Raw genomic sequence first — 72,089 nt, 5'->3', positions numbered from 1 at the left:
ACTGGGTTTTAGAACCCGGCGCCACTGCAAATTTTCAAAATCTTTGATTTGAACAATGATTTCTTGAAAATACAGCTCTACCAAAGTAAAAAAAAAAAAAAATTAGAAGTAAGTATTATATAGAGAAATTTGTAAGAGCTATGATATAGAAAATGATCAGAGTAGAAAACTTGTTCATGAAATAATTTTTCTCTTGATGTTTTTAAATTATGTCAATAAATATATGTTTGGCAATTAATAATTTATTACTTCATGTTTAGTTTTGACAGTCAATAATTAGCGGAACACGAAATTTAAATTTTTGAAAGGGAGAAATTATTAATTTACCGAATAAAGCTTCAAATTTTACGGAATGACAAAACATGACAATTACACGTGTAGCAAAATCTAACGAAAAGAGATTATAGACATCCTTTTAAAGAATATTGTAATATTGTCTCCAAATTTGCTGAACCTTGAGACATTGTTTGACGAATAAAGAATTTTTTTTTTTTTAATATTATCTTGAAGATGACAACGAAGTCGATAAAATACATCGGACACCCTGAAATATAAAAGAAAACTTAAATATAGTATTTATATATTGAGAGAGAGACAACAGCAGTTCTAAATCTTTTCAAAGTAAAAAATGAAACTATCAAGGAATTCAAGAGTCATGATATTTAAATGTAAATAAAAAGGAAAAAAAAACTTAAGATATCATTGCTAAATATCCACTCAGCTCAAACCGGTAAAAGCTTTTTCCTTGGGCCACACATTTGTTTTCCAAACAGACAAAAACTTTGAGGCGGAAAATTGAAAATTTCATTATGGAAAACCTAAACAGTTAAATGTTTTTGGAAAAGAATAACTGGGGCAAGATGTTTTACAACATATTTTAAGAAATGAATAAAAGTTTCGGGATGTAGCAATGTGGGAAAGGAGGCGTTTTCTGAGCCTAATCTCATCATGTTACATCACCAAAGGTAACCTAAAATTGCGAAATTTATAAAATTAATTTCAGAAAAAGTCCAGGTGAGATTCCCCTAACCCACTTTTACTAACAGCTTCAATGTTTATCTAAGTTGCTTTTTACAATACGTCAATTTCAAAAAGTTTCCGGGGGTCTGCGAGTGTCTCTTATTTTTCAAACATCATCAAGGACTGCCAATTTTTTTTTTGGGGGGGGGGGGGGGGGAGGGGGAACCACAGCTTTTAAACATATGTGCAGGAGCGAATCCCCCTCTCCCTTTCGAGCATTTTGAGTTTGGTCTAAAATTTCAAAAATTTTCCGAATGAGAGTCCTCGAACCCCATCTCTTCACTCAGCTCCATCAGATGCATTAGAAGTCCTACCAATGCATATTTAGAATTTTCATTTCAAAAATTCTTCAGGGAAAAGCCTTCACATCATAATAGATCGTATAAAATTTTGTTTTTAAGGTCTCAAGCCCGAAAATTTTCCAGGGAAGTGAACTTGACTTCGGGATCCCCTCCCCCCTTCCCCAACTTATTAAAAATCACCTAAGACCAGGACCGAAATTTAAAAAAAAAATTAAAAATTAATTTGAAATTTGACATCTGGAATTCAAATTATGTTTTTCGCAATCACGAGTGTGTGTGTGTGTATGTAGGCGTGTGTATTTGTGTCTGTGTGCAGGTATGAGTGTGTGGGTAGTTGTGTGTATGAGTGGTTGTGTGTGGGGGGGGGAATGTGTATGTGTGTGTAGGCATATGTGTTTGTGTCTGTGTGCAGGCATGAGTGTGTGGGTAGTTGTGTGTGCATGTGTAGGTGTCTGTATGTATGCGTGTGTGTGTGTGTTTGTGTACGTGTGTAAGTGTATGTACGTGTGTAGGTGTATGTACGTGTGTAGGTGTATGTATGTGTGTAGGTGTATGTGCGTGTATGTGTTTGTTTGTACGTGCGTGTATGTATGCGTGTGTGTGTAGGATATGGACGCAACCTCGAGACGGTTTTCGCTAGAGGAGCAGCATAGTGAGGAGCCGGTCGACGGTGATGCTGCAGAGGGTGTTGGCGGAAAAATAGAATGATATCACGACAAAACAGTCAAATGAAAGCAATAAGCAATCGTGATTGCTCAAAAAAAAATCTGGAGACCCGCAAACTTCAGCCTTTCTCTAACATTAAAATTGTCTGAATTATTAAAATTGCCTGAAGTTTTGTTTTTAGGACTTTAAATTCAAAAAAAAATTACGGAAGAGAGTTACCAAATTCCATATCTTATCTTTTTGTCATTAAAGATAGCTTACAATAAAGTATTTAGGTTTTCAATTTCGAAAACTTTCTGGGGGAGAATATCTTAACCCTACCCATTTCCCTAACATCATAAATGATGTCTTCGAACTTCAAATGTTTCGGTCTTTAATTTCAAATACGTTTCTTGCTAAAACCACCGATCGCCCGCTCATCAAAAAATATCCTCTAAAATTCTGTTTTAGGACCTTAATTTCTTTGTTCTCTCCCAGCATCATTCAAGTTTTTCAAAAAATTCGTTTTGTGACTTTAATTTCGAAAAGGGAAGAGTTCTCTAACTCATCCTTTCCTGTAACATCATCAAAGATGACCGTTACTTCGAGTTAAATCGCCTTTAATGATTTAACATTGCATTTCTGCAGCATCAATTTTGAAACATTTTCCGATGAGCACCCACGAATGCCCTCTCTTCTGAACATCTCCAAGGGAAAATCTATACTAATATTATAAAAAGAGAGGGCGGATTTTTGTGTTTTTATATGTTCGAGGTTATCTCGGGAACCACTGCACCTATTTGAAAAATTCCTCACTATATGAAAGGTGCTTTCTTACTGAGTGACATAGGCCATAATTCGAAAAAATCCGATCAATAGTTCTTTTTTTTTATTCCAATTTAGGCCCAAATTTCACATAAATTCCGAATATGGGAGTGACAAGTTGCACATATTAATATTACATATCATTGAAAAGGGTAGATTTTTCCGCGTTCTAAACAATTTTTTTCAATTCTCTAATTTAATTACGGCGGGAGTAATTTGCGTTTTTAGCTCGAACTTTTTTAGGCTTAGCTGAAATTTAGGCACTACTTTCTTCATTAAATCTAAATATAAAAAGTGAAGGAATCGTCCCACAGTTTTCTTTTTGATACCATTGGAAAAAGCAACATTTTTTACTCCAGATTTCTCTTGACCTAAGGTCGAAAAACTTAGCTTCTATATTCAAAGGAAAAACAAGTTACAAGCGTTTTTAAATCAAATTCGAAAAATGTCATTTTGATTCAGGTTGTCAACCATTTTATTTTCGCGTTTCCACGGTTGCGCTTTTTGAATCCATTGTTTCTTTCTTATTTTGCATTTCATTTCTTAAACTTATTTTATTTCGTGTTTCCATGGTTATGCTTAAATCCATCTTTCGCATTTTAATTTCTTAAAAGTATTTTAATATCTGTCGTCATTGTTTGGAAGGGTAATTTTGCATGGTGTTTTTTTTTCCCCCTTTTATTTAAGCCTAAGTGTTGAATATATGTCACTTGACGCAATTTTTATTCTCAAGGTAGACCGGGCAAAGCCGGCCAACGCAGCTCTTAATATATAAAGATTTGAAAGGCTACTGTTAATGTGATTTTATACTTTTTTGTTGGTTAGGCGAAACATTTATTATTGCCAAAGAAAAAACATCCGCTTCACTCGCAAAAGGGCTGGGTTCCGGTAGCGTGGTTAGGCGCTGGGCAGTTCAGACTAAAATTATTGTTTTAAAGCAACCATAAATGTATTTCATTGTTTTGGCGATTTGTTTTGAAAGAAAAGAAACTTTTGATTTGTTTTTATACGAGTGAAATGTACGACATTATCTTCTTTTTTTCTGACGATGACTTTTGAATGTTCCACTGGATGTTTTTTTTTTTTTTTTTCGTTAGACGGAGGGATTATGATGGTTGCTGGGCAAGTTTGGCGATAAACAATTGAGTTGCTGAACTATTTTTATATTTGAAAGATATTATTTGATGTCTTTTTTTTTTTACTTGGCGAAATTTTTTAAATTGCACTAAAAACCGCTTCACTCGCTGAATAGAATTTTAAAGCAACTGTAAATTTAATTTAATGATTTGACGAAAAGTTTTAAATTCCGAAGAAACTTTAATAGTTTTTTTTTTTTTTTTCTAAAAGGTGTGTACGCATTTTATTCAAAGAAAAATGATCATTTCACATCAGAGGGGGAGGGAGCGTAATTTTTTTTATTCAACGGACTTCCATTAAATTTTTAGCATGGTCATCGCTGTGCGGGTACTGCTAGTAAAAAAATAAAACCCATCCCTCAATTTTCAAACGGGAGAAGGGGCGCGAAATTTTCACATATCCCCTGGACGCTGCTACACCTCTGAGAAAGACGGGGGAGGGGGGAATACAATTCCGATACAGTTCGGATATGTAAAGGGGGAGGGAGGGCGTAACCTCTAAGCTTGGCCTAGGGCATAAATAGACGTTAATTCGGCCCTGACCCATCGATATCTTGCAACACTCTTCGTTCCACCTGTTAGTCAAAACCGCACGTAATGCAAATGTCAACCGTGTTCGTTAGTCTCTAACCAAAAGAGTACCTTCATTTCATTCGTATCACAGGACCACCAAGAAAACAAGTGATTGGCAGGGATAGAGAGAGGATTTCTCATAGTAGAGTCGGTCGAAATCCAAAATAAATTTAGATTGATTCGCCACCAATCACAGCGTTAAAAGAACCAGCCTCAGCTGACCTTTTCAGATTTCTCTCGTGTTCGGGAAAGAAGGGATGTATGAGACCTTGATGTTTTTGCAAAGCTGGTGTTAAATGTTCAGTTTCGTGTAATCTTTCATTTGAAAACACTTGCCACAAAATCTTTGCGATTCTAATCGACAAAGATTTTTTTAAAAAAATCGACCAAAACTATCCCACCTTTTCCTTCAGACAGGGAGTATGTACGACCGTACCCATTAAAGACTCTCTAAAAACTAAGACATTGAGTGAAGTTAATTTGTAAGATTTATTTTAATGATAAAAATAACATGTAATTAGAATTTCATTTTTTGAAAATAATTCTTTTTTTTTTTCTTTTCTCCGGATTTTCCATATTCCAATAAGGAGTATTTCGTTTTGAAAATGAAAGACTTTTTTTCAAAAATATTCTCTGTTCAAAATAAAACTGCATAGGTTTCTTTCAAGTCATAAAACCAAATGCGGCCAAAAGTTCATCAGGGTAAAATGTATAGGTACATAGGGGAAGGAATGTTTGCGATGCATGCATAGGGCTGTTAACTATCGGCCTAAAATATTTTTGGCCCATAGTGAGCGTGTTTCCTTAACACAGATAACTTATATAAACATAAATTATAGTTTTTTCATATCATACTTTGCATTTTTCTTTACACTAGGGCTCTTATTCTTATATATTATTTCTGTAGCCTGTTTTTTGTTTCAACGCGAGATCTTCCTCAATTCTTGATCGATTTCTTTTATTTACACCTTAATTTAAAGCTTATCGTGCAGGCTACTGACGAAAAATAGACCCACGGTCTAAAAATTGTTTTTTTTTCCTGTCAAAAAAACCTGTTTTAAAGAACCAGAATGAGGTTTTCGGTTAAATTTATAAATTTAACTTCACTGTAACCGACAGAGCTGAATAACTCGATCGGCAGAGCGTTCTACTGGTACCCAGGAGAATGAGTGTTCAGGCCCATGTCCGGACAATTTGCATCAAAAAATTAGAGAAATATCGCGCATTACATGAACACTAAATAACAATGAATAACAAATATGAGGGAATAGAATAGATGATATGGAAACGCTCCTTGCTGTTATGAAAACTTGATGCAACATGGAGCTAAATTGATTCTTAATTGTAAGGCTTAAAAAAAAAAAAAAAGTTTTGGCTCCAGTAAGAAAATTAAAGCATAATGTAAGCGAAAATATAAGTATCAGGTTTAAGATTTCAGACTACAATGAAATTGTTTTTTGTTCAGAAAAAAATAATAAATCGTACATTGAAATGTAGATTCTTCTGAGTTTTTGATTCTTTGTAAAAATAAAAAAATTATTACCTCAATTTGAAGGGTAAAACATATATTTTTTCTTCTTTCTGCAAAAAAAAAAAAAAAACAAATAGCCTCTCATATTTTTACTACATTCGAAAAGCTACGCTTAAAAAAAACTTAGTTCAAATTATTTTGTATTTTAACCGTGCTGTTAAATGATGAACACGTGCTGCCATCTAAGCCATAACGGTTCAAGCTGCCCCCCCCCCCTGCGATAACAAATTGTAAAAATTTTCAAAAATAAAAACACTTCTCTTCAATATCTTATCTTATATATTATTTCTGTGGATTATTTTTCTGTCAGTATGCAAGATCTTTCTTATCTCTTGAAGAAATTCCCCCTTCATTTTAAACTTATCAGGCCTGCTAATGACAAAAAATAGACTTACAGTCTAAAAATCAAGTTTTCGGAAACGCCCCTTGCTGTTGAAAAACCTTGATGCAGCCTGCAGTTCTTATGCTTATTTTTTTTTTAAAGCAAAGTTCGAAAACAATTTTCCAATTTTTTGCGTCGCTTTCGGCAAGAAAAAAAAAATTGAAATTAACCTGTGTTTTTTTTTTTTTAAAAATAGCCTGTGTGTGTGTTCATATTTTAATAAAGCTTAAAAGCACTGGACTTAGTTGTTCGGTTAAATTGATAAGTTTTTTCGGTAGAGCGTTCGGCTATAAACTGTCTGAACTTCGGGCAAGCCCGGGCTGTCTGACATGATAGCAAATTTAAATTAATATTATGCATATGTACTCATAACATACAACAGATAACACACGTAATAAAAAAAATGCAGTGGGAATGCTACTTGGTGTTTCGACTCCTTTATGCAGGCTACTGTTATCATTCAGTTAAGTTGACTGTTAATCGAAGGGTGTTCTTTTTTTTTTAAAGCTTTGACTCCGTCCAGACCACTAAGCATAATGTAAGCATAAAAAAGTATTAGATTTACCTCAAGGGAATCATTTTTGTGCAGAAAAACATTTTCATTGTATGCTGAAATATAGATTTTTCTAATAGCAGTGTTCGACCTTTTGTACAAAGGAAAAAATACTACGCCAAATAGAAACTACGAGTTTTACCCAGTAAACCTTTAATTATTTATTTGAATACGATATAAAACATTAAAATTATTATCAACTTCATTAGTAAGAAATTATTTTCTACTCCTCTGTTTTCGGCTGAAAAAAAAATACATTTCGTCTACGTTCGAAAAATAACACTTGAAAAACGGACTCAGTTTAACTGGTTTTGGTTTTGAATTTTAAGTGTTCGATTAAAAGAAAAACATGTGCGGACATTTAAGCCGTAACGGTTAAAGCAGCCTGCTAAGGGAATTTGTTCAATATTCAAAAATAAAAACACTTATTTTCAATCGAATTTGTTACTTCTCTAGAATGTTTGTTTCAATCGCTACTTGAGATCTTCCTCATTCTTTAATCAAATTCTATGTTTTACGAATAATTTTAAATCGTATCATGCTGGCTAATGACAAAACATAGACGCATGATCTTTTTTTTTTCGGCAAAAAGCTTTTTTGCTGTTTTTTATCAAGCATTCCTTCAATGAATAGCATTCGAAAAGGAAGGTGCAATTGCTAGGTTTGTTGGAGTGTCGTGCTGTTAATCAGAATGGCGCCAGTTCGAATCCGTGCCTAATAAATATCTCAAGTTTCTTTTTTTTCCGTCAGATGCTCGCATAGGCAGGACTTTTTTTGCCACGACCTGTTTTTTTCACATGCAAAATTACTGCTTTTTCACGAGTCACTCAGCCACTTTTAATGATATTTACGTTTGCATTGAAAATACGTACAACCAAAAGATGAGCGATGATCAAATTATCACAACGTTGTATTTAACGAGGTTTTGTTACTGATGTCTTCAAATTACATGCCTTCACTTCTGCGCTTACTTTTTTCGGTTCTTCTTCATAACGTTCTTTTTTGGAAATTTTTAAAGAGTGAAATGCCTTGTGAAACGATTCGAAGCACAGTGCCAAGTTCCAGACTTAATTTTGGGTCTAAATGAAAGCCAATTAAATTCACATTTAGTATCAAAAGTGGCATAGTTTAGAAGTTAAAAAGGAAAAACTTAATGTCTAATATGACTGGACTCTTACAGCATCAGCAGTAGAACAGTTAGCTCACATTTCTTGCATCTTTACGCCTAACACTTCTTGCATCCTCCTTTCTTGACCGTCATCTGCATATTTGCTTTCCTAATTTAATAGTTTACAATATCCAATCAAAATTTCTTATTCCATCACCGTCATCAAACATACAACTATATGATACGTAGTGCAACGTTACATACGGGAAGATTGTATTGTTCAGCGGGAAATATATGTTGGTCTCTCTTGATCAGGAAATGAGGTAAATCAATTTGCTTCAAGCCTCATAAAAACCAAGCAAAAAATGTTGCTTACTATTAAACTTTAAATTAAAAAGTTACAACATATTTTTTTTAAGATAGTTTTTTTTTTTTTTTTTTTTTTTTTTTTTAACCTGAACAAGGTCGGGATAGGCTTCTAGTATCAAATAAGGTTAGCTACTGAGGTTTGTCGTCCTTTATAAGATCGATTTCTATTGACAGGATCTTTGACTGGCAAAAGACTGGAAAAATGTTGGACCACAAAAGTGTTCTTAATTAATTCTTAAGGGGCAAAATTCTGATTGGCTCTTGTATTTGTTTTCTTCGGTAAACTTACTTTTTTCACATGCCTCTACTATTTTTTTTTCTTTTGGCAATTTCTTTCTGGTAGCATATTTGTGAGCAAAATATTTTAATCATATCGCTTTTAAATGCTTGAATACGGTCATCATAAGAAATAGTTCTGCAAATAATTTTATTTATTTTTTCATCTTCTTAATCATATTCGTTCCTATGTTCTTTGCCCGTTATTGTTTCAACGCTTAACTTTGAATATATGGTAATTATGTGCAATTACTTTTTGAGTTGAGAATTCTCTATGTGTACTTAAGTGAATCTATTAGCAGATGTTTTTTATTTCGATTTTAGTTATGAATAAAAAAATTTAAAGGATAGCCCGAAATGCATGCAAAATTACATATTTCAGTATTACTTATGTATATCATCTGTCTGCACTACTTGAATTCAGAAACTAATGTGCCCGAAACAAATCTCAGTTATCATTCTTTTGAATAAATTTTGAAGCATAAAGATTCTGTGACTCGAAATGGCTTGCAATGTCCAAGGCTAATGGAATGCTATATCGTCGCCTCAGAGCAACAGTAAGGGGCCATTCATGAATTACCTAAGGGTCTCTAGGAGGAGGGGGGTTGGAAAAATCTCTATGGAATGGGTAAGAATGGGTTTGACCCCCCCCCCTAATTTTGGGGGAGAGGGGTCAAACCCATTCTTACGTAATATTTTCAAAGTCGATATTTTACATTTGAAATTGCAAGGTCAAGTGGTTTGGCAGACATCATTTTTCATTTGCGTCTGGAAGGTAAAAATGTATTAGGATGAGATGTTTTTTATTTGTTTTACAAACAAAAAGAAACGCACTACACAGTCCAGTCACATAATGTGACCATCTGTCAAAAGTCAGAATAACCACCTTTCGCAGAGCAGACTGCTGCGAGACGTGCAGGAAGAGAGTGACTTAGGTCCCTGAAGGTGTTCTCTGGGATGCTGAGCCATGCCGACTCTAATGCCGTGGCCAGCTGCGCTAGATTACGCGGTTGAGGATCCATGGCGCGAACAACTCGATCGAGTTGGTCCCACAGATGCTCGATCGGGTTTGAGTCAGGTGAGTTTGCTGGCCAGGGGAAGAGGGTAAACTCATCCTGGTGCTCTTCGAACCACGCACGTTCACTGGAAGCTGTATGGCACCTCGCATTGTCCTGCTGGAAGATGGCACCACATTTGCCATGTCGCTGATTTTGGACAGTCCCATTTTGCCATGCACGGTACACTTTTAATACGGCAGCACGCAAACAGTTCACAAACTCAGCCGTTTCGGAAATACTTCCACCCTTGGCCCGAAAGCCAATGATCATGCCCTTTTGGACGTCGGATAAATCGCTTCGTTTCTGCATTACGCCAACGATTGAAATGTTTTCCGAAGCCCTCACACACCCTTTATATACGCTCAACTGCACTGTGCTGCCACCTGCCTTCTGTGATTGGTTATTTAACTCCGACGTGGAAAGTACATAAGGGTCGCATTAATGTGACTGGACTGTGTATGTATGGTATGTTTTATTTTTAATTAGTATCGCATAAGAAAAAAGTAAGTGGAAAAAACATTTAGTCTAGATTCCAACTTTTTAGTAAATATTTCTTTACACAAAAAGGTTTAATAAAATAAAGAATTTAATAACAATTCCAGTGATGTAAGATTCATTATTTTACTATTTTGAAAAGCGAAATGGAATCTTGGAACCTTACGTAAGAATAGGGAAGTGTTTGAAAAATCTTATGTAACCTTACATGGGCGGAGAGGGTGTCAAAAATTGTTCAAAATTATCCTTACGTAATTAATGAATGGCCCCTAAGATAGGTAATCCCAGAAATAACACTAAAATATCTTATCCTACGCAGCCTCAAATTCATAACAAGATTTTGGCGGTTCATATGCTGAAATTGTGATATTTTTTTCTTTCATGCTTTTTCATCTCTCAGCATTCAGTTCAAAGAGAACCTTCGACTATTGTGCAATTTCACGTGTGGGACAATTGTTTATTTTTACGTTTATAAGAATAAAACGGTACGAAAGATAAACTGGTGGCGGAAAACAAACTATTGGTTTAAGAAATTAGTATAAATACATATATGCATAATTTATAGCCTATGTCACTCAGTAAGAATGCACCTTTCATGTAGTGAAAGAATTTTTCAAACAGTTGCAGTGGTTCTGGAGATCATTTCGAACATATAAAGATACAAAAATCTGTGCTCTCTCTTTAAAATATTAGCATAGATATGTTTTGATAATGTCACTGAATACCTTAAACAATGTCTTTTAATTCCCCAAACTCAATTGCTTACAAAAAGAGTAAAAGTGCTTTTTTTGAGGGGGGGGGGGAGGGGGTAAAATGTTTTCAAATGTCCCCAAGTTATTCTTGGAAAGGGAGTTCCGAAGCTAGTTACTTTCTGAATCAACATATTTGTAATTTGAAACGTACATAAAAAAATTACAAAAGATTCAAACATCTTGAAATATTTTTTTAATCAACAGAAACAAAATAAATGCCTTAAGCAATGACAGTGAGCTCTGTACTAACATGGAGTGACATGTGAGTGGTTTCCTTCTACACTAGATGTCACTCCAGATAGTTTTCTCACTCCATGGGAGAGAGTTAGTTTTAACCAGATTTATGAGTTCAGAGGAAAACTGAGTCAGCAAGACTTTAATTATCTCTTTTAAAAGACAAAATACATTTATCTTTTTTCTTCATTGAGCTATTTCAAAGGGAACAACTTACCCCCGGAACTTTTAGCTCCACTCTTATCTACTGTGTTTCAAAATTCAAGAGTTTTTGAAAATCATCTATTTTTACTCTTTTTAATTTTTGGGACTCTGCGAAAGGCATATTTTAATCACTTGTTTTTGAATGATTGGACTCTGTTATGTCATTTACATCAACTAAGGCCCAAAAAGACCTCAACGCATGGAAGAAGCAAAATGCCTACCCTTGTGCAGTAAGGATAAATAAAACTAACGGTAACATATCCAAACATGCAAAGAGGCATCTTCTTTCTCAGATTGTTAAAGTAGCGATGTTTGGTGATAAACTGTAAAGGTCATTTTTTTCCAACTCTGGCAGTTTATGCAAGCAATGCTGCAATTTAAACTTCATTTTCAGAAGCTGCATCTTGTGTGCAGTAAACTTTAAACTATCAATCGAATGAATTAATTAATTCTAAAACTGCATTATTTCAGAGCTTTGAGTAACCATACATAAAGAATTTAATAAAATATAAAAAATATATTTATTATTTGTTTATATACATAAGAAAATTCTATGTACAAAGTTTACATTGTTTTAAATGAAAGACATTGACTGTAAAGCAGTTCAACAAAGTAATCTGCATTATTTGCTATTTCAAGATGATTTGCAAACAAATAGTTGCACATACAATGAGACGATTTTAGACAAAAATAATGGAAGTTTGCAGTTTTTAACACAAAATGTACAGTTCATAACACATAAATACATATCAAAAAAAGAAGATATCTCATACATTACGAGCAGCTACAGTTAGGAAAATAAAACTCAACAAATGGTTTATTCTTCTTGTGACAATATTGCATTCATTTTTCATTTTGTAGTTATTGGTGAAAAGCAGATTAAATAGCATATTTCTGTACTTCAGAGTCAGAATAACGTAAGTCACATAATCGCTACTTTACAGGAGTGAGGAAAAAAGTTTGTTGTACACAAAGGATGAGATGTGCACTCTTTTGTAAATAATTACAAAGGGTTTTTTTTTTTTTAGAATTACATTCACATGGCTAGACACTACATACAATGCGCTAATGAACGGAAAATCACAATTTTTGGACTAACACTATTTTGGTTCTGAGGTACAAATTTGTAATAGTGTAATTGCTCAGTGACAAATGCAGACTTTTAAAAAAAAGTGTCTGTTATTGATGGTGGTTTTAACTTTGAGTAATATTTTCTTTTCTCTCTCTCTTACATAAATACTGTAGAATTCTGTTAATCTGAACTCCGAACTTCCAGTTATAATGAACCAACTTGATTTTCAAAGAAACTAATGCCATAGTTAAAAGATCACATTTACACTTAAAAAAGAAATATTTTTTTGAATTAATTATCTTTTGGAGTGAGGAAATTTTGGTGGACATGTTTGAGGTGTTACTCTCAACAAAAAGCAGTAAAATGCCTGATGCCTCATAATTATAACATTTGTTGATATCTCTTTCTACTATATATGACACAAACACACATATATTTATAGATGTATGTGTGTATTAGACTATCAATTAATTAGACTTTCAAAATGTACCCTTATGGTTAAAACAAAAATCATCAATTACTTAAATTAAGTTCAACCTATTGCATACGAACTTGTTAGTTTTTTATGTGCAGAAGATTACAAATCCCACAAAACCTTTACATGTAAAGAATTTCCCTTGTATGTAATCCTTTCAAAGGTCTCATATGGAATATTATACTGGGTGCATGATAAAAATGTTACAGATGAGATAGAAACTGAGTTCAAAGCTGCAAGCTTCTGAGGCATGTCAAATTATATGTACTTACATGATTTTGACAACATACATGAAACTAACTAAACATGCAAATAACTTAATATAAATATAGTGCTTTAAAAAAAAGTTTTCAAATGTTATCACAGATTCTAACAACTTCTCACATTTTTTTTTTTAAACTCTTGATTATATATAATACATGATACAAACACAAAAAATAATCTCACTTTCTAATAGTAAAAGAAAAACCCCAGGCCCAGTCGCTTAACGTTAGTGATTGAATTTTGCCTTCTCAATGGTCTATTTTTGCTGTTTTCATTTTATAAACTTAAAAATGATTCATATATAGATGCATATGATCCGTATTCATATGCTAATTAATATGATAATTGAATGATGATGATATGAAGATTCATTAAATGAAATTATTCAATAAGGCGATGGCATAAGATTAAAAAAAAACCTTAAAATCAAACTTTTTATCTTGCTTTTTTCTTCAATTTAAATTCGCATTCAAAACCTGAATGCTGTAACTGATAAGCAATGTTGATTTAATACTTAGATACATACCTTGTTTTTTTTATTTAGTTCTTACCTAACACCCCCCCCCCCCTTTTATTTTCAACTGTAATCAAAAATTCTCTAAATAAAAGTTGGTAAAGGCACAGGTTAATTGAGAGCAGTGAATTTTTTCTCACATTTAATTGATTTAAGCTCTAAAGTGCTAAAATTTCCAGTTAGTGAACAATGATTTTTAAAAAAAATGATTTGGTCATAGTCCTCCTTGAGAAATCTCGACTAAATGTTAAACAGTTTTGGGAACTGAGGCTTAATAATCATCGAGCTCATTGAGGCAAGAAATGAACTATGCAGTTACATCCCCCAGGAACTTTGGTTAGGTAAAGAAAAGGCTTGAATGCACAAAGGTCTAATGCTGACAAAAACTATTGCTTAACATTTCCTACAAGATACAGGGCCTCAAAATTTGTACGGTCATGACTAATTCAACAAGTTTTTCAAGACAAGTCTTCCTACAGACTAAATGTTCAATGCCCTTTTGAGTCAGCCTAATTTATTTCTTCTGCAACCTGTTTGGTGGCAAGTCTACAAAGAAAAGCCCACAGAAAAAAAAGTGACCCATAATGAGATCAAGTCTGACTGCGTCAATTTGGCATCTGTCAACAATCGGCGACCGGAAGGGCCCTGAACTTAAATTTTTGGGAGGAGGTAAATTCTCAACTTGCCAAATGAAACATTGAATTTTACAAAATGATAAAATATTAGCATGTATGCATAAATATCCACCTTCATCTAAAAAAAATGAAACATTAGGATTTTTTTAATAAATACAATACTATGTCCAAATTTGTAGAAAAAGGAAATACTTCAGGAAGTCACAGTGACCTCTCATCAAGACGCTCCTGTCTGTGACATAGGCAGAAACAGGCCAATTACTTTATTAGTAGAGAAGAAAGAGAGGACATTTGCCATATTTACAAATTTGTAATAGATAGCAACATTTCTTGACAATGGAGAAATAGGCCGAAACAAAGCAAAGGAAGTAATTTCCAGCATGGTGCCTAAGTTTTGTGTGAAACTAGGCTCTTAGATTTAGAAATCAGATCAGTTAGTTATATCCTTGCATACATAGCTCTTTTTATTTTTTATAACATCTGTAAATTGTAAATATTTCCAATTTGAACTTAGGGAGAGGGAAATAATATAGAGTAGCTCTCTCTCTCTCTCTCTCAGTATAATTTTGTAGCTGAAGTATTAAACACACTATTTTAGATCATCATTAGGTAATTAAAGGCTGGGGGGGATTCAGGACATTCAGGTCCTTCATAAATTTTAAGCTTTCTTTTGTGAAGTTTTGAGGAAAGGGTAGTGGTGGGGTTTGGTTATCAAAAGTTTTGAACAATAAAAATCTTTGAAAAAATTTAGGCTCTCTTTGGAGATGTAGCGAATGTAGTACAACTAATTTTATATGGGAAAAAAAACATTCCTTTTGTTACTCACGTTTTTTTTTTTCAATGTAGTTAAATAATTGTAACTTAATTTTTGTCTAATAAATTAGTAGTCTCAATGAAGTTCATGTTATCGTTGCTCATTTTGGTACACAAATAATTAATACCTAAAAAAGTGTAAAAGGCTGTATCAAGGTGTTAAAGAAAAGTAGAAATCTAGTCTTAAGAGGATGAAAAATCGGCCCAAAGAGAAATTAGGGGAAAATTTAATTCTTTGATTTCAATGCTTTTGTTCTTCTTGTGTGGCCACCCTGCCTACAATATGCACCTTCATGAAAAGGGATGCTTCTGAAAGAAGGAGTGACCAAGTGCCATCTTGTGACAGTCAGACTTTAGCTCAAAAAACCTTATAAATAAATATCGGTGCACTGACACTAAACTTTTCTGAGATTTCTAAATACTTAGCTTTGGTATAAAAGTATGAAAAGAAGCTCTTAAAATAACATTAACGCAGATCCTCTTTGAGCTTCCACACCCCTCTCCCATCACTAGTTCTATGAAAATCACATATGTTGTTAAGCAAGGATTTAAACACAGGGCTCTGTGAAGCTGGCACTCTCTCACGAAAGTGAGCAAGAATTTCACTGGTCGTTGCCTCTCCATCTACTGCACACTGGAAAGCAATGAAGTTCCTGATTTCATCGAGTAACTCGACAGATTTGGGGGAGGCGCATGTATTTGTTGGAGTATGTGTTGAAGACTCCTCATCACTGTCACTTTGCATATCAGTACCAAATACAACGCTTCTCTTCTTAATTGCTGACAGAACATCACTGGAAGAAAGGTCTGTGTTTTTAGGTTTCTTCCCACTAAAGAACTCTTTTTTCTTCCCTTGTGAAGCACTGCTGCTAGAAGCCTTACTGTTAGGGCTGCTGTTAGAAGCTGCAGAGACTGGACGGCTTTTCTTTTGCCCAAATAGTAGCCTAAAAGTTGATAAAATACTTGATGATGTATGAATAAAATTCCAGTGTTAAGAACACAGAAAATAAATACAGTTCATGATTTTTATTATGTCATTCAACTACTTGTAAGGATAAGGGTGATATCCATAAATGTCTTTTCAATATATTTGACCTCTCTCCCCCCCCCAAGACTCAAAATACTACACTTCACCTTACCCCCTTCCTCTCATCATAAGTCAAGCAATAGTATGTAAACATAATGTTGCAAAAAAAAAAAAATGCACATTGTTACACTTGTTACTCCCTCACTCCCCCTTGTCACTAACAGTAACAATTTCATGACCCCCCCCCCTTCCCCCACAAAGTGTGGCATCATTTGTGGACTACTCCTAAGCAATAATTGATTTGAAGATAAAGAGTAATCAACATGAGGAAGGTAAAAATTATCAAACAATTACAGCAAATGAGGAACCTGCATGGTTCGGGTAATCACAGAACGTTGATTGATTTGAATAGTCTTCTACTTAAAACTCCCAAAAATCAACTCAGTTTTTAAAAAACTGACTTGGATTCTTCAAAATTACAGCTTAAAATTAGTAAAAAAAAAACGGAACGAAGCTCATGTGACACAAAAAGAGGAGAAGCATGCACAACGCAGGGTGGCGACAGGAACTGTGTAAAAAAGTTCCCTGACTTTTCCCTGATTTCCCTGATTAAGTTCATCAAATTTCCCTGATTTACGTTACCAATGATAATGGTTTTCTTTCTTTGCTCTACTTGAAATCCATTGTATGTTTGTATAAAACGCAATATTTTAAACGTTTTAAGTTATGTAAAGTTGTTGAACTAAAGATATATTTTTAAAAAATGCTACTTTTTTAATAAAATGGTTTTAAAAAAACATCAAGTCAATTTTTTTGGGGAAAAAAACCCTACAAAACAGTACATTAAATTTTTCTACATGGAAAAATTATAGAAAATTAAAAAAAAAAAAAATACTTTACTTCCAGAAACCACTTAGCATAAGAATTTTAAGAAACTTAGAGCTAAAAAGTAATTAAAATTATTATACTGTTTGAAAACTTAGTTCAAAATAATTGTTGCAAGAATAACAAGTAATAGTGAAAGACTAGAAGTAATGTAGTTATTCTTATATAACTAATTGACATATTTATGCAAAACAGATGAAACCATTTGACATCCATTCATAAGGAGCTTTTCTCTAATCAAGAACATAGGTTATAATGAATGAATGCAGCATTTTAACAATACAAAATTAAAGATATTTACTTAAGTACACAAGTTAACTCTATTTCAAATGATTTCAGTATGCAACGAAAAAAATCTTAGATTGCTTTTGTAACAAACAGCTTTGAAATGCAAGAAAAAAAAGAACAAAAAAAAAGCAATTAGTTAATTTCAAAATATATAAAAGAAGAATACAACTTGGTTATAAAATTAAAGAATCACTCAAGTCTGAAGAAAAGAAAACCTTTATAATCTGCGGTGAAAACAAACAGTATATAACAGCAAAAAACAAAGTTTTTTTAATTGAAAGTTCAATTTTAGCAATTAAATTAAAAACGCAAAGAAGTAATAACTTTTAAGTTTTAATAGTATTAATTCAAAAAACAAAGATTTCTTCTTGAAATCGTGATTACAGTACGCTAATTACTTCGAGACAATGGAATAAAGGCAAAGGAGCTAAGGCATTAATGAAGGCTTCCTCTTTGCCTGTATGGTTGTTTATTTTACGTAGCATTGAAAGCGTAAAAGGAAATTTCAAGCTAGGTAAAATAAACAACCAAACAGACACAGAAGCAATCTTAGGAAGTTCATCCTGTGGTTAATAAGTAAGATTCAATACTTTGACGTTGAGGAAAAAAGATGCACAAATATGCAGCAGTGTATAATCGTACCTCATTAATTTCACTTTTTTTTTTTTGAACAGGTAATTGGCAGAAAATGCGTAGGAATTAGAATACTTAATTTTGTAAAGCAAAAAAAAAAATTTTTTTTTCTTCATAAAATCAATTTTTCTTGACTTTTTGTTATTTTTTCTAAATTCCCTGATATTTCCCTGACTTTTCCCTGATTAATAAAGTTCCCTGACTTTTCCCTGATTTCCCTGATCTGTCGCCACCCTGCAACGTCAAGATTCAGTCTCTGTATTCAGTTCTGCCCCCAATAGAACCGGTTCCGAAGGAGTCGAAACGAAGGGGATAGGAGCGCAGTGTGGTTTGCCGTTTATTGAAAAAAAAGGTGCTCTTATTTTGATCTTCAGAAGAGGAAGAGGTGTATATCTTAGCTGAATCACCCACCCTCAACCCCCGAAATTCCGACAACAAGAAAAGTGACTTTGAATTGAACAACAATATTTTATTCACAAGTAAATTACTTCAAATTGTTTACACAATAAATTAAATACAGAGCATTTTATTGACCTTCTATATGTCATGGGCGTACGGTTTATTGAGACACAACCCCCACCCCCCTTTGAAAAATTCATTTTGCGCTGTACATCATTAACTAATTCAAAATAAAATCACTTTAAAGCATACTTGCCAACCTTCGAAGGAAAAAAAACAGGAGATTTTACTAGAGGTATATAGGTGATTCACCATCGACATATCCTCGCTACAGAATTACTAAATTAAGCTTTTACATAACATGAATACTAAATTTAAAGTGAAATGGGGATTTTTTGCAGATGTAAGCAAATTGGTAGCAGCAAAAGAAATATATACTGCAAAGGAAAAACTAAATAATAAGGAGCGAATTTGCTTAAAGTTTCATACATTCTCCAGTCTCTACCAGAAAAGTAGCTACAAGAAATTAATTACTAAAATCCGAAGGAAAAAAAAGGAAATCAATATATAATGAAAATACGACATGAAATAAGTAGGTATAGGGTAGCACATGTTAAAACAACTTCAAGCATTAAAAATAATTGGAATAATTTCAGGATGCAAAAGGATTGAAATCTGCTGCCATTTTCGGCAAAGCACGTGCTTTGTTGAAAGCTTCTAAAAAATTAATTTTTACTAAATGAGTTATTAATTGGAAAAATTCTTATTCCCCGACATTTGTAGACCAGAAAAGGGCGCCATCTATTGAGAAGAAAGTGAAACTTTTTGATGATTGTCTGAAAAAACTGCAAAAACGGGAGAAAATCATAAAAAAACTGGAAATCGGGAGATGGAAGCAAAAAACGGGAGTCTCCCGTTAAAAACAGTAGAGTTGGCAAGTATGCTTTAAAGTAAAATTTAAAAATTAATAAAGAAAACAAACCCCCCTCTCTATTCTATCACTTTAAGTAAACGCAAAATAATGTTTAACATTTACTTAAAACATGATTCATGATTTTTTTTTTTTTCATTTTCACAAAAATACATGATAATGCTGTGCATAGGTTTTTCAAAAATTCGAAGCCCCTTAGCAAGATTGACCCCAGGCCCAGGGCCTAGTAGACATGTGCCTTAATCAGGCCTGAGGTGACTGTCACAGCTTGCAAAAGATGCTGACATTCATAAAACAGTATTTGTGTTCATTAATGAGGCAGAGCAAATGAACGCTACTTGCCATTTTAACCATGAAAAATAATAACACTCAAAAAATAAATTAAAAAGATATCAAACAAATTGCTAGTGTCAAGCTAGGCAGATACCTCTCCCCGCATGAAATATGGGGGAATAAACCTTCTTAATTTAATACTTTATAACATTAAGCAGATATCAACACTTTACTGTTTTCTATCTTTGTTTGTCAAATTTACACGCTTTTTTTTCCTAATGGGGTTGTTTCCATCAGTCAAAAGTACTACTTTTAATCACTGAAGTTTATAGAACGAAAAAGAAATAACACGGAGCCAGGAAAATCTTTTATTTTCAAAACGTTAAATTTTGAATTAATTTTTCAAAAAGTCCGATTTTTAAAACAAGGTGTGGTTTTTATGACATCAAAAGTGATGAACTTTAGCGCGCACTCCACTGGCGCACTGAATGTTTACGCTTGCTGTCTACATGTTTCCAGGTTATGATAATTCAGAAGCGAATTAAATATTGTGCTCTGCGGTAATGGCATCAGTGAATGGTATTTCATCACTTGCGATGTCATGTGCAGAAGCGTAAAAAAGGAAATTGAATCTGCGCACCGATTAAAATATTTTTTAAGAATATTAAACTTTGTCTAAATTATTTAAAAAATGGTTAAATCCTATGTTTTTAGGCATGCTCTTTCAGGAAAAATTATTTCTTATAAATTTCGGAAACACCTCCATTCTCTTTATATCTTTTTTTATTTTATTTTAGCCAGTTCAAATTGATATTATTGATCTGAAAAATAACACGTAATGTGTTAGGTTAATTAATATTCATCACTTTTGTGCTTTTAAATGCTTATACATGTTTTCAGATTGATTTAAATGCGTAGTGAATTAATTTTTGATTGCTTCTTTTTTATCTGATGTAGTGACATTTTACAGATAAATATAATTTAGTTTTTTAACCGCATTCCTTTTTTTGAAAATTGTTTTTGAAAAGCTAACACTTAATAAATATAAATAAAAGTTTCATTTGCTACTTTTTTAATATTAACTACCTATATAATTCAGATTTTTATTCATTAACAATTAGATTACGAAGACGTTCATCTATTGTGCATTGAAGTTACAACGAACCTACTTAATTTTTCTGGTCGCGCGGGGGGGGGGGGGGGGGGGGGTGGTAACGTCACGTCTTCGTACGACCCGGGTTTTGGATGCAGAAGTTAGAGCAGAGGAAAGTAATACAAATTAATAAATGAAAACTATATTAATCTTTATTGTAACTCCTTTCGAATTTTCTACTTCTTTCACTATGTTTTGAAGTAAAAAGGAAATATTTAATTTAATTTTTAATTTAAAATTTTTGACATTTATCATTTCTTCAATACGTTTCTTCCTCATTTTTATTGTTTGCTCTTAAATTATTTTATTTATTCATTATTACTTTTATTTATGAATTTTGCATACTAGAGATGCAAATCATTCAAAAGGCCTCTTCATTTTTTTTTAAATCTTAAAAATTACTCAAAATTCAAATCGAGACTTTTGATTTCAATAATCGTTTTGAATGCAATTGTTGAAGCAGAGCAAAATGAAATAAATCAATACATGAAAAATAACATTCTATCCTCGAAGAAAATAAACTCGTTTCAATTCGAAGAATTAAAAAATAAATTTAAAAAAAAGGAGAACTGATCAGGGATAGCTTTTGTAAAAAGTAAAACAATTTTATATAATTAATATGCAATTCTGTTAGTTTCTGTAAAGTAACTTTTGCAACAGAAGAGTGAATAACACAGTTTAGCTTTTTTTCTCTCTCTCTCTCATTTTAATAGTGTTGATGGCATTGCACTATTTTTATCTCTTGGTACTCTAAAAATATTCAACTTATGTACCTGAATATTTCAATGAGGTAAAATATAGTACTTGCAGTTCGGCAGTTTGTGCATGTAGCCATCTTGAGAATGATAGCAATGTTCTATACACGCACGTACGTCCAGTGCCAGAAGGAGCGGGAATGAATCTTGACGTCATCAACGGAGATGGGGAAACTAAGGGGGCGGAGCTAATCGGGAGACTTCAAAAATTAATTAAAAAATAACTAGCAGACCGAATGAACTGAAATCGGTGTCTATCGTTATAAAATGGCTTAAAATTTCATTTAAAAAAATTTAAAAAATGCATGCAGGTTCCTCATTGCTATAATAAGATTACAATGGGTTTAATTCATCAGTGTAAAATTTTTCAAAGCATCAATAAAGTGATGAGTGAATGTGCATATTAACTTTGAAATAGCAAAGTGCTGCAATTTTTCGACAATTAGTGCATTACACATGCTGAATTTTATTTCCTCCACATTTTTGCACAATTACCGACTACTTATCATAAATATTTTTTGCACAAAATAAAATTGCAACCTATTTTAAAAAGTAATATTTTTAAGTAAATCTGTTTAATTAAACTCATTAAACAAACAAGAAGAAATCAGCACACTGCATTATGTTCATGAGCTGCATACCTGAAAGTGATTACAGTCATAAGTCTAATTGATTATTTAATCAGTTTTGGGCTTGTTATGAAAAAGGGAATGAGAAGTGATTATATATTTGACTATACGTCTACAAAACTTTCAACATTTCAAAACAAATAAGAAAAAAAAACATAGTAACAAGGAAAATGTTGCAATATATACATCTTAAATAAAGGAAAAAATAAGTTGGAGGGGGGGGGGAGATGAAATTTCTACCTTTTATTTCGTTTGTTCTTTTTCTAAAAAAACAACTATATTTCAAATGTTCTATTAAAGGACTTCTCATATATATTTATGTGTATTTCAGAGCTTTCAACAAACACTGGTCACTTATGCAGGGAAGCTAATCTGCAAAAAATTTCCAGTAGAGAACAAAGCCAGTTCTCAGTTTTTCACTCCAGGCTGCAATCCGATGGGTGAGTTCCTTTTTTTTTCTTTTGTCTGAAACATAAATTCTTGGTTTAAACGTATATTTTTTCATTGACAATAAGCCAAAGTAGGTTATTGGAGAACACAGTAACTTATAACTTATCGAAGTTGATTGAGGTCTTTCAAGAAAGATTCAACCGGTTTTCTCTCACTTTTGCAAAAGATGTCTCAACAACTTGGAGAACTAGAAAATAAGTGTGCATAAGTGTGAAAAGAGGACATGAAATTTTTCTTTTTGCTTTATAAAACACAACTTTTTTTTTTTTTTTTTTTGAACTAAAAAATTGGTTTATATCTAGAAAGCATTGTACAAAACAATAAACCCCCCCGATTACCTGTGAGCAGCTTATCTGCGACCTTTCACACTTTCAAAAAGAAAACAAAATCAATAATTAACTGAATGTAGATAAATGCACACATTTCAACTTATATATTTCAAAATTGATTTTAAAATATTCTTATTGCTTTCTTTCCTCTCCTTTTCAATGACATCAACACTTTAAAGATAGCCAAAACCAAACCGGACTAGTTGAAACCTTATTTTTAGTTCTACACTTCCTCCAGCTGCAGATCTACACCACTTAATCATTTTTAGATCTACTCTATTCACTGATTTTTAGATCTACACTCCTTACAAGCTTTTTGAGTGACCTGAAAAGTCTTGAAAACATTCCCCTCCTGTGCTTTTAGCATGTTTTAGCTTGAACTGTTGCAGTTAATCTGTTTGCATGATTTGATCGCGTATGTGAACAATTCGTTTGCAATAAAGAGCAATATTTTTAAATTTTTGACATGCATTTTTTACATGCAATGTCATTGTTTTAGCTACCGTTAAAATTTAAAATATATGGAAGTGATATTGATCTTTTTAAGATCCTGCATACGCTAGCATCATTTTCACCCAATTTGCAAACTATCTGCGGTTACAGTGTCACCCTGGGCCGCGAATAATCAGGAGTTTTACTGAATGTTCATTCAGAGAAAATACCATTATCAAACATTCATGAAATTCAGCACTAAGCAATGGTACTTGATTACTAGAAGGATTTTAAATAATTTAAAAATAGTTTTTAAAATATAGTCAGTGTTTTTGAAAAAATGTTTACCTTTTTCCTCCATTTTGGCCAGTCCACGTGGGTATTCCTTCAGCAGCCCTCGCACAAAAGCGACGTGACTCTTTCAACACTTTGACTGCTTCTTTTGCTACTCTATTTGCTTCACCCTCCACTATCATATAATCAGCACTGGAAGCATCAACTATAGCATCGTGCTTCAGTGCAGTGTGAACACCTAAAATAGAATGGAAAGAATGCTCAAACTAATAAATAGCTTTAATGCATGTGTCTTATAAAAATACAATTCAACCTTATGACAAGCTTCCTAAATACAAGATCATATTGCGCATGATGATCAGAGTTCATTAACTTATGAAATATGAATTATTATTAACTATTTATAGTTTTACCTAAAACTCCAAATGTTCTTTACACCTAGTTCAAAATGTGTGCTAAACTTTTACCCTTAATATAATTTCCAATCCCAAAAAATATGTATTTATTTATTAATCCATTTCAAAAAGCTGCCAAACTTCGGAAATGAAACAAAAAGCTAAATACAATTGATAAAACACACTAGAAATAATACATATGCTTTAATCCCCCCCCCCCCCTCCCACTTCATTCACAAAACATTTTTATGAAGAAGCAGTTCAAAAAAGAAAAAAGTTTAATAAAGTAAAGTGACAAAACCTATGAATAAACAGGGGGGAAAAAATCAAATTACTGATTACACACAATTTTATACTGACTGACCCTGCATAAAAGTAAAACACCGTTAATATGTTTCTTTTTTATTATTTAAACGTTTCTTTCATTGGTCCCGGTTGAGCCCCATTGCATATTAACGTATACCTATTACAGTCTGACCCCAGTTTAACGAACCACTATTTAAAAAATTTGGCAATTTTCCTTTTTCCCCCGACTAAACTGAAGGCAAAAACCCCTATTTACCGAACAATAAACCCAAAATTAACAAATTATTTTAACAGCCCAAAAAATTTTTTTTTTGTTAACTTGAATTAGGAAATATTGGATTGTTTTCCGAATGATACATCCATCTTATCCGAAAGAGAAAAAGAATTTCTTCGAATCAGCCATTTTTAACGGGCGAGGGGGAAACAAACGAATAGCGATTCTGATGCAGATAATGAAGCTCCCATTAAAAGTGTTACTTTTTAAAATGCTTTACATGGCCTGGAAACTGTAAAAAACATATTACACACAGCAGGCTGTAAATGGCACAGTATTTTCGTCTCTCCATAAAGTCGAAAGAGAACTATTTGGAGTCAAGTATTGAGGAAATTGTCAAACATCTACCAGTACTTTAAAATTACAAATTAAAGAGTGAAAAAAAGTCGCAGAATGCTGAATAAAAAGTGTACACTTCTAATCATGGATATCTTTGTGCAGTTGCTTATTAGGGCTTTTAGATAAGGTAAGTGGTTTTTTTTTTCTCACCCTGATATTACGAATAGCCCCGATTTGACGCATAAAAGTTTCGGTCCCGATGAATTCGTTAAATCAGGGTCCGACTGTATAAGTTTTTTCATACATTCCTTTCATACAGTCCCTTCAAAAACATATGATTAGTGATGGTTAGTTTTAAATAGACACTTAATAACTTGTGACTCTAGGTAACGTTTTGTCAATTGAATATTCACAAAAGTTGTTGGGTTTTGTACAGTTACTACTCTTTTATGTCATCTCTTATGTTTTTATAAACTTCTCTTTAGTTTTATAGCAATAACAGAGTATTCTCTACACACTTTCACACATGCGTCATCATGGAATCCCATTTTTCATGAACAGTCCACCATGTGTTAGGGTTCAGATGATGCCACAGAGAGCCTTAACCATAGTAAGACATTATTGCACAACAAAATTTACATAAGATAAAATTTAAAACTTGGTTAAGAATTATAAAACTTCAAGTCAGCATATTTGTTTGAAAAAGTAAAATAAAAATTACCTGAAGTTTTAAACAATTTGCTAAGAACATAATCATCCTGCGTAGCATTCAATTCAGATTCATCTTGAGGTGGTTTGTAAGTGTCTGTTTTTACCACAAAGTCAATTTTCTCACCATCAACCCCTGAAAAAGATAAACAATTAAGGGTATTTAAAATAGTTTCAAAGTATGTCATCCCTTTCTCTCTGCTTACAAGAACGTTATCTATTGTCCTTTCTTTTTAACTAAATATCAATGTTAGGTTAGTAAAAAAAATTCTCAACACAAATATTTTTTTAACTAAAATATGATTCATCAATAATATTCGTTCAAAATATAGAAATAGTGACATTACTTTCAGCACTTTTTCATATCATAAGCAACTAGTAAACAATACAACAGCTATAATTAAGAACAAGAAAAACGTTTTTAATCAGGTAAAAGCTTTCGATACAAAGAGGTTGCTTGTTAAACTTAGCAAAGTATTGTGTTCCCACGCTTCAGGATTACAAACCCCTTTTTCAATGCAGTCAATCTGCCTTTTTCGGAGGCAGATTGACTCTGAAACGTTCATCTGCAATTATTTGAATATTTTGGACTTTAACACTGTTTTAGAGAATTTTATTTTCAGTAATGGCTTTATTTCAATGAAAGATCATGAAATATCTGCTCTTAACTTCTTTTCAATACAGTCAATGTTTACATATGATGGGCAAAGAAGCAAAGGGTGCCAAAACTAAAACTTTGGGCATAACTAGTACAAATGTTAGGAGAAACTTTCATCTGTTTTGGAACAAGAGATTGGGAAATTGAAAAATTGATTGACTGCCAGCTGAAGTATAATCATCTCTGAGGGGTACAGTTTTAAGTAGGTGTAGAAATTTAGCTCTTATGTTGACTAAACTGGTAGTACTTTTTGAATTCAGCATCTCAAGTTACAAAAAGAAAGAAAGAATTATTCAACACACTTTTGGAATATAATATCATAAGAGGAAAAATATCATTATAAAAACTTTAAAAAGTTAGGTTACTTCAAGCTTAATTGAGGCAGTGAGAAGCAAAGCGAAGTAAGTGCCAAATTAAAAATTTGGAGATAACCAGTACAAATAGTAGGTGAACCTCTCCTCTATTTTATTTACGCATTTTATTCAAAACTTGAAAATATCCCCTTACATCCCTTTGCTTCTCGCTGCTTAAGTTGTCCTTGTGATCTTAAAATAGCATGGGGAAAGAGTTTAGCATACACACATAATAATCAAAATAAAATTACTTGAAGCCTTTCTTTTCTTAGCTCGTTTCCTTGGACTATCTTTCGAAACTTGTTCTGATGATGCCTGACTTTTATGCTTTTTACCATCAGGAGTATCAGACTTTTTCTTACTTTCTTCACTCACCCCTGGCAACGGGTTTTCTGTAACAGTGGAAGGCTCACTCTTTTTCATACTAATCTCTGAAGCTAGTTTCCTTGCCAGTTGTTTCATTTTTTCCAATTTTTCTGCACTGAATTTTACAGCTGATGCATCGGCTTTTTGAGGCTGGACAGCAGAATCTTTCTCAGCTTGTGAGGGCTGTTGTTGCGGGGCATGTACTTTTTTCTTTACTTTGATTTCAGACCCCGTCCCAGCAAAAATTGCACTTGTTTCTGTACCTTGTTTTCCAACTTCACTGAAAGTGAAAAGTTCGTACAAATCATTGCTCTTGAAGAAACGACGTTGCCTTGGATCCTTTAACACTCTGTTTGTAACAAACTGCTTGAATATTTGCCTAAAAATTTTATAGAAAATAAGACAATAAATTAATTTGTTATGTATATGCATTGTTTGAATAATAATTATAAATAGAAAAATTAGATTCAGTTCAAGTGTACATAAAATTAAGTAAAAATTCTTCTTTTTATGACATGAGTAATATCATGATTTGCACAGAAAATTGGGGATTTTTTTGCAAAGGGTATTCCAAGAACTTTTTGAGAATAAAAAGAGCTTTTTCAAAGACAAGTTAGGACTATTTAAAAGCACGATTTTCTTTCTTTTTTTTTTTAAACCTGATTCAGTTCCAGTTTTCATAGAGATCTTAGCATTAGGTAAAGCCTTTTACACCAGGCTATAAAAGCTTGAAAATTAATCTTTAATAGTGTGGACAAAAAGGATCTGACTGACTACCACCGACCTAAAATAAAAATAAAAGAGTAATACTTAAAAAATAAAAACTAATGTAAAGCAATCAGTAATTCAAAAAATTTCAAAATTCATTTGAAAATTTTGTTTCTATGAGGCTATTAGGAAATATATGACAAAATATTTTCTCGATGTTTGTTTGCTTCATATAAGCCACGATTTTTGAAATTTTAATACCCACAAATGCTTAACATTTAATGTATCGTTTTTAACCGCAAGTAGTTTCAAGAGAGCCACTATTTGAAGCAGTAAATTCGGCATATAACACTCTGCTTGCTGAGGTCAATTATTTAACTACTTAAATGAAAATATAAAAAATAAATAAATAAACTATTAATTTTTTTAAAAGCAGATTTAAGGGAGCATATGTTAAAATAGGTTCCAACTTTGGAAATAACTGAAAAATTTTACAAGATGCACAAGAATTGAAATCTCTAACACTGCATGTGATTTTTGGCAAAGCAGGAGCTCAATGTTGGCAAGTTTCCCAAAATAATATTTTTATTAAATGAGTAAAATCCAGTTAAGTGAAAGTCTTAAAGAAGTCAATTCCTCCAATCTACTAAATTTGAAGGTGGGTTTACAACAGAAAAAAAAGGGGGTTCCCCAAAAATAGGATTTACTCAGAAGGAGGAGGTATTTACGGTTGATGCAAATTAAACCAAAATCAATCAAAGTTAACTATGATACCAGCCTCATCCTCCCAACACGGCTACAATACAGGGTGGTCCCGAATTCATGGTACAAACTTTAATGGTAGGTACAGGACATTGTAACAAGGATTTATTGTATAGGAATGTATAGTCGCAAGTGACATGGTTAGGCGTAAACAGGGGAAATAACGGCCGAAAGGAAAAACAAAGATTTTATTGAAATCGTTGTTGGCAAGTGTCATATTTACAGTAAGTGTTCAAAATTGCGTCCACCATTAGCGATACATGCTTGACAGTGTCGGTGCAGCAATTGGCGTACACGTTCAAAGATGCCTGGTATTTCACGCACACGTGCAGCAGCAACAGATATGCGAGTGACGAGATCCTCATCTGAGTCAACTGGAGTCTCATAAACAAGACTCTTTAGATGTCCCCATAAAAAGTAATCGAGGCTCGAGAAATCGGGAGATCGAGGTGGCCAAGGGACTGGTCCACCACGCCCAATCCATCTAGCACCAAACGTGGCATTCAGGTAATTCCGTACATCAATGCTGAAGTGTGCTGGCGCCCCATCGTGCTGAAACCACATGCGGTTACGAATGGCGATCGGAACATCATGCAGCAGTTGTGGTAACACTTCTTGCAGAAAAATAAGATAGCTTCCGCCACTGAGTCGCGTGGGTAGTAAGTATGGGCCAATCAAAAAGTCGTTCACAATACCAGCCCACACATTAATACTGAAACATTGTTGAAACGCATGTGGACGCGTTGCATGTGGATTATCGGTTGCCCACACATAGGAATTGTGCGCATTAAAGACACCCTCGCATGAAAATGTCGCTTCATCTGTAAATAGCACATGACCTACGAAATCCGGCTGCAACGCACATTGCTGCAACACCCACTGGCAGAAGTTCACGCGAAGAGGATAATCTGCCGGATTCAATGCTTGTACTTTCTGAAAATGGAAGGGGTGTAAGCGATTTTCCTTTAACACTCTGCATACAGTCTGATGACTCAAACCTACGTCACGCGCAACAGTTCTTGTGCTTGACTCGGGTCTATCAGCCACAATATTCAAGATGCTTTCTTCCAGCCTTGGAGTGCGTACAGCTCTTAATCAACCAGCGTCATGTCTGTTGACGTCGAACGCATCTGTTTCACAAAGTTGACGATGTAACCGTTGAAAAATTCTATGATTCGGCATTCGTCGATTAGGATAATCCGCGCGATACATTCGTAACGCAGCTCTGGCGTTACCATTTGCACGGCCGTACATGTAATGCATGTCTGCATACGTAAAGTCACCCATCGTCTACGGCAGCACAATTGTGAATGGCGCTTTTCCCTACTGCGATGCATCATGTTCAACGGCAGCTAGAGATCTACTGCCCTCTACCGGCAGTGATACCAACCGATCACTCCATTTCTCTTTCCTTTTATTTCCCCTGTTTACGCCTTACCGCGTCACTTGCGACTATACATTCCTATACAATAAATCCTTGTTACAATGTCCTGTTTGTACCATTAAAGTTTGTACCATGAATTACCACCCTGTATTTAAATCTAAAAAGAAAAGTTGTATTAGATGCACTTAAATTTTGAGGCAAACGTTTACTCCTGATTAGCACCATACTTTCCATGGGGAGAGCATTCTTTGATGATGTCTTATAAAAGCCAATTTTGTACGTTTATTCCCAATTTGAAAAGGAAAATAACAAAAATACAGCATCAAACATTAATTTACCAAACAAGCTTCAGATTCTTTTCCAGAGAAATATAATTTTATAGACAATTCACAACATCAAATGTACTAACCTATGATATATCTTTTCTTCAATGGTTCCTGCAGTGAGAAGGCGATAGATAGTAACTTGTTTTTCTTGTCCAATCCTCCAAGCTCTCTCCCGAGCCTGAGCATCTGTACTTGGATTCCAATCTGGATCATAAATTACTACTCTGTCTGCTCCTGTCAGATTCACTCCAAGCCCTCCCACACGTGTGGTGAGTAAAAACACAAAAATGTTTTTGTCCTGATGTCAACAACAAAAAAAAAAAAGGTAAAAGTACACAAATGGAAAATACAATAAATAATTATTCATCATAAAAAGCAAAAACCTTTAAAAGATGAGCTAAATGTTCAAAAAAAAATTATTATTTGGTGTTTTTGTTATAAAATCCAGGAAAAAGAGCTCCAATAATGAAAGGGAAAAAAATATTTAACATGAATTCACATATGGCACATTCTCACGCAAAAGTTTGAACTTCATTTATTATGGAAATGAATTTTTAAAAAAAATGAATATTTTTATGGATCTTTTACAATGACAGGGTCACTTAACTAATAGTGAATTACTCACTCCCCCCCCCCCTATATTAGGGGAAATGGAGGTAAAGAATTCTTTCTTGGGGGGGGGGGGAGGCAGCTCATAGCAACTAGAAACTATTTAGCTTATTTTCATTAGTTCTTTCTATATTTATAATTACTTAACATTCAATTTTTTTTTCTTTTTTTTTTCAGGGTATTATGTCATATTTAAATGAGTTTGAAAAAGTAAGGTTAATGGAATTGTCTCATAAGATCAAAGAAAAATTTAAAAACAATAAAATTTAAATTTAACATCTGAGAGTTTTCTCTTACACTAAAATTACTTTGAATGTCATTCAATGTATAAAAAAGGGTTAGTTTACCAGTTTTTGAATATTTAAATTTGTTCACAATTCGGTTGCTGAATATTGAAGTATTTAGTGAAATCGAATATTTGGTTTGTTTACCGAATATGCAGTATACCGAATACCAACTGAATTTTAAAAGTTTGAATCACGAAAAAAAATTAGTGAAAAAATAATAAATCTAACATTTTGTACGGACTCTGGTTCCCTTGACTAATATTGAGGGAAATAATTTCCATTGAAAAATAATTCAACGCAAAACATTTGAAAAATTTGTGACAAAAACTCAAGGAGATATTTGAGCTCAAAATTTTAACGGACTATGAAGAAAATGACATTGGAACTTATCGCCCATTCAGAAGAATCACACATTGTTGAAGTAAAAAATATTTTTCATTACTATTGAAAGATAAACACAAATATTATGTTATGATATGCAAAAACAAATAACAAAATAACAAAAGCTCGTAGAATTGGGGGGGGGGGGGGGAATTGCTTCCTATGCACGCATATAATTTTATAATTTTAAACCTTTTTAAGCTGCTATATTTTCCCCTTAATACCATATTAAAAGTTATGATTTTGTATTTTTTCATTTTTTCATTTTTTTTTTTTTTTTTTTCCTTTTTGATAATTTTTGCAATTGGAAGAATAGAATGCATCTAGGACAAACAGTTGCAGAAATATAGATCTTGCAGGTTAAACGGGGACACGCTCTATATACATTTTATAACAACATAGTAAAATATTTAAATTGAAAATTTGCTAGAAATACTGGCTGCTATTATGTGAATAAACACAATATTTTATCTAAATGATAAAATGTGAAAAGGTCTTCTAAATCTTAGAACATCACACGTTAAAAATTTAAAGTAATTTTGCAATCAGTCAACTAGATATGACAATAGTTTCAGTTTCATTTCTAGTTTAAATAATGTATGTAAATTATTACTTACAGAATTAAATTTGGTGATTGCTGGCTGCCTTGAAGAAATTGATGTACTACCGTCCATTTTCATGTACGTATATCCTCTGCTTTTTACAAATATTTCTAATATTTCCATCATCTGTAAAATTGTTTCCAAAATTGTTAATGACTGAATTAAATATAATTAATAAAATTACTTTGAGGGGCTGAAAACATAATACCTGTCTACTTTGTGTAAAAAGCAAAACTCGATGCTTTTGTTTGTGCCATAAACGTAACAAAGCTTCGACAACAATCATTTTCCCTGATCTTTTATAGTATCCATATTTTTCTTCTTCACTCAGAAGACTTAGGTCAGTGTCTTTGAATATCTTAGGGCCTCCATCAAAGATATCAGGATGATTACATATTTTTCTCAGATTAATAAGGCCAACAAAAACCTGCAATAAAATTCAAAAGAAGTGAGTAAGAGGAAGAAACATAGAATTAAACTTTATTATACAGCTGAATCAAGGGTTATTTGGTGCAGGAAAATAGTTTCAGTACAGCTTTTCTGGAAAGGTTAATTCTTCTTTCAAGTAAAATTGGTACTGATTCAAAATTCAACTACACACAAACCTGTTTTCATGCAACCTTTTATTATGCTTATTTTTTTTTTTTTTTTTTTTTTTGTGGTATATTAAAATTTCAATCAGATAGGAATTTCATTGACGAAATTATTTTTAAAAAGAGTCCAAAGTAGTAAAACTTTTTTAATGCAGTCCCTATCCACTGCATAAAAAAAATATTTTTTAACTGTGTTGCAAAAACAACTTTTTGAAGCTACTTGTGAAGTTTCGAACAATTTTTTAATGCGGTCCCTACACATCACATAAAAACAAGTTTGGGTGTATTCCTCATTGGTATACCGGTACTGGAAAAATTATGAATTCACCCCAATGATGGTTTTTTTGTTCCCCAAGGTCAGACTGGTCATAAAAGGAAAATTATAGAGAAAATTAACTTTTATTGTAATATTTAGATGTATCATTCAGCTATTGCCGCACAAAGTCACCATTTCAATAGTAACTTTTGTCGCAGCGTAGCACCATATTCCCCAAACTTTGTTGGAGAAGCATGGTTGTCAACAATTCAAGATGAAAATTAGGGAAACATATGCATAAAATTTGGAAGATTTTGCAATGATGAATCTTCTTTACTAATAATAAAGCTGAATGTCCTCTGTCCAGATCTCTGTCTGTCAGGATCTCTGTGACGCGCATAGCGCCTAGACCGTTCAGCCAATTTTCATGAAATTTGGCACAAAGTTAGTTTGTACCATGGGGGTGTGCACCTCGAAGCGATTTTTCAAAAATTCGATGTGGTTCTTTTTCTATTCCAATTTTAAGAACAAAATGATGGACGAGTAAATTACGAAATTATCATAACGTGGAACCGTAACATGGGCACAAGCCAATTGGCGAGAAATTCACCATACATTATTTGTAAATACACATGCGAACCAGAAGACCTTTTAATTTTTCTAGTACGGGCAAAGCCGTGCGGGGTACCACTAGTTTAACAATAAAAGAATGACTGCAAAAGGGGTCTAAAGAAGTTAAGTAGAAATTTCTTAAATTAAGCTTGTATAGGACACGAAATTTACAACTTTTAGGGTAAAAAAATGTTTTCAAAGAGGTATAAGTTTGTTTTTTCTAGAAAATAAACATTCCTTGCCAAAGGTTAAAAATTAGAAAGCTAAAGGAAAAAAATCGGGAACAATTAATTGCATTTTTTGGGAAATAACAGTTTTAAAAAGAAGGAAAGTTTAAATGTTTCAAAAAAGAGATTCAATATATCAAATCAATGAAAAATCCCATTTTCAGGGAATTTTGCTTTTTGATAAAAATTCAAGAAATATTTATTTTATTGAGAATCTCGGGGGAAAAACATCAAAATTCAGGGCTCTCCTTAATGAATCAAGCGAGTTGGCAATTATGTAGAAGGTAGTGGCCTGGTCTTACAGCCATGGTGCCATATTTTGAAAATTATATTATAATTTGGGTTGCTCAAATGGAGAGATGTTGAAAAGAAAGAGGGGAACTTGTCTCAAAGATGCTAAAATTTTAAAATTGAACCATCAAGAAAATTAGTTTTAATTTCTTCAAAAAGAGAAATACTTGATGGAAAATGTCAACTTCTACTTCAAATTGTTACCACATATAAATTCCGCATGAGCATTTCCCTAAAATAAAGAACCAACTTTAACAAAACTCAGCATGGACATTAAGAATATATTTAACAAAGAAGATATTACCTAGAGAGAATCATAAGTAATAGAAATGTAATAGTCTAATTGTTCATGGAATAGTGCTAAACTGATGACTACATAAGCAGTTAAATGTACAAAACCAAATTAACTTTCATAAATGATTACTGTATTTTAAAACTATAAGAGAAAATGAAAGTTTTTGAATGTAAACCAGGAAGTATATTTGTGTGAAGTGATATCTTACATTTAACTTAATGAAAAAAGGTATCAATAATCTATGATGTGATAAAAAAAATATACCACTTTGTAAGGTTAAGTTTATCTTTTGATTTTTGTTTGTGAATATGATGATTGTATCATTCAAATTTTCTTGTTTCATAGTGGAGCCCAAATCAGATTACGATCTTCTCAGAACCAAAAACGAACATTCTGCAGCCCATGTAAAAATGGAGAGCAAAATTTAAAACAGCTAAAAGATGGTTGCCAATTTAACCACCTGGAATCCATTTGATGATATGTTTATTTCGAGATAAAGAATAACACTAAACATTCTGTAGTTAAGACTATAGAATTAAACTGAAGAATATCTTGTATCATATTCATGTGCAGAATTCATCTTTTTGCAACAAAATCATTTTGTAGAACTCTGATATGTAACAGAAATCTTTTGGAAGGAAAAAATTTTAAAATTTTTTGCAGCAACTTATAACGCATATAGACTAGTGTCAAAAGAAGGTAAAACAAGAAGGTCATCGAGCAAAAGAATGTGTGCATTACTTTGGGACCACATAATTGGGGGATCCATGCAAGAAATTAATGACTTCAGGTTCGACGAGAAGGCCACCTCAGCCCAGTTGGAAACTGGAGCCTGGTCTTCAACTTGTTATGCCAATTAAAATATAATACAACAAGAAAACCTATTATTCAATCACCTAACATTACATAATCATCTTATGCATTATACCACCTAAAATACAAACAAAAAAGGCCACCTCAGCCCAGTTGGAAACTGGAGCCTGGTCCTCAACTTGTTATGCCAATTAAAATATAATACAACATGAAAACCTATTATTCAATCACCTAACATTACATAATCATCTTATGCATTATACCACCTAAAATACAAACATGATAAAAAAAAAGTTTAAAAATTAAATTAACAGTATGTGATAAATGTATACATAGTTGACTCTCTGTTTAACGATTTTCAAGGGACCACGAAAAAATCGTCCTTAAGGCTCTTCTATACCGTCCATCTTGGTTTTCGACGCTAATGCTTTCTCTACGGGAAAATCTGCTACCTATACAAAGCATAACACGAGAAATTACTGGAATATTTTCATGCGGTTTGTTTTAAACGATGGCTATGACTTAGAACTCGAGATGCTCTTTTTTATTTTTTCTGTAGTTATTTTGAAATTTTTTTAATAACATTTTAAAACTTTAAACGACTATTTTCACACGTTTGAAAAATGATATGGAAAAACGGAAAAAGGAGCGCAAGAGATTGAACATTTCTCTTTAAAAACATATTTTGAGTTTGTTTCTGAGACAATTTGTTCTATTGATATTCTCCACGGAGTAAAGCCTTATTTTCGAAAAATTGAGAAAAACTGCGAAAAACACGCCTTCCACCAGACCACACCCATTTCCCCCCCATACCCCACTTTGAGGGACCACTTTCTCTTCTCCCCCAGGGTCTTTGGCTGCTTCTCCGCTTTTCCCCTCTGCCTCGCCACAGGCTTCGCCAGGCAATAAACTGGATCCCTACTAATGACCATTCATTCTTTGTCGTTTTTTGTGTTGGTCTTGTATCTATGTGACTCGAAGGTGACATCCGTTCTAAAAAGAAAACGCATTTTTTTTTTCTTTTTTCGAGTTCCTCGATAAGTTTTTGAAATTATTTAGGTGATATATTTTTCAATGCTGTTTTAATATAAGTACACCGTTTGAGTGTAGAAGTTATTTTGTTTAAAGAATCTGTGTAAATTACTGCATCTTATAATGGGAAAAAATGTGAGTCTTCTCGTTTGAAGATTCATATACATATTTCAAGAATTGTCATTGCTTGAACTTTTGTCTTAATCATTTGCGCATAACCAAGATCAAAGAGCTCTACTCAGGTCCGCGCCAAGCCTGATCAACGCCGTTGTGCAAATGTCTTTTGAGCGCCTTTATGCAGTGGCGTTCGGCGAAAATATAGTTAACAGCTGGATTGACGTTTTGTAGACCAATATGACGTAGAAAAAAATACGTTTGTCATTTAATTGATTTTGAAAAAAATGTGTATTTAATTTTGTATTACAGTGCACGTGTGTGATTACAGTTTCACTTCATATCTCGAACTTATTTCGAGTTCAGTAGCTCCTCTGATATGCTAATGCGTTTAGGAAAAAGAAAATATTTTAAATATTAACAATTCTAAAATACGGAAGGCATTGAATATGATATCTAAAACAAATACATTGTCCAAAGCTCTTTTTCTGACACACAAATAGTTAAAAAAAAAGGAGGGGGAGAGGAATCGAGTAATTATGGTCAAGTCGTTACTTTTTGGAACTAAAAAGTTAGCCAAAATTGTAGTCTACAAGATACAAATATTACGCACAAGTAAAATATATGCAAATACACTTACCATAATTTTTATGTATGATAAAATGAAATAGTCGAATTTCCGCGAGCAATAATTTAAAATCACAAAGAGACATATTGCACAAATTATAGTACAACATATTCTCCTCAAGATCCAAAATGAAGAATAGAAAATTTCTCGCGCCTCATATGTTCAGCTTCGTGTACTATTAACCCTAAACAGCATTCACGCCTCCACACGAAGAAGAAAAATGCTGATGTATGCATTAACTAGCATCACGTGATTTCAGTGTAAAAGATTGCACTCTTGAAAAGCATGTTTAGACACACAACATGGCAATAATTTTTCATTTTAGATAGGCAGCGAGAGGATTGCTTGTTTCAGTGAGCAGTGTAATTTCTCCGCCACCATAGGATATATAATCAGGGCCTGATGAACTCACGGTCTGGTAAATCCATGGACCTGGGCACCACAATTTTAGGAGCACCAAAATGGGGGTAAATTTCTTTATTTCTTCCCGTTTTTGAAAACTTCCACACAAAAAAATTGCAGATATTCCTATGAGAGGGGGCACCAAATTTTGCCAGGGCCTGGGCATCACTTTGGGCTGAGCGGGCCCTGTTGGATACTGGATATAATGAAAAGTTCTTTTTCTTTCCTTCTTTGGTTGGAGAGATTCCCCCCATTTGGAACATTTTTCATTGGTAGTGAAAGGCGCCGTTTTGACTCTGGCGCCGTAGTGCGCCTCACGACCTCGCACATAAGGACGGCGCGACCATGGATCTACTCTCTTAATTCACAATGGTTTTTTCGAACTCTTTAATGTTTCATTTTAGATAAAGGTTTTTCTTTTTATTATTTTTTTTTATTTACAATATCAATTTATCAGTCATTATAATTGTGTGAAAAAAAAGGAAAGAAGGAGACTGCGAACAAGAAAGTTCACTATGGTAATACTCTCATCAGCCAGTATCTATCTTTTTCCCAGATAATTGTTTTTTTAAATTTTCATATTATTTTGTGTTCCTCCTATACTCAAAATGGAAAGGGATCACATTTGATTAATTCAATATATATATATATATATATATATATATATATATATATATATATATATATATATATATATATATATATATATATATATATATATATATATATATATATATATATATATACATACACAATTTCATGCATTTTTTTCTCCCCTGTGACTTTAGAGTCACAGGTGAAAGTATTTTTTCGAAGAATCAGCAAAGTCAGCACCTCGTATCAAAATGCTTCTCCTTTAAAGATTGTACATATTTCAATAATTATCATTACTTTTATTTTCGTCTTGATCATTTGCGCAGGCTCACAATCAAAGAACTCTATTCACAATTTACAATGCATTTTCCGAAATCTTTTCATGTTACATAAAGTTTATTTTTGCAATCCGAATTTGTCAATCATCGTGACTGCATGAAAAGAAATGAGGCTGCGAACAAGAAAGTTTAGTATGGTGATACTGTCACAGTAATTTAGGGCCACAGTACTATTTTTCCTTGCTCATTTTTTTTTTTTTTTTTGAATTTTCATATTATTTTGTTTGCCTCCAATACTGAAGATGGAACGATATCAATTCATTTGATTTCATGTATAGTTTTTTCTCACCTTTTGCACTTTGTTTCCCCACTTTGGATAAACAAGTCTTCTCTTTTGCGTACAGCGAATGAGACTGGGAACAAGAAAGTTCCTCATAGTGATAATTAATTCGGCACATAAATTGAGTGCCTCACTGTCTCTCCTTTCGAATAATGCTTATTTAATTTTGTGTCTTTTGCAATCTATTTTTTCCTATAATTCTCGATATTGAACATGATCATACATTTGATTCATTGAATCGATGCATTTTTTTTCTTTTTGTCATATGACAGTTTTCAACTCTAAACGGAAATATTTTTCGAAAATATTAACAAAACCATGTTCCTTCCTTTTTTCAGGATTTTTTTTTCTCGTTTCATGATTGATGGCAATCTTTTTACAACAGCGTAGTTATTGGTACACGTAAATATTTTTCGAGACGCTTTCATGATAGATAACGTTTTTCATTTGTATACTGTGCTACTCATATTGTTTAACGCCACTCTATTTTCATAAGGAATTTTATTTATTTCCTACTATGTGAACAAAATGTTTAAATAACAGAGAGTGTCAAACTGAAAGAAAAAAACATTCTTTGCCTCAAGATCAAAAAATCAAATTTTTATGATACGGAAATTCCTAAATACCACTTGCTGACTATTTTGAACCACTGTACGCTTTCTTACACTTCATTCATTCTTTCGAAGTATATTTAAACCATTAGAGTTCAATTACTTACGTTTTATTATATGCATTGGTAAAATTTGTGAACATATAATTTTTATTCTTTTAACAATACGCTCAATGAATTGAAATTATCTTAAAATGTTGATGAATAGGCACATCGACGAAAGTTTGAATTGAAGTAGGCTTTTATCCAAGAAAAACAACAGTAAAATTCCCAATTTGCATTCAGAGCGTGATAAAGGGCTTTTGTACGCAGTAACATGGCTTTTCTCAGATTTAAATCAAGCGTTGATTCTGCATGCAACTGTCAAAAATACTGAGCTCTGCAATAATTTGCTTTTAGCATTACTGAGAGGTGTCATTTCATTCTAATTATTTAGTACACGTGTATAAATAATGAAAACCTTAGTGGGTATTTATCAGTGGCGCACAGGCACACTAGGGTCCAGGGGGTCAGGACCCCTCCCATAGGTCTTGCTTTTTTCCCCGATCGATTACGATTCTATATTTTGTGCGTGAAATAATTTCAAACAAAGGTTACAATAACTTCTGTTTTAATAAGTGAAAAAATAAAACCCGCATGTTAAGAGATTTTTTAAAATATTGTGCACTTAGCCTATGAGAAGAAGAATGGGGATTATAAATGAATACACAGTAATAAGTATGTTTTTAGTTTTGTGATTACAAATTGAAATGAGATCCTTTGAACTTGAATTCATTTTTTTATTATGAGAAAAATAAAAGCGTAAATTATTTAATTTCTGGTTATTTCTTTACTTAATGCTAATTATTTATTCATTAGCTTATTTTTTACTGTTTTTTGTTCTCGGGAATCGATAAAATCAAGTCAATATGTTTGACGGCGTAATAATGGAATGAGACTTTCGACCTTGGACCCTCCCTTTAAAAAATTCATGTGCGCCACTGGTAATATGGTATCCTTCTGATCACTAACAAGACAACAGCATTTTTTTTCTTTTCCTGTTTTCTATCGTGCCAACATGCAGATTCGTCAGTTTCTTTATTTCCTCTTTTGATGCGCAGAAAATTCATAGACAAAACAAAAGCATAATTTTCTAATTAAAAACTGCACAGAAAATCCTTGTACAGGGCGCGATTGTTTTCGAAAGATTTACTATTTATGCCTTTTTATTAATTGTAACATTCATCAAACTAGCTATCAGCAAACCTAACTACACAACTACCAAATGTTTTTATTTTATGCTCACACCGACATCCGCAGACATTCTTCGACATTTTTCTATGATTAATTTGCTTTTCTTTTCAAGAATAGTTTCAGAAATTTCTGTAAAAAGCAAAGCAATCTTTTATCGATAAAGTTATAAAGATCATCAGTGTTCCGCTCGCCCTCTCCCCCTCAATTATATATTGAAAAATACATAAATGAATGAACTGAACGAATAAATATAAAACAAATAAAAAAAAAGATAAGATAAGATAAGATAAAATTTATTAACAAACAAAATACACACATACATAACAGTAAGCAAAATTAAAAAAAAAAAAAAAAAAAAAGGAAAGTACAAATTATAAAACATAAATTACAAACTTCATAACAAAACATTAAGAAAATCTTGACTATAGTTCAACACGAGTTAGTATTAAATTTAACACTAAAGAGCGCCAAAGGCACTGTCCGCAGTGTTTTTTAATTGATTTAGTATGGAGTACAAACACAAATATGTATTAACAGAAATATTTACAAATTAATTTTACACAAGTAGTAAAAATTTTACACAGAACAATTATTGGACTGTTTGACTCCAGAGAAAAAAAAAACACAATAACTCGCATTGAAACATTCAATAGTATAAAAATTACAATACAAAATCCCCCCCGGTTGGCAAGTCAGTATATTTTATCAGCTAAAAGTTAATTGTTGATACAATGTCATTATTTTGTATATATTCATTGACCCCTTTTTTATATTTTTTAAAGTTCTTCTCATTCCTAACATCTTCCGTTAGTTCATTAAACAGCCGCGGTGCCAAGTAAAAGAATTGTTTTTTAATAATCGTTTTATTTGGTTTTATAACTTTATATTGTTTACCTGAAATTCGAGTATTATATTTTTTTTCATTAATTTCAAACCAGTTATTGTTGTTATGCAAAAAATACAATATTCTCTGTGCATATATTTCTCTGATATTATAGATTTTCTCTGACTTTTGTAAAAAAGTATCGTTTTTATTAAGTTCTTGTTTAGCTCCATAAATTATTTTCAAAATTTTTGCATAAGTTCTATTTAAATTGGTAAGATTTGTTTCATAATCGCCTCCCCATGCACAAATACCGTACGTAATTATTGAGTTAATCCAAACGTAAAATAAACATCTAAGAAACTTTTTCCCAACTATATTTCTCAATAGATAGAGCCAATGTATTCTACCTCTTAACTTATTCACAAGTTTATCAGTATGGCATTTCCATTTTAAATTTTCACTAAAAGTTATACCTAAATAATTTATATTTTCGACTCTTTCTATGGTAGGGCAGTTACAGTTATTTGTGCTGTCACATGTTGGTTCGTGATATTTTATGCGTAAATCAATTTTATTAATTCCATTCTTTTTTAAATCAAACTTTATGTATTTTGTTTTATTTATATTAAGAGATAACATATTGTCAGTTAACCATTTATTTATAGCAGTTAAATCAAGTTCCATTTGGTTTTTTATATCATTAATGCTCTTTGCAGAATATGTTAATGCTGTATCATCTGCATATAGAGTAATTGTACCGTATAATTTAATGTATGACATGTCATTAATATATATTAAAAAAAGTAATGGACCTAAAATTGATCCCTGAGGGACTCCGGTTTTTGTTGTTTTATATTTGCTTATACAGTTATTTAGTTTTGTTGCTTGTTTTCTGTCCGTGAGATAGGATAATATCCATTTGTAAGGTATTCCTCTTATTCCAACATTGTATAACTTTTTTATCAAAATCTTTATGCTTACACTGTCAAATGCTTTACGTAAATCCAAGAATACTGCTGAAGTTTCATAGTTTTCGTTAATGTTCGCATAAATTTCACCTGCTAATTTTAATACAAAAACGAAGATTATGCCGCCCATGAATTGCAAAACAAATACAGAATTCGATTCGAAGAGTAAATGTGTAGAATTGTCCCGCGGTTCCAAAGTTTTCAAGTAAAAGTGAGAAGGGTGGTAGAATAGAATAGGAGAATTGGATTCTTTTTTCTTCACCCTCATACTACACCCTTCTACCCGATCTGTTGTCGTGGTGGGAAACAGGCCGGAGGGGTGGGGGACGTGTTTTGGAACAGAATCCTTCTTAGCTCGCTCTCTGCCCTCGTCCGACCGTAAAGGAGTACCGATGGGGACAGCTTAGATTTACGACTGTCCTTTCAACAACTCAATGATTGACGTTGTCCATCATGAAATCTGACCAATTAGCAGTGCAAAAAAATCGAGTTAGCCCCTCCCAGATACACCCCCTGTGTTGCCACAGATTTCGTGTTTTCGTCGAATCTGATTTTACGGAGAGGTTTAGAAGAGCCTTAAGTAGAATGCGTCCTTAAACAGAATGCTTTTAAAACTACAGTGGAGCATCCGGGGCCGTGAAAAGCCGTCTTTAAAACTACATTACTGGCACTGGGGCCTGAAAACTACATTACTGCTGTGAAAAGCAATCTTTAAATAGAGCGTCGTTAAACAGAGAGCCAAATGTATATATATTTTTTTCAATCCTACACCCATCTGCGGCATTTATGCAATTAATCAACCAGCAGCCCAATAAGATGAAGAAGTACAATGTGATGAATATCATTGTAAGAATCAAGAAATAAAACTGACCTGTAAGCGTGCACTTAGAATGCTGTCAACTTCCTTGGAGTTTATGTAGCCTTTGTACAAATTAGCTTGCTCTTCAGTCAATTGACAAAACAGAACCTAAATTCATATCAAATATTTTCAAACTAAAGTTCAGTACAAGCAATATATCCGATTTTCCCCAAAATTTCATAAATGCTTACTTGTTCGCTCTTGTTTGGCAAATTAATACTCATCTTCACATCAGATTTCATCCTACGCAGCAAATAGGGCTTTATAGAGTCTCTTAAAACAGTAGCACATTTATAAGCTGTTTGTACCTACAGATATATTTAAAGGCATGAAAACATAAGTCAAAGATTATTTTGCTTTGATTTTTAAACATAATATAAATGCCATAAAATTTGTACACACAGACAACATCTGCTTGGATTACATTGATGTGACTACTGATGTGATTTTTTTTTTTTTTAACTTTTTGTTTTTTCAATTAGGATTTTTAGGTTTGACACAAATAGAAAGACAAAAATCAGAATCAAATTAAAGAAATTATATTATAAAAAATAATACAACTACAAAACACCAGACAAATGATAGGATCTGAGCAAGCTCAGGCTGCTCTGGGACATTTAACAATCCCAGGGCTGATTTTGACCTCAGTCAAATAATTCAGATGAATCCCCTCCTCCTACTCACTTTTCTCAGTTCAAAATGAGTGAATGATTGAAATATGATTTTTTTTTTTTTTTTTTTGGAAAAGACCATTTAATCAAAGACACTAAAATAAAATAATTTAAAAAAAAAAACTTTATGGATGTCACTTTAACACCACCACCTATGCTTTCCAGTACCCTTTCTTAGAGCCTAATACAAGCCCATCATTTTGAACTTTTCCAGAAGAGAGGGGGAAGCAAAGGGTGTTTATTCAATGTAAATTTTATGGGAAAACACGCCCACTTATATGTAAACACAATAGTTTTTCAAAGCCGAGAGGGTGGGAGAGGGAGCTAAATGACAGACCTCGCCTATATTAAAGGGAGAACTTCCTAGAAATCAACATTCCTCCTGAAAACAACATTAAAGAAAATGAAGTAAAGGATTGCTAGTGATACTAAAGGGAAAGATAAATTTGAACTGTAAAAGATGAGGAAATACTTAGATAGGTGGTGAAAATACTGACCATGATTGGCAAAAAAAAATGAAAATAGATTTTCTGTAGAGCATGACTATGCTCGCAGTCCCAAACAAAAATAATGACAATTAAAAGTCTTCTTGAAATCATTCCCATCCCCCTCCATTACATGTAACAACTGCTACCTGTATATTGCAAATATATGCAACTCTACTAAAATAATAAAATCTCTTAATTATATAAATCGATATACCAACCTTGTGAAACGAAAAAACAAGAGATAGGGTAAAAATTTCAAGGGAGAAAATGCGCGACTGTAAACCATGTGTTATTTGAGGAAAAAAATCTGGTTTTATCAAGCATTTTTAGTTCAAAACTCAAATAACATCTCAGAGTTTGAAAAGATTCCTTGTAAAAAAAGCATGCAAATGACAAAAAGCTTAACCAAATATTGATTTGCTCAAAAAAAAAAACAATAATACAATTTATATTAGTGTCATTAGCCCTAAGCTATGTCACCTTAGCTACAATTTTAATTGTGTTAATCAGTTGGAAAAAATATGAAATACAAGTAGTAAAAAATAATGTATATATACTTTAAAAAAAAGTCATCGAAGATGAGCATTCTATGGCAGTACATTTCAAGTAGAACAATTAGCTTCTATTTCAAATGCAATTTTTTCCAGAAAGCAAGGGATGGCAAAAATACCTCTGAATTTAAGCTCGATATGCGTTGCAGAGTACAATTCTGGAAATTATAAGAAAAAGGACAAACCAGAAATAGATGCTAAAATATTGCTTTTCAATCACCTACAATGCACTGAAATTGCCTAAGCCTTTTTCCCACGTATAAGATATATTGTACAGAACAATGGTGCCATTGGGTGGGTCTTGGAAAGGTCAAGAAGCTATGGTAGCGCCCTTTAAACAGGGCTGGAAAAACAATTTTCCTTTTACAAATGAAAACTCAATAAATTACAATAAAATGATAAAATAAAAAACTGAAGAAAAACGGGAAATATTGATATTTAACCCTAAGACCGGGAGAAATGGGCAAAAAACTGGAGAGTTGGCTGGTCTGTATAAATGGGAACTCAAACAGCTTAATTTAGTAATTTTTCTGAGAAAAAAATTAGCTCATCCACCAATATCTTCTATTCTAATAAGTTCAAACAATTGAATCACATCTCTTTTGACTCTACTCCAATCCAGATTATACTAGTCATGTTAACACAAATGCCCTCTCTTTTCACTTTCTGATTTCGGAGGGTTATGCTCCTATTTGAAAGTGTTTGTCTAATTTTTTTTTTTTTTTTTTTTTTTTTTTTTTTTGAAGGAATTACAGCACTTGGTCTGAAATAAGATTTGTAACACAAAAATCCCCTTACTAGCCTATAGTTGGGGCAAACCTAACCTGGCAGCATAGTGAAGGCTATGCAGATCCTTTCATTTGAAAACCCTTCATTTGAATCCTCCCAATAAGGTAATGTCTTTTTTAGAATAAGATAACCAAAACAGAATTACATATTTGAAACATTCAACTTCTGTCTCCTCCCCACAGAACTTTTTAAAACTGAAAGAGAAATTTGGAAAAAACACTAATTGACAATGCTTCTGGATGTCAAATTGTTTTAGTTAAAACTTTTTGACAATTTTTAAAATTTGATATGATGCAGTTAAAACACATTTGATTTCCATATAGAAAAGTTAATTTTTTTTTTCAGCAGCTGATTATGTAAGGAATTATAAACAAAATAAGTCATACTTTAGACTGTAAAAGGTATATACTATCATACTAGCATTTTTTTTTTTTTTTAATTAAGAGCATAAAAATTACCTGAATCTGTGAAGCATTAGCATAACCACCAAGTACTATTGGAACAGAAAACTGCTGCATAAAAACTGGAAGTGTTCCTAATTTTCCAGGAAAAATGAAATCAAAGAGAGACCACAATTCTTTCAAGTTGTTTTGAACAGGGGAGCCAGAAAGAATGATTCTGTGAGAAGTACGAAACTAAAAAAATTGAAATGTTACATATTTCATAAAATTTAAAACACATTTTATGCAATTATGTCTAGTGGAGATTTATTTTTAATTGGGAAACTACTATTAACTGAAACATATTTAAACAAGAATAGTTACTCGTAAGTATGAACATTTTGATTGAGTATAACAAAGAATTAAAAAAAATAGACAAGAATCAACAGATACAGTTTAACTTTATACGAGCTGAAAACTTTGACAAGCTGAAGTGAATATTTATTCCCATCTAACAGAATGAAAAGTTCATGTTATTTTTGATAAGCAAAATTTATTGCATGACTGTCCGTTGTCAGATTTTTCTTGTTTACTGCATAGTAGATCTCATCCCATAGTTATATATATTTTTCTTTTCTTTCTTTTTTTTTTTTTGAGAATAATTTACCACAAAAAACTTAAATTAATTTATTCACATTGAAGTTGTGTTATGCATCAACAAAAGTCTTTTCCATCATTTAGCTTAAAAGCTGACTATTACACCAAGCTTGAAGTAGTTGAATGAAAAACCAGTGAAGATTTATTAGCAGCTACAATACATCCAAATATTGAAATTATTGAATTGTAACACAAAACAAAACATTAAACTTAAGCTCAAATTTGTTTGGGGGGGGGGGGGGAATTACTGAACTTAATGAAAATCATAATTAGTAAAATCATTCATTATTTCTTCTTTTGTGTAAGTTCTTAATATGGAGTATATAAAATACATACATATACAAATGAGAAGTAATATACATATACAAGGCATAATATATGTACATAATACAAAGTAATATACATATGACAAGGCATATTATAGCGTATCTTAGTTGATCAAAGTTTCCAAGTTTGAAAATTTGCTTTTGAACTTCAACAGAAAGAAAATTTGCCTCTCCTCCGCCTGCCAAAAAGGGAAGATTACGGTTGAAAAGAAAGTTCTACGCATTCTATTGCAATTTTCTTTAACCGACTGATTTTTTTTTTTAAATTTCTTTTCCTTTTTTTTTTTTCTTTTTTTGTATAAATTAATTTTTAACTTCTCTTATGCTTGTTTTATCAATAATTACATGGGTTAAAGAATAACAATAATCAAAGCATCATTTAATACCTCGAAAGAGAGATAATTTTAAAAAATTACCTGTTTAACAGCAAGAGTAGCTTGAGCATCAGGATTACGTATTTTATGCCCTTCATCAAGTACTATATAATGCCATTCATGTTCCAATAAAGTTGTTTGATGCTGAACCACACCAGCATATGATGTAATTAAAACTCCCTTACATTTATTTATCTGACGTATTAGTACTTCCTGAAAAACATAAATATTTGTAAATCAATTTGAAAAACCAACAAATAAAATATTAAACAAGAGTCCCTGATTCAAAAAACACTCCCCCAGGATTTTCTTTTATGTGAAGACATAGAATTCCCCCCCCCCCTCCTACAATTCAGTTTCTGTTGGGAATTGCAACAACAGGATAGAAGCAACAATAAACAAAAAAATCGCAAACCCTAAAAAAAATCTTTTAGAAAAATAAAGATTTATTTTTATACTTCAAAATGCTTACTTCTAGCTCCTGCTACGTAGTTAAAGCAACATGTTTCAAAAATGCAGACACATTTAAGCTATTGTAGGAGTTAATAGTTCAAAAATCTTTCATCTTACCAGTTTAAAACATAGCATCAAATCTTACATAAACGGGTCACAAGTTACAACTAGTATGTTGTGGCCATCACGAAACTTTCTTCTATATTTTTCCTTTTTCTGATCCCTCCCCATGCTTGACGAGGAAGCAATATTCCTAACAAAAACAAAATTACACATGCAAAAACTTGACGACCATCCCAATGTCTGAATTATTGTAAAAACAAAACAAAGAGCGAAAATTGAAAGTTACTTTAAAAGCCTTACTTGAATTAATTACAAATATTTTATTTATTAACAAACATAAGATGGCAACAGTTAAAAATTTTAAATCATTGAGATAATATTTCCGATCATTTTAATACAATTTAAATCACGAGAAATACGCAGACGACAATTTATTACGATTTATCTTTCTTATTGTTGCATTAATAAAACTATTTTTATTCGCAAAAAAAAAAAAATCAACACCTCTTGGAGCGATCGGCGTCAAAATAGAACCAAAGCCTGTTTACATATGGATTCACATATATTCCAAATTTCAACCAGAACGTAGCATTACTTCATGAGATAGGGCACTCAAAATGGAAAAAAAGAACGGGTGATTGCGCTACCCCCTTGTTAGCTGTTGACACAAAAATAAAATCAGTTCTTATACCCACTAAGGGCTACTTGCCGATAAATTTTTCTTTCATTCCGTTCATTATTTCTTGAGATACAGCAGTCACAATTGACGACAAAAAACGTTCTACAGCTCAACCCCCGTTTGAGTTATTGACACCAAAATTGAATCAGCACCTGTTCCTGTAAATACCAACATATGGACCAAATTTTGTTTGATTCCGCCAGTAACTTCCTGAGCAAGCACGCGTAACTCGAAAAACGTCCCATTGCTCCACCCCCCTTGGAGGAATTCGCGCCAAAAACTAATGGGCACAAGTTCACATAAGGGGCACATATGTGTACTAAATTTCGTTCGATTTCATGCGGTAGTTTTTGTTGTAGAGCGGCCACAAAAAACTGGTCACACACAGACGTGACACACATACATACACACACACACACAGACAGACAGACATTTTCCAAAAATGGTCGAAATGGACTCAGCACACCTCAAAACGTTCGAATCCGTCAAAATTCGAAATTCGAAAATTTGCACGAATCCAATACTTTCTTCTATATATTAGATATAGAAGAAAGTAAAAAGAATGCAATTGCATCAAATTCAAGATGATATGCAACAATTAACTAAACTAGTATGTTGTGGCCATCACGAAACTTTCTTCTATATCTTTTCTATAATTCTGATCCTTCCCCATGCTTGACGAGGAAGTAATATTCCCAAGAAAAACAAAATTACACACGCCAAAACTTGATGAACATCCCAGTTCCCAACTTATCTCAAAAGCAAAGCAAAGAATGAGAATTGAAAATTATTTCAAAACCTTTGCTTAAAATAATTACAAACATTTATTTGTTAACAAACACAAGATGGCAACAGTTAAAAAGTTTAAATCATTCTGATTTTCTGGTCATTTTCCAACAATTAAAATCACATGAAATATGCAGACAACAGTCTATTAGATTTATCTTTCTTATTGTTGCAATTATAAAGCTATTTTTATTCACTAAAAAAAGAAACAGCACCCTATGGAGCGATTGGCGCCAAAATTGAACCACCGCCTGTTTACATATGGATTCCTATTTATTCTAAATTTCATCCAGAATGTAGCATTACTTCTTGAGGTATGGCACTCACAATGGAAAAAAAGAATGTTCAATTGCGCCTCCCCCCTTTAAGCTGTTGACGCCAAAACAGAATCCGATCTTATACCCTCTAAGGGCTACTTGTTGATAAATTTTTGTTCGATTCTATTCATTATTTCTTGAGATACAGCAGTCACAATTGACGACAAAAAAAGTTCTATAGCTCAACCCCCATTTGAGCTATTGACACCAAAATTGAATCAGCACCTGTACCTATTAAAGGCAACATATGGACCAAATTTTGTTTGATTCCGCCAGTTACTTCTTGGGGAATGGCAGGCACGAATAGCTCAAGAAACATCCCATTGCTCCACCCCTTGGAGAAGTTCGCACCAAAAACCAATGGGCACAAGTTCACACAGCGGCACATATGTGTACCAAATTTCGTTCCGATTTCATTTCAATTTTTCTTTTCTTTCTTTTTTTTTTCCAGAAAAGAAAAGATTTAAAAGGAGGGGAAAGTAAAGCTGTATATTTAGTACTTTTCCATCCTTTTCCTCAAACACAAAATAAAAACTATCAGAACGAGTTCTGAATACATGAATAAGAGATAGATGAGCTCTTACTGTACTACTACTACCTTTAACAAATTATAAAAAGGGTGCTAGACAGTTACTTTTTTTCTTTTCTTGCTAGTCTGCTCCCTCCAATGCTTTTGCAACTTTCAATCGGATTTAGGAAGTTGCTCAGTCCTTATTTTATTTTACTATTTGGTGGTAATTAAAATTAACCAGCTTTTGCCAACCAATTTGATGTGTAGTTATAAGTATTTCTGAATCAAAACAAAAATCTAGCAGAAAATATCAATAATAAATGCTTCTAAATATTTTTAACAGCATTTTACTAAAAAATAAATTTAAAATCACTACTTAGGCCAATATTTTATGTATGTCATAATAACTATACAATAATGAAAGGAAAAGTTTAGGAATACAAAACAAAGGATGATACAATCAAATCTCTTGAAAAATGCTTAAATCTGCAATTGCTGAAAGGAAGTTGGTCCATATTTTGATGTTCCTCACTTGTAGATGTCTTTTTAATTTTGTGTTTATTACCATTTCATTTTTTTTAAAAAATGGCAAGTCATTTTTAAAATTCTTTTTTTCGTACATTTTAAGAAAAATGAAAGGCACACAGCATGACTTGAATAATTCAACATCAAATTAACTATAAGCAGATTCATTCCCTGTGCAAGTAATTTTTCAGTAGTACAACTGTGGGTTAAGGGATTTGCTCTTCTCATAGCCTCGACAATCAGTTGTCAAATCCATATGCATTGCTAATGGGTTGCAACAAGGGGGAGAAAAAAATTGAATCAGTGAAAGTTTGATAGTTTTATATAGCATCTATAATAGTACTTCTCAGATGTTATACTTAACTGAGAAAAAATCCTTCAATCATTAATACAAGGGGCAGACTTGAAAATAACAAATGAGAGCCACAATAATTGAAGAAAATTGTTTTAACAATGAGTATTATGAAAGGAACAACTTTAGAAAATCTCTCCTTTCTCTCTCTCTCTCTCTCTCTTGCTTCAAACTTACGAGTTGAATAGTGGTTGGTATCTTATCCCAAACTGCAAAACTTACGAAACGTTGGAAGCAGAATAAAAAATATTTTTAGCTTACAAACTAAATCAAGTAATGAAAAAAAATTTTTTTTTTTTTTTTTTTTGAAGATATATTGCAATCCCATTCTAGAAGTCAAATTTTAAATTTGAATAAAAGATGTTTTCTCCTTATATGCACCTTATTTTATGACAAAATTTAATTTCACCTCTAGAATGAGTTGTTTTTAAAATTATTATACATGTACGAATTGATGTACGTACTTATGTCAAAAGACATTGCTAAAAACTGAAAAGAACCAAGTCCTAAATTTATAAACAACATGTTTTTGTGTCAATCAAAATTTAGAAGGAATAAAAAAATACCGTGCAGTAGCAGAAAAAGGTAAAAATACTGAAACATGAAATTATAGGTCTAAATCAGATTTATTTTCACTATAATTTTATTTATTTTACCAATTATTTCGAAATATGGACTTACTTCCTTTCAACAATGACTGACTCACATAAGAATTACTTTTTTTCCATTGAACGAACCACTCTCGTGCAGGATTGCAACTCGGAACAACGGTGCCCACGTTTGAAACTCTTTTACCCATTGATGCATGACGGTCGCTGGGCACACAAGAATTACAGGTCCCAAGCCTCGGAAACTAAATAACAAATATGGAACTTGATTAAATTATCAGCACAAACTATAAAACTTTTAAACATAAAAAAATCCCCTCGCCCTCCCAGATTGCACATATGCCGAAACAACCAGTTCAACACAAATCAATTAAAAGTCAAATAATCTAATACATAAAATCAAACTTGGTGAATGATGCAAAACAAAAGCATCAACAAGTTTTTTAAAATACTTTCAACTGGAGCGAGTTTGGCCTTTCTGCAGGAAACAAATGAAAAGTTAATTAGTATCACGAGTAATGATTAAGTCAAGCCAGTGTTGCCTTGACTAGGCCATTGAAACAAGCAAGCAATAATTACTCTTCTATGCAGAAAAGACCTGAGTTTCTCAAACTGGTTGCCACAACACCCTGGGGTGCCGCAGGAGAAAGCGAGGGGTGCCACGAGGTGCCCATGGTATCAATAAATGTGTATGTAACAGAGGTAGGATGCCATGAGAAAATTCCAACTCTTCAAAGGGTGTCGCAAACAGGAAAAGTTTGAGAACCTCTGGAATAGACAATTTCTTTTTAATTGATGGGCTAAGGTTACCTGCATACACCAAAGTTACCCCAGTTGACGGTATTTGTTTAACCTTCGCTTATACATAAAATGCACAGATCCATAAGAGTAAGGTTTTTTAAATAAGGGCTTTTGAGACATGAAAGTGTGTAGGTGCAAAATACCTAAAAGTTGGTAAAACCTCACATAAAAAATAATTAATTAATTAATTAAACAAATAAAGCTGTACTTTTTACAAAGAGAAAAATATAAACTTATGTTATCAGCAAAAAAAAAAAAAACTTTTAACAGGAACTTTAGTGAAAAGTGCCAGCAAATGAATTTTTATTAAATTAAAGAGTAGCATTTCGAAAAATACTGCAGTATTCGGACAATCCCACATGGTAATGCAAACTATGATACAGTTTACTTCTGGAAGCATACACAACTGATTGATAACAATACATTATAACAAGATGGTTGCCAGTACTTTATTATCATTGCAATAAATATTGCAGTAGCTTCTGACAAAGGGTTTTAAAAAGACAAAATTGGTAGAAGATAGGTGAAATTTAGAGTACAACATTTGCTTTTATTTGGTGGATTTTTATGTTCCAGAGAGGGAATTTTTTATTCTAGAAAATTGTTGAAAAAAAATGTAATTGTAAAATAAAACAATTATTTCCTGTAGTTATAATCTGATAAAGAAATAAAGACATATTCAGGGTAAGATTATATCATAGTTGCCGACATCAAAAGCTGAAAATTAGAGAGATTTTGCATGCGTAAATTTAACGACAAAATTTTGAGAGCAAAAGGGATTTTTCAAATATAAGTAGGAATTTTTAAAATTAAGCCTGCACAGAACCTGCAGTTTGGCTTCAAATATCCAGCAATACAGGAAATTCTGAAATTAAGATTAATATTATTACTTTTTTGAAGCTAAAACCAGAACTTTCAGGCTTTTTTTTTTAATAGGCATAAGTGTTTTTTCTTATAAGTGGCATTAAACATAATAAACATTCCTAGCAGTAGATAAAATTTTAAGAAGTTTAAAGAAAACTAAGGAACACTTTACGCAATTTTCAGAAGGAAAAAAGTTTTGAAAAGAAGGAAAATGAAATAAACTTGTTTCAGAAATGATTGAACATATACAAATTTCTTACTGTAAAGATTTCATTTTAGCAATTGTATTGTGATCAATTTACAGTATGAATTTTGCTCAAAATTCCTTTTTTAGGGAAATTCATTGTTTAGATGAAAACTGGGAGATACTGACATCATAAGGAAGTTTGGGAAAAGGCAATCAAAATTTGGTAGTTTTCCGAAAAAATCAGGGGGAGTTGGAAGCAATGTTGCATGAATTACTTCATTTTTTTATTTAATTTAATTAATTAATTTTTTTTTTTTTTTTTTGCGTTTCTTGAGCACTTCAATCTAGCAATGTCACAAGTGTGATGAAAAGTGGGAAAAATCTCAACTTGTGGTTTTGAGAGAAGCGAGAAGAAAAGTGTTGAACATAACAAAAACATAAGAAAAAATAGAAAACTTACCCATCGCCATCAGTCAACAAGTTGCTGCATTTCAGACCAATGAAAAAAGCAATAACTTGAATGGTCTTTCCAAGACCCATTTCATCTCCGATGATCCCTCCACAGTTTTCTTGATGAAGCTCCCAAAGCCAACGAACACCAGTTTGCTGATACCTATGAAAAACATAATTAAAATATTCCAACAAAATAAAATTATGTATTCATACAAGGAAAATGAACCCTAGATCAATATTTGAAGTGGATAACTGATAAAACAATGATATCAAAGCAATTCACTGATAAATTTCACATGACCATTTCACTGGATTTATTAAACATGAAAACAACACCGGTACAGAAGGAAAGTTAATTTTCCTCTTGAAAGAAAAATTTTTTTAAACTGGAACAGCGAGAGTAATACATGGAAAGAAGCTTATGAAATGCCAAAATAACTGGAATAAATACTAAATTTCTATTAATTAATTAACTCACAGTTAAATTTAAAGAGAAAGGTTTTCCAAGCTCATAGTTTTATTTATGTATTTATTATTTTAATTAAAACTACTCATCACAAAAATTTAACGACAAAAATGTTGTCAAATGGTTTTAATAATACACAGAACATCTACTTCATGATAACTGACATAAAAAGCTTTCTGAAAGAACTTCCATGAAAATTTAGTTATTATATTTGCAAAAAACATTCTTGGTCAATTTTAACCTTTCTTAAAAACTAAATCAGCAATGTGCAACCCCCCCCCTCCCCAGTCCCTCAAACAGTTGCATAGGTGCCACTTTTAAAAAAATTGCAAGATTAAACTTTTTTTTTACAATTAACAGTTTATATTATTGTTTATATTTATGAGAGAAAACACTACAAATAATACCAAAACATAAAGGGTACCTTTTATACTGAAGTAAATCAAATGTATAAAGTTTCTTTCAATTACATATGAAAAAAAGATTGGAAAGGTTTTACTGCAGGGGAAGTGAAGTTGAAATAAATGTTTTAAAAATGAAATGTGACAAACATGTTACAAAAATAACCGGAAAAAGGGCAGTAACTGCAAATTTTTCATTTTTCATTTATTTGCAAAAATGCAAATAAATGAAAAGTATACAACTGTCTAGTAGGAAAAGCAGATCTCAAATGTGTGCAGGCATGGACCTTCAAATTCACCTGTTCTGGGTCAAGAACCCAAAATAAATAAACAAAAGTCCATTGTAGACTATTCTTTTGGTCCCCCGTTTCTGAAATGTATCAAATGACATCTTTCACCCACAACAGTGAGATCAATGCTCTAGACGGGCGGTGTCCACATTTGGGGACACCTGGAAAGAAACTTTGTTTATGCATTCAAAAATGAACTCGAATCTTTTACAAAATTATGGTTGATTAGCTCAGGATTCCTGAGGGAAAATGGTTGACTAATTTAGTTTATGGTGTAAATTTTAAAATCTTGAAAAAAATATTGTATTTGAGCTTGAAAATCGAGGTATTTTGAACAAGAAATTAAGACAACAAAAAGAGTCATATTTAATAGTGCTGCCATCTGTGTGCATTAAAGAGAAATAAAAGCAACTAATGCAGCGATTTTTGGAGTTTTAAAGAAAAAACTTTTTTTAAAAGAAATTTTTAAAATTGGTGTCCCTTTTTGTGACCACCGCGCCGGAAAGGGTTAATTAAAGTCTCCTAAGATTTATTATAAAATGTAAATTATTATCCAACAAATAGTTAATGAAAATATAAAGAGAGGTGATGCAAAAAAAAAAAAAAAATTCATTCAAAAGACACTTGCGAAAAAAATTGAAAAATTTAAAAAAAAAATGAATCTGCAAAATTTTCCCAGCTGGTTCAAATTTCCCCTCATCCTAGATCGCCGGATCGGACATATTCTGCACCTGTGTTCATCTCCACCTTTAATGCTATACTAACATAAAGAGGAAGTGAGAATTGCAAATTAAAAGATTATGTCCTAATTAGAACCTTAAAGATTGTAAAAAAAAGTAAAGAAAATGTGAGAAAAACTTATCTTTGAGAAAAAGGGGGGGAAAAGCATAGGACGTTTGAAAATTATTTTCAAATTCCTGGTCAACAAGAAAAAAGGAAAAGAAAATTTTTTTCTAGAATGAAAATGCGTAATAAACAAAATGAAAAGTAATTCCAAATTTACTGGTTGCACTTTCTGACCACAGTGAATCAAATTTCTGAACTGCCCGCTTAATATAAAGTAACTAGAATGTCGCATATCCAGGTATGACGGGTAAAAATTGCTTCTACATTTGAACGAAGCCATTGCCTGCTTGGTGACATTTTGATAGTTGAAATTTTAACCCCAACTCCAGTGGATTAACCGTAAACTCCAGTAGGTAGCTTTCATTGTTGACCATTCTTTCTTTTCTTCATTCCCCTGAAATTACATAGTCTTACCAGTAAAACAGTTAAGTTACTGGATCGAGTTTAGCCTGGTCACAATAAAGCCTTTCCCTGCATGTTAAACATTACCAAATCATCTTATCAAATTATCATGGCGTGGCGCATGTTTCATTGTTGAAACATGCGGGGTACTTGATCATCCGCTATTGTATATAAGAGGATATGAATTGAGCGGAGCCTTGAATGTTGGCTAAATTAGAAGCACTTATCACTCACCTCGCCTGTTCTAATTATTTGTGAGAAATGGAACAACATTCTTGTGCAGAAAGAAAAGCTCTTTCAGAAGACATATAATGTATAGGGGCGGGGAAATATTTTTTTGACCCCATTTTACATGGTACACGTTAAATTTCAGCTTAAAAAATTAATATAAAAAAACTAAATCAAAATTTAGCAAAAAGGCTTTGAGGTGCTAACCCCAGAGTACGTTCAAATTTTGTACCAACTTTCAATGCAGTAGGTGCTATGAGATCTCCTGGGCATTTCAAATAATGAAAGAAACAAACATTGACTCCTCTTAGACATAGACGTTAATGTAGTATAGTGGATATGTGACAATGGGAGGGGGGCAGGTGTGGATTCCGCTTTTAAGAAGGAACCAAAGATAGTCTACAGCTGCCTTTTAGGAACTCCTATTTTGAAAAATTCATCCCAGACTAACATTTATTCCCAAAAATGACTTATGACTCCTCCAGAAGTTGTATCCTCTCTTGGAAGAGTGTAAGGTGAAGTGTGAGACTTTGAGTCAAAGGAGGAAGGGGAGTCAAATAAATCTGCTTTAAAGAGGTGTGATCTCGTTAATGGACAGCCCAAGAGTAAAATTTCAAAAAACAAAAATGAACAAGAATATGCTCTCCAACCCAGCCATATGTATGTTTAAAACAGCAGCCAGCTGAATAATAATTTTTTTAACAGCACATAATAGAAGTAACAACCATACATACTATTTCTCTTTAAATTTATTTATACGAAAATCCTTACTTGTAAAGTTTTTGCCATGTTTTAATGGGAATTTTGTATCCTCTCTTGGAAGAGTGTAAGGTGAAGTGTGAGACTTTGAGTCAAAGGAGGAAGGGGAGTCAAATAAATCTGCTTTAAAAAGGTGTGATCTCGTTAATGGACAGCCCAAGAGTAAAATTTCAAAAAACAAAAATGAACAAGAATATGCTCTCCAACCCAGCCATATGTATGTTTAAAACAGCAGCCAGCTGAATAATAATTTTTTTAACAGCACATAATAGAAGTAACAACCATACATACTATTTCTCTTTAAATTTATTTATACGAAAATCCTTACTTGTAAAGTTTTTGCCATGTTTTAATGGGAATTTTGTATCCTCTCTTGGAAGAGTGTAAGGTGAAGTGTGAGACTTTGAGTCAAAGGAGGAAGGGGAGTCAAATAAATCTGCTTTAAAGAGGTGTGATCTCGTTAATGGACAGCCCAAGAGTAAAATTTCAAAAAACAAAAATGAACAAGAATATGCTCTCCAACCCAGCCATATGTATGTTTAAAACAGCAGCCAGCTGAATAATAATTTTTTTAACAGCACATAATAGAAGTAACAACCATACATACTATTTCTCTTTAAATTTATTTATACGAAAATCCTTACTTGTAAAGTTTTTGCCATGTTTTAATGGGAATTTTGTATCCTCTCTTGGAAGAGTGTAAGGTGAAGTGTGAGACTTTGAGTCAAAGGAGGAAGGGGAGTCAAATAAATCTGCTTTAAAAAGGTGTGATCTCGTTAATGGACAGCCCAAGAGTAAAATTTCAAAAAACAAAAATGAACAAGAATATGCTCTCCAACCCAGCCATATGTATGTTTAAAACAGCAGCCAGCTGAATAATAATTTTTTTAACAGCACATAATAGAAGTAACAACCATACATACTATTTCTCTTTAAATTTATTTATACGAAAATCCTTACTTGTAAAGTTTTTGCCATGTTTTAATAGGAATTTTATATTCGCCTTCAAATTCGTGAAATTCTTCTTCATCAGATTCGACAATTCCATCTTTACTTTCTAATATTTTTTCATGCTTTCTCATTAGTTCTGCTTTTTCATGAGCTCTGAAAAATTTTTAAAGGAAAATCTTTCTAAAGCACAGAATATCTACAAGTTCTCACTAGGTTACCAAGTGTAATAACTTTTACACATTTTAACCAAAAATAAAAACTCATGCCACCTATTTTATACTTGTGTTGTATTTTACTATTGTGAAAAGACAAATACTTTACAAAGACATTTAACAATACATGACATAGTGTCTAATATTTTCTTTTAACTGTAGATTCTAAAAAACTAATTTAAAAATTAGAATATAGCCTTTTGCAATCAATAAAGATCAAAAAGTAAAACTGCATATAAAGTAAAAAACAAATATAATATTCTAAACCATAATCAGTCTTGATTGTTGAAATTTTCAATTGACATAGTAAAGTACCATATATTCTTCAGTTACTTGTAAGTGAAAATAAATTAAGGTTTTGTTGCTAAAATCACTCACACAAATAACTTCTGAATAATTTTGTTTACATTTTTAAATCTAACCAAAAGAAAAAAAAGTTAGTTTCAATTACAAAAAGACACCTGTGAGTTTTACTTTGCAACACATAGCAACAAGTGCTTATTAGTTTTCGTGCTTATTAGCAATCATCAGCCCGGAATAGGAAGTGACTGAGCTGGAGGTGGAAAACCTCTTAACCCTTCAAGCGGCCGTGACGTAAAATTCCTTCACCCAGCGATGTATTGAAGAGCGGCCGTGTCGAAAAATTTGGCCTTGAATATTCTGCTTCGAGAACGGCTGCGGCGTAAAATTCTATGGAAGAATATTCATGGCGAAATTTTTCGACACGGCCGCTCTTCGATACATCGCTGGGTGAAGGAATTTTACGTCACGGCCGCTTGAAGGGTTAAGGCAGCTAAAATAGCCAAACAAACTGATAGCTAATATAAAATTACCACAGACCAGACGAGTGACCAAAAAAAGCAATTTTATACTTTGGTGTTAGGTTGCATATGTAGTGAAATTTCCAGAGGTTTTAAAATGGATAATAGAGTATACTTAGAGGTGAATGTGAACTTCTAAGTAGGCTCACCAGGCTGTTTTAGGATACAGTGGCAAACTTTCGTGCAGGGCAAATTTTTAAAGGCGGAAATTTCTTTGTGGTCAGTAAAAATAGAGCACCCGGTTTGCTTGCATATTTTTTAGTTTTATCAAAAAAAAGCCATCTGTGAGCAAACAGTGAAAAATTCCCTCAGAGCATACGTGATAACATAGTACGAATAACTAGAAGTTACTCAAGCACTTCATATTCGCCTTTAAATCATCACAGGGTTTCTGCCACTTTGAAGCTCAAAAGGGAAAAAATCAATATATACACAAAGCTTGAAAATGCAAAAAATATATATATATAATGCATAGAAAAGTTTTTTCCCATGTGTTATTTTTTAAATTAATGTGATTTTAAATATTTCATACACTGAAATAATTCTTCACCAAGAAGACTTATTGTCACATAATTTGCTTTCATTATGAGTTTTTGTCACAAAATAAAACTAATAATAAATGCAGATAATTCATGACAAAACTTAACAATAAGTTATTTACACAATGGAGTTTTCTTACAAATAAAATTCTATCAATAAATAGTGATGTAGAAAATATATAGACACAAAGAAAACCCTCAGAATTTGTACGATAACACAGTACGAATAACTAAAAGTTACTCAAGCACTTCATATTCGCCTTTAGCTCATCACAGGGTTTTTGCCACTTATTAAAAAATTCTCATTAACATTATAAATAACACATCTTCTTGAAAATTCAAAACAAAAGCAAATTGACATGAAAAATGCATTACAGCTTAAGTTGTAAAAAGCCATCAAGCAGAGTATTAAGATTAAAAATTACCTAAGTATTAAAATTTTCTTTATGTTAGATCAGTGATTCTAACAGGTAGTTTGCAAAGCCCTAAGGACTTAAAGACTATTAAAATGGAAAGGAGAAAACTTTGATTCTCTCCCCCCCCCCCTTTAACTAATAGACCAGAACAATTTTAGCCATTTTGGGGTTTTTGAAAATCGGAGACCCACGACCACAGCTTAGCAGGTAACCAGGCTCTGAATATTTATATATTATAATACTAATAAAAATTCCACATTTTGTGCTTTGTTTTATCTATGTACTTAGCTGAAACATGAATTTTGAAAACATTTCATTAAAATGCTATATCTTAAAAAGTTGAACTCCAAGGCAAAAACCAATGTCATATTTGCATTCAGGGAAACAAATTCATACAAAATCAGTTTTAAATATCCAGGCACCAAAATGACTGGCCCTGAGTATATAGAAGGTTGTTGGTCAGTTATATTGGCCATATAGAGTCAACTCACAATAACTCAAAGTACTTGAATATTTCTTCTCCTCCAAGTTTTCACTGGGTCCCAAACTCTTGAGAAGGCTGAGGGAACTTTGCATAACTCAAACTACCAATAATTTAAAGGTTTTAGTCTGTCTCTTGGAACTTCAAGTTATTGAGAGTTGACAGATGAATGATGTTTATCTATATTTCTTTCAATCAAAATCTCCACTCTTTATCGGTGTGCCTCAACCTTACAAAAATTTTGAAACCCTGGTTCTAGTTTAGAACACTCCGGGCTATTAAATTATTTTCTACAACTATTAATCAAAAAATAGCTAATTAAATTTATATGAATCGGTAGTTTAACCAGAACAAGATTCAAACAGATTTAGAAGAAAAACATTCCGGAAGCATAGAAAAAATCTAAGGAAAACAGTCTAAGAGATGATGATAGATTTTTAGTAAAACAAATGAGCACAAAGCATAGGCAGTAGAAAGTTGTATGACAACTACTCAGAATTAATTCCAGTTCACAAGCTATGATTCCAGTTAGCTGTAAATTTGAGCAAATTTTATAAATACAATGAAAGATAAAGATAACATTCAAATAAAGAGAAAAAAAAAGTTCACCTCCTCTCAAAATAGTAAACAAACCTTACTGTCATTGCATATCCTAACAAATTTTTTGAATAATATAGCTTTTCTTCAACTAATTATTAAATTTCAAAATTATATTATCCACAATACCATGCCTGTTAAGTTCAGCATTAAAACTAATTTATTAACTTCATAATTGCTGCTATTCATTTTAGTTTTTTGGTATCAATTAAAAAGTTTGACCCATCCAAGACAGAAACAAATACAACAAGAGCTTATACATAAATCAAAAACGAAAAACAAGTAAGCTATTTCAAGTTGGAGAAACTTGAAATAGCTTACTTGTTTTTCGTCTATCCGAACTATCCGAAAAACTATAACATCTATCAAACTGATCTTTAGATCTCTAAATGTTATGCACATTAACATGATATGGTTTTGAAAGAAAGAACTTACTTTATCCTTTTAATAAATGCTTTTTGATCCCCATCATCTATAGTTTTTTTCTTGGTGGGGGATCTAACTCGAGCAGACTCTGTTTCTGAGTCATCAGAAAAATGCAATGTTTTCTGGGCACTACTATTTCCTTTCTTCTTACTGGACAATTTTTCTAAAGAAAAATGAATGCATTCAGTAACTCTGTTTCAGTTCAACATTATTAATTATACTCATTAAAAAGATATTTTCAAATATCAGTGAAATCCAGAGCTGCCCGAGCTTGGGTTTTCACCCCAAGATCTGGATCAATTAAGATCTTTGAGTGTTAAGGATTTTGTTTGAAATTCATTGGGTTTTATTGATAAAAAAGATAAAATGAATAAATATTTTTAAATGAACATAATATTTCAACCAAAATATATACAGTGAAACCTGTGTAAGTTGGCTATTTGAGGTGCAGTATGTTAGTAATCTACTTAGACAAGTGGTCAACTTATAGAAGTTGATATATGGGTCATTCTCCAGAAAACGTAACTTTTGAATGCAAATATTTTTTAATTTTGAAATCTTTTGTTTTCTCTCTCTTTTTTTTTTTTTTTTTTCATTCTTACATGAAAGCGTTACCTACTAGAAGTAACCATAAACAATGACCCAGCTAAGTTCCAATTATTTCACTTATAAATAAAAGAAATACAAAATGCCTTGTTCACAGAAATTTGAAAAAAAGAAAACTTTAAATATTTAAAACTCAAGGCCAATTTAATATCAAAGTAGTAATTTTGTTAATTGTTCAAACAATCAGCTATTTTAATGATTGGTGGGAATATAATATTAAGCTCTCTTAATTAAAGTACGGCTTAATTAGTAGTTTTAAATGCATGTTAAAAAATAGTATTTAGTAAATTGGAGGATATACAGGCAATTTTTAATTTTGGTAGAATGCCTTTTATTAATGTATTTCCCTTCCATCATTTATTTTCACCTCAGAAATAATGACATTGATAAGGTCTGTCACTGAGGTGAGGAATTTTCCATTAATATAATCCTAATAAATACATTTTTCAGGGTTTTTTTTTTTTTTTTGCTACAATCTGCACATGTTAAGCATATGAAAACGTGTTCACTTGTTTTTTTACATTAATTTACATCCTGAAATTCAAGTTCACATAGGTGAGAAGTCAGAATAGCCATACTAAGTTTTTAAAGCAAAATCTATCCTTTTGTTTTTTGACAAAAATCTCACAACTTCAACTATGGCTGAAAGTAAACAAGGGGGCTCCCTTGTATCATGGAAAATAAAATTTGATGCCATTACTGCCACGTGTTAATGCGGAATGGCATTTTGTGTTTAGGTTACAGAATAGTAGAATCCGTCCTTAAATAGAATACTTCTCGGGACAGTGAAAAATTGTCTTTAAATGGAGAAAGTTGTTGAATAGAGTGTTGTTAAACAGAGAACCAACTGTAGTGTGGAGCAATATAACAAAGTGAAGTACTTGTAGCATAAAACCCAATAAAACCAACTAACCACGAAACTTAAAAGACAAATATTACAAAATAATAACAACTAATAGCAGACACTTATGAAGCAGGCAAGTCAGTACTATTCTACTTTTTCACACTACATTAAACACATAAATTAAATACATACCTTTTACACTGGTATATTCTTCATCATCTTCAGAATACTTTCCTGGTAAATATTCTTCATCCGAACCATCCATATCTTCCTCATCACTAATGTTGACATCACTAACATCCGAATCACTGCGATAATTTTTTACAAGACTTCTTTTGAGTGAACGTTTCTTCGAAAACCCTTTAGCGTGTTTAGAACCCAACTTAACTTTTACTTTCCGCTTATGTCTAGAAACGGCTTTCAAGTCCGTGAAAGCCACAAATTCTTCAGATTCTGATTTCTCAAAATTAGGGCCATCAAGTTTCAAATTTAGAGAGTTAAAAGAAGTAGTAGATTTTGAGCTTTCGGATTTGGGAGACATGGCGTTAGAAGTTGAGGCTTTTGAGGTAGAGGGTGTAGATTGTTTATACGAAGGCTTGGTGCTCTTTTTCTTTGCATGAGACTCAGCTTCATTGAGTAAAAACTTATCAAAATCTGTCAATTCGTTATTTGGCATAATTATCTTCCTTGGTGCACTTTTATTTTGAGAGGATGCCATTGAACCAAATGGCGTCATTTCTCCCATACGTATTAATCTTTCCTCTTCAGTTTCTTTTGCTGCAAAAACTTTTTTTAAATGATACACAGTCTCTTCATCCATTTCTTCATCTAAATAAGAATTATACTTTTTATTAATGCACGTTAAAGTGCAATGTATAAATTATACCATAGCCAAATGTGACTTTTGATACAATTCAAATAATAAAAATTAAGCAAAATGGTACAACACAGGAAAAAGAACAAAGAAGAGGGGACATTACTTTCTATAGTGCTCTCAACTGTACTGCTTATTTCTTCAACATTTCCAGACAAGCAAGCTTTCAAAGCTTTTTCTTTAGCTTCTAGTTTTTTCAAATGTTTCATCTAGAAAGAAAGGCAAGTTAGAAAGTAAAGCAGAACAGTAAAGTAGAAAGAAAGTGAGCATAATACAGAAGACTTTTTAAACTGAGCAAGGTATTTCATCAAATAATAATCAAATAAAAACAACTGAAAAAGGTCGGGGAGGAAAAATCATTTCAGTTTTAATTCAGTGATTTCAATACCTGATACTATTTAAAAACTAGCATTCTTCGAAAAATGATCCTTTGTTAGCACCTTTGTGTACGGCTCCAAGTGATGAAGAGCAAGGCATGGGATTTTATCTTGGCTAAGCAACCCTAAAGCATAAATCTATAGAGGCGAGGATGAGAATACCAGGAGCAAATATAGAAATTTATTTTGGAAGGAATCCAAGCCAAATATTATTAGAAATTTCCAAATTTTAATTTGATGCATTAACACCCTTGGAGAGAACCACCCCGCTGTGAGGTGCATTTTGGAAATTCAGCAGAAAGACTCATAGGGCTTGTTCCCAGTCTTAACAGCCATAAGGCAGGGGTCTGGCCAGAGGATATTTGGGTCCATTAACGGACCCTTCACAAAAATCCGATCAACCAAAACAGACCCTTCACAAAATTCTAATAAACAAGAACGGATCTTTCACGAGTAATTAATTGAAAGAGCAAATCTGAAAGCAAAATAACGCATATTTCCATGGATAAAACCGATAATTTTTGGAATCTTTTTTGAAGTCAAATTAAAAGGATCAGCTTATACAAAATCTGCTAATTTTGAAAAAAAAAATTGTCACTCTTGAGATGCTCCTGCAAGCAATAAATAATTGCTACTGCCAAAAAAATATAATGCTTGTCCTTTGTTTCTTGGAAAGAGTTTAGTCTTAAATAATTTTGTTTGTTTGTTTCATCACAGCTAATTAGAAGCGGTATTATAAACTTTTCTGAAAATGCGTTGGTAAGCACTTTTCTCCCCACTCATGATGTAATGAACAATAATAATAATAATATATCTGCAAAATGAACTTAGAACTGCAAAGGGATAGTAAGGGTCGGGAAAAGATATGATCGCTTCAGATAGGGTTACCAACTTCAAAATTATCACCATTTAGCGTCTGGCGTTAAACCTTTATAAAGACTTGATTAGAAATTATTCTCATCATTTTACCAGCTTGTCAATATTTGCGTTTTTATGTTGCTGTGGGATGGTAAACTGTTATTTTGGGAGAAAATTAAATGGGTTTGATTTTTCAATGCTAACAAGGATGATTAACTTTAAATAAACTGTTTTATTTGCCGTTTTTTTTTTCTTTAAATGTCTACATTTTGAAAAATACAATCTTATAACATCCGATATAAAAATCATGTTTTGTTCTTTTTTAGCTAACTTCGCTTTATTAGGATGCAAATAAATGAAAAGTCTCTATTTTTGTTAGAACACGCATTTCAAGTTTTTAAAGCAAAATTCCATTTTCTTTATGAGTCAAAAATTAAAATGCTGAATCCATGGCTTAATTTTATTTTTGCTTCAACTGTGTCCACAGATATTAATGATATGTTTATAATAGGACTCTAAGATGCAATTTAAAAATAATTTGATCAAAAATATTTCTTTTACAAGCCGTTTTTATACCTTTGGTCAGTTTACTTTGAGAATTGCGATCTCTTTGCATCCGCTATGGGAATCCGATTTTTTGAATTTTTGATGTTTGTTAAGAAGTAAACAGATAAAATCTCTTTTTATTTTTGTTAAAAATCACGGAATTTATAAGTTTCAAACGAAATTCTGTGCTTTTTAAGAGTGTCTTGTTAAGAGTGTTAAATGCTGAACCCTCATCAGAATTTTATTTTATTTATTTATTTTGTTACAAGTATTTTAAATGCTCTACAGAAATATTATTAGTATAATTTAACATAATGTAGAATGGTGGATAAATATTGCTACTTCAGGGAGGGATGCCCCCCCCCCCCCCGCCAAATACTAGAAAAACACCCCAGAATGATATTCTCAACATAGAAGAGAAAAACACTCTACTTTAAGTTCAAATGATGCAGTTTGTGCCCGCTTTAAATTCTAAAATTTCGATTTAACAATTTTTTTTGTATATATTTATTTATTTTTATTTTTTTTATTTTTTTGCAAAAGTATTTAATTTTTTACAAAATTAATTCATTGTTCACAAAATTATTTTATTTTTCACAAAAAACGGATCCTGTGAAAAATTCTGGACAGATCCCTGTAAAAATACAAGTTCATCCAATTTTTCAATGCGTAAATTTTATTGAAAATAAATTATGATTTTTGTACCCTACTCACGACTCATCTCTGCAGTCAGTAAATCAAATACAGTATACTACCACAATTATTATTTCTCCAGTCAGCTAGGTCCCATCACCCTTATTATTATTATTATTTTTCAATTTAATTTTTTGTATTTTATGTAACAGAATAAACTTGAAAATAACATTAATGAAATAAAAGTACGTGATTTACTTTAATTTCACTATTATAAGAAATTGGAATAACATTTGGGGGGGGGAGAGAGAGAGAGAAAGAAGGCTTAAGTATAATTGTCTATTGCCAGCTGGCTTGTAAAAGGAAGGGAAAAAAACATGCGAGATAATTCACATCAAATTTTTTTAATGAGAGAGCACTAAAAAAGATGAAATAAACAATATTGGTATATTTTTCAGCCTCCCAAAAATTTGCTATCTCCTCCTTTCAAAAAGCTTGGAGGGGAATATTACTCCTTCATTTTAAAATTAGAGTTTTAGAATTTTAGTGCCCCCCCCCCCCCCCATCTACATTAGAGTCAGTCATTTTATTTATTTTATGGGGCACAGGATTAAAAAGGTGCTACATGCTCTCTAACTAGCATGGGTGAAATTTTATTATATTCTGATAAATCTTTTTGCCTCCGAATTGAGTTTGTAATGTAAGAATTAAAGGACATGGCTGGAAAAAAAAAAGCCAAAAGCTTCTATTCCCACTATTTAACATAAACAAGTGATACTGATTTGAAAAAATTACTTTTTAAAATGCAAAAATATTTTCAAATCTTACCCAAAAATACCAGATAAAAACTTTTGCAGTGCCGTCAACCAACATTGGACATTTCATCTTGCAAGGGCAATATAATTAAATATTGCATTGGTCTTAAGAGCAAAAAAATAGAAAAAAAAGAAACTCCTCAATTTTCGTTTTACTTTTGTTGAAAATTCAGAAGATATTTTATTTCATTAGAGAGTTCAAGAAAAGGCATCAAACATTTGGAGTCTCCCGCATGAATCGGGAGAGTTTTCAGGAATTTTAATATTTATATTTAAATACTAGAAAAAACATATTGTTCTTGTGATAAACGAAATAAAAAAAAATCTGAATGTATATTTTTTACTAATATGGAAATTCCACGAAACAAAATGGAGATATTTAAACAATCGTGAGAAAACTTTTCAAGGTAATTAGTTCATTATGCAAGAATTGCAAACAAAAACTTCGCTAATTTTTGACAAAAATAAACACAAAACATTTAAACAACACCTACTCACAACTTATAAAATATGCCCTTATCATGCAAAAATGAGAGCACTTACTTTATTCTCTTGTTCTTTTTGAATTGATGTCAATTCCCTTTTGGCAGCATTTGTCATTAATGCTGGGTCTTTAGGAGCCATGGACAGAGCTTTTTCAATGTGATTCAGTCTCCTTTTAGCAAACCTTAAACAAATAAACTCCAAGTAGTTATGAGCTGCAGTAACTATTTCAAACATATAACACAGTGTAATAAGAAAATAATAATAGGTGAAGCAACGCCAATTTAATACTAAATGCCTGTCACTTTCTTGTTTTCAACATAGAGCAAAAATGAACTGAAATCGAGAGAACAAGGATAAGTAAATTTCAGCACAGAGGCTAGTGCCATCTATCGAAGATATTAGAAATTAATAGCGAAGAAAACAGTTATTTCATTTCTAGATTTAAATTCTGAATTTAATCCATAAAAAATTTGATTTGAATTGTTTGGATCCATTGGCAACCTGAATAGCAACACTAGGTATCGCTGTCCTCCACACCAGAAGTCAACGCGGGCATTAACAAAAGGTCACTTTTTGAGGCACATTTGGTAGGCTGTATTAAGGGGGCATTGGTTAAAACACAGGTGAATTCTGCTTTATGTTCTTAACTAGTGGTACCCACACGGCTTTGCCCGTAATTGAAAATTAAAAGGTCATTTGGTTCGCCTGCATGTTTACAAATAATGGATGACAAACTTTACCCCAATTGGCTATGTTCATTTGCTCTCCCATTTCACCTCATGATAATTTCGTAATTTACTCGTCCATCTTATGATAATTTTGCTCTGGAAAATGTTCTTAAAATTGAAATAGAAAAAGAACAAAATCAAATTTTCAAAAAAAAAACTTTGAGGTGCACACCCCTATGCTACAAACTAACTTTGTGCCAAATTTCATGAAAATCAGCGGAACGGTCTAGGCGCTATGCCCGTCACAGAGATCCAGACAACTTACAGACATCCAGAGAGACTTTGTGCTTTATTATTAGTAAAGAAGATGTATTATGGCAAAACATCTTCTCGGAGTTGGGCTGTTAGGGGTAAAGGAGTCGGAAGTTGAAGGTTTTTAAACCTTCAAACCATTCAATAATCGGAGTTGGTCACTTTCGCTCCAAGTCTGCAATACTGCCAGTACTTGCGGAGTCTCAGTCGACTTGATGTTGAAGAAAAGGAGTTGAGACTCTAAATTTCCCAGAGTCAGATTCGTGGCCGGAGTCTGTAATTTTCTCTCTGACTCTGCAGTCCGGTCTCAAACTCCACAAAACATCTGTGAGACCATGGTGCAGAATTCACCTGCGTAAGAGTTACAATATGGATATGTTCTACCAGTTATGACTCCTAAGACTTCAAGGTAACTGCAAATAACAATTCGTTTATAGTGTTGAAAATAAATTGAGGATATGCTCATTTTCGTCCTACTCTGCAGGGTAGAAATACAGGTACATACTGTTTAAGTGTTTGTTTTTGTAAGCCAAAATTTTTGCAAAAATGAAGATACAGGCAATTTTACAAGATTAAAAATAATATAAATTTTATACGAAACAGCAATGAAAACTGAAAACAAAAAATGAGAGGCTTAAATTTTCTTTGATTATAACGGGTTTGCAAAAATTTAAGTCTCTTGAAAATAATTGCTGGAGTTCAACTTTATGACTCTATGGAAATGAATTTGAGTTGTTTTAATATACTTGATATGAAAGAATGTTAACACTAAACCAGGGGAGCTCTCTCTCCAATAGTATTTACACTTTCAAAAACTATGAAGCACCTCCCCCTCCCCCCAAAAAGAAGACATTAAAACCCATCTGAAAACTTTTCTAAATTAAAACCCAGAGCTATGACAGCCCATGGGGGCCCAAGACCTACTGGACCCCATCTCAGTCTACCTGACAAACAGCTTTAGAGTGCTAGGCAGGGTAATATTCAGGTTAGGTGGTCAGTCGACCGCGGGTCCCACAGAGTTTAGTTTCCAAGCACAGTTGATACTCATTTTATCGACCACCTGAAAGGACAAACTGCTGAGTCGATCTTGCCCAACACGGGAATAGAACCCGGGCCTGCAGCATGAGAGCACGAAATGCTACCACTAAGCTACCTAACGCTTTCTACATACAGTAAAAATATACATGTATACATTATACAGTGCAGTAAAAATGATTTGTATTTTGTACAACATAACTTAACATCAATAAAAAACAAGTATTTACTATGACGAAAGCACAAAAAATAAATAAAACAAAAAGAGCAGAGTTTAATTTTAGAATTTTTCGACAAAAACAGAAATTGGTATTTGCATTTAGCCGAGAAAATTCATGCTCCTAATAGTGGATTATTCGGAGTTTATTTGTAATAGCAAATTTGGCAAACAGGGAATGTGTCACCAAGAAGGATATTTTATTACTCTAATTTCTCATTAGGGGTTGTCCACAAATGATATCATAATTTGAAGGAGGGTTTTGAGATTATGACGAGGGGGAGGAAAGGAGGTTCATATAAGGGATCATTGTTTGAGGGGTCACATTTTGTGAGACAAGTGACAAGAATAGGAAAGGAAAGTGTGATATTTTGATGAAAAAGGAGATCAAATTTGTTTTTAAAAAAGTGTGACATCCTTTACGGAAAGTGCCCAATTTTTTTTCTTAATTACCTGATATCTTCCAGGACTGATTTCAGTTCCCTTTCAACTTCTTCCTTTCTTCTTTGTTCTTCTTGCGCTTTCATGGCTTTATCTACCTGACTCATAACTTCACTTTCAAACTGTGTTTGATCATAAACAGTAACATCTAGATCAAACAACTCATTGTTTTGATCATCCACAGGAACACATGGTATACTTTCTGTACAAACTTCAAAATTGTTTGCTTTACTCGAACTAGGCAAGCTAGGATCCAATGTACCACCCATTGTGCTATCTTCATTTAATGCCATATTCGATGCATCGCTGGAAGCTAATGCATCACTGCATTTAATTAAATGTTCTCTCAGAGAAATTACATTCTCATAATCTTTGTCCATACTATTTTCTTCTAAATCTTCTTCCTCCATTACTGAAGTATTTAAAGACACGAAAAAATATATAAGTTAGTTCCAAAAAAAAAAATGAATGAAATAGATTTTGATAGATTTTGGAGTTATTCAAAGTTGGATTCAATTCACCATCCAAAGACACGATTCAAACGTTGTTACAGATTAAACATGGCATAATATGAAACAGCTACAAAAGCAGATAAGATTACATTCGAATCGACATTTAGTTTGTTTGTCACCGGATACTGAAGCTGTGCGATTTTACTAAAGCAACTTGAACCATAAGCGGTTCGTCAAAGAGAACCTGAAGAAACAAAATATCATTTGAGATTAAACCACCAACAAGATTTCAAGCTGATTAGTAGTTACGAAAACGTATATTTAATAACAAAAAATCTACAATGTAGACACACGGTGAAAATAAAACAATGCATTACATAACCATAGCAATTTCACGTTTCGTTTGTTCCTTTCATTTCACTTCTTCCCAAATATATTCATGGACGTCGTTGAAAATGCGCAACTCTCATTGGCTAATAATAAACTTTGCAGGAGCAAGATCAGCTTTCTTGGGCTGCGTTCGGAAACGATCCACCGGTTACACCGCGTGGTTAGTCCGGTGTGGTTATGACGTATTTGGAATTTCTCTAGGAATTCCGGTAGAACAGCTGTGTTTCCGAACGCTCGAGGTTCAACCGCGGTAGTTCTAGTTCAGCAGCAAACGACACTCCAATCAACGCGTAACTTTCATAATAGGCAAGTCACGTGTGTTACGATCAAAACATGAAACACGACCGGATTGGCCAACACAGACTTTGTGACGTTTGTGATCTCGCTAACCGCTTCCAGACAGCGGTGCCACAGGTTGCTACCAAGTCGACCGCCAGAAAACAACCGCAGTGTTTCCGAACGCGGTTAAGTGACGTCAGCGGTTCCACCGCAAGCGTTCGGAAACGCTTGCTCCGAGCTGTTCGGAAACGCTCGGTTGCACCGAGGCGACCGATCCGCGTTTCCGAATGCACCCTTGGATTAGGGCATGATTAGAGTAATTCTTTTAATTCAAGTTCAAATAATTTATATTTTGTATAGACTAATGACTAATGTAGAAGCAATATGATTTTGACTGCATTTTTGCTCTTTGTTAAAAACAAAAAAGCGAGAGTTGCACTTATATTCGAATCCTAAATGGTTCATTTGATAGTGATAACCACAACCCCTAAGAATAAAAAAAC

At 32.6% G+C, this 72,089-nt stretch overlaps 1 protein-coding gene across 1 annotated transcript; it reads right to left on the bottom strand.

Moving 5' to 3' along the window:
• Positions 1 to 15,702: 15,702 nt before the first annotated feature.
• Positions 15,703 to 70,875, bottom strand: LOC129228010 (DNA excision repair protein ERCC-6-like). The gene is made up of 19 exons (XM_054862638.1): positions 70,478 to 70,875; positions 67,850 to 67,973; positions 64,184 to 64,286; positions 63,405 to 64,031; positions 61,763 to 61,916; positions 58,271 to 58,414; positions 53,926 to 54,078; positions 51,723 to 51,858; positions 47,362 to 47,532; positions 46,041 to 46,217; positions 43,275 to 43,391; positions 43,096 to 43,191; positions 32,321 to 32,539; positions 32,128 to 32,238; positions 30,317 to 30,531; positions 26,939 to 27,432; positions 25,690 to 25,812; positions 23,769 to 23,952; positions 15,703 to 16,180 (listed from the first exon to the last, which is right to left on the bottom strand). Exons 1-19 carry the CDS (start codon positions 70,873 to 70,875, stop codon positions 15,703 to 15,705), a joined length of 4,224 nt encoding a protein of 1,407 aa, XP_054718613.1.
• Between the last annotated feature and the right edge of the window lie 1,214 nt (positions 70,876 to 72,089).

The sequence above is a fragment of the Uloborus diversus genome, chromosome 8, assembly GCF_026930045.1.
Source record: "Uloborus diversus isolate 005 chromosome 8, Udiv.v.3.1, whole genome shotgun sequence".
Taxonomy (NCBI): domain Eukaryota; kingdom Metazoa; phylum Arthropoda; class Arachnida; order Araneae; family Uloboridae; genus Uloborus; species Uloborus diversus.
Note: the sequence above shows the minus strand (reverse complement) of the source record. Positions and strands in the feature narration are given on the sequence as shown.

What these genes read in the sequence shown, in the direction of transcription:
- LOC129228010 (XM_054862638.1), bottom strand. Translation starts at nt 70,875, where the DNA reads ATGGAGGAAGAAGATTTAGAAGAAAATAGTATGGACAAAGATTATGAG. An exon ending in TCAGTCCTGGAAGATATCAG is followed by an intron (nt 67,974 to 70,477) that starts GTAATTAAGAAA and finishes TATTTGTTTAAG; the next exon opens with GTTTGCTAAAAGGAGACTGA. An exon ending in CTAATGCTTCACAGATTCAG is followed by an intron (nt 43,392 to 46,040) that starts GTAATTTTTATG and finishes ATATATCTGTAG; the next exon opens with GTACAAACAGCTTATAAATG.